Raw genomic sequence first — 72089 nt, forward strand, 5'->3', positions numbered from 1 at the left:
AATACAATGGAGTATCAAAGGATGCAGTCTACTTACAGGCACTCCCTTGTTCATTGAAAGATGATGCAAAACACTGGCTTCGTAGCTTACCCACAGGTTCAATCAGGACATGGGAAGATATGACCACAAAGTTTCTTTACAAGTACTTCTCAGCTGCAAAAATAGGGAAGTTCAGAAGGGAAATCCACAATTTTTGTCAGAAAGAGACAGAAAGGGTCTTCGAAGCTTGGGAAAGATTCAAGGAGATAGTCATAAAGTGTCAGCACAATGGAATTGATTTGTGGATGCAACTCCAGGATTTTTGGGACGGACTGAAAACTTCCCCGTGACGAACTCTGAATACCACATGTGGAGGTCCAATAATGAAGAAAACTCCGAATGAGGTTGTCTTAATCCTTGATGAATTATCTGAGGATGCTAATCAGTGGCCAATTGAGAGTAATGACAGAAGAAAATCCGTTGGGGTTCACAAGGTGGACTCTAACACATCTATGCAAGCCCAGCTAGACACCATGGCCAAGGAGATAAGAAAGCTGACACTGGCCAAGGTACAGAATGAACCGAAACAGCATGTGACTTTTGTGGAATGGGACACCCTACACATGAGTGTCAAGCATCAGCTGAGGAAGTCAACGCTGTGGGGAACTTTAATAGAGGAAACTACCAAGGTGGGAACAACTATAATGCTATGGGTCAAAGACATCCAGGTTTTTCGTGGAGTTCACCTAGTGGGAGTCTAAACTCATGGAAGCAAAATAATCCTAGACCGCAGGGTCAAGGACCACCAGGTTTTCAAAACCAGCAGAGGCTGCAATACCAGCCATAACAGCCAAATCAGTCTAGTATGGAAGATCTCATGAAGGCATTCATCAGCAAAATAGATGAAAAATTCGAGACCCACGGCACGACTATCCGAAATCTGGAAAGACAAATGGGATAAATTGCAAACTTGTTATCTGAGAGGGATCCTGGGACTCTTCCCTCTGACACTGAAAAGAATCCAAAGGAAATAATCAAAGTTGTATCTCTGAGAAGTGGCAAAGCATTGACTAACCCAGTGGTGAAAGCTAGACCTGAGGTAGTGAACAAGCAGACCGAGATACCAGCAGAGAAAGAGAGTGAAGAGCAGAAAGGCCAGACTATGGGGTACAAAAGGATATTGAAGAAAGTAGACACATGTCAGCTCTACCATTCCCTCAAAGATGAAGCGGGAGAAACTTGACAAATGTTTTGGGCGATTCTTGGAGATGCTCAAGCAACTTTATGTGAACATTCTCTTCACAGAGGTACTCACTCAGATGCCTGCTCATGAAAAATTCTTGAAGGAAATGCTGTCTAGCAGGAGAAAATTAGAGGAGACAACATTGGTTCAAGCTGAATACCCACTGCAACGCCATATTGCAAAACAAAATTCCCTAAAAGTGTAGGGACCCAAGAAGCTTTACCATACCATGCTCGTTGGGAAATGAGATATTTGACAAGGCCCTTTGTGACTCTGGTACGCAGGAGCAAAAGTTGGTGGAGTTGCTGAAAAAGCACAAGAATGCCATTGGCTGGAGTATAGCTAATATTCAAGGAATCAGTCCAGCCATTTGCATAAACAAAATTATGTTGGAAGAAAATAGCAAGCCAGTGGTGCAGCCCCAATACAAGTTGAACAAAAATCCGAAGGAGGTAGTGCACAAGGAGATCATCAAATTGCTAGATGCGGGAGTGATTTTCCCCATCTCGATAGCCAGTGGATTAATCTAGTGCAAGTTGTACCTAAGAAGGGGGGCATGACAGTGGTGAAGAATGAAGATAATGAACTGATACCCACAGAACAGTTACTGGATGGAGAATATGCACTAATTATAGAAGGCTGAATGATGAAACAAGGAAAGACCACTTCTCACTCCCTTTTATTGATCAAATGCTCGAGAAAGTGGCTGGACGTGGATGCTACTACTTCTTGGATGGGTACTCAGGCTACAATCAAATACCCATTGCTCTAGAAGATATTGAAAAGACCATATTCACTTGCCCGTCAGATAGTATGATTTGAAGGTGTGTGCCTGAAGGAGAAATGGCAAGCATTCTTTCTCATTGCCATGATGGAGCAGCTGGAGGACACTATGGTGGAAATCACACTGTAGCAAATTAAAGGCATGGAAGCCGGTTTCTATTGGCCTACTTTATACAAAGACACACGAGCATATATAGCTGCATGTGACAAGTGTCAAAAGGCAAGTAACATTAGAAAGAGGGATGAGCACTAAATCCATTCTAATATGTGAATTTTTTATGTTTGGGGCATTGACTTCATGGGTCTATTCCCATCGTCTCATTCTTATGAATATATCATAGTAGACGTTGACTACATCTCTACATAAGTTGAAGCAATCCCTACTAGGACCAATGATGCTCGGGTGGTGTGCAAGTTCTTACGGAATAACATCTTTACGCGCTTTGGGATACCTCGAGTGATTATTAGTGACAATGGGTCACATTTTGTGAACAAGAAGTTCGTTGCATTGTTGTCTAAGTATGGGGTCACACACAAAAGAGGAACCCCGTACCATGCCCAAACTAGTGGGCAAGTTGAAGTGGCTAACCGTGAACATAAATGAATACTTGAAAAGACGGTTAGTGCTTCTCTTAAGGATTGGTCTGTAAAGTTGGATGAAGCTCTATGGGCATACAGAACTGCGTTCAAAACAACCATAGGGACTTCACCATTCAAACTAGTGTACGGAAAATTGTGTCACCTACCTGTTGAGATAGAACATAAAGCTTATTGGGCAATTAAGATGCTTAATATTGATCTTAGTCTTGTAGGTGAGCACATATTGGCTCAGATGAATGAATTGGAGGAGATTAGAATGGACGCGTATGAAAATGTGCGGATTTTCAAGGAAAAAACAAAAAAATTGCATAATCATCTGATAAAGCCAAAAGAGTTTCAGGAAGGGGACAAAGTCTTACTATACAATAGTAGACTTAGGTTGTTCCCTGAAAAATTCAAATCAAGATGGACAGGTCTGTATGCGGTGAAACATGTTGATACCCAATTTTTTCCCATATAATTTTAATACACATATATACTTTAAAAATAGAACATATGCAGTTATAAGCATGCGTACATATTTTTATAATTTTTCTATAATTTTAAAAGCTCCAAATCAATTTATTTCCTCTCTTTTATTTATAAAATATCCAATTATTATCTTTTAAATTACTTTTGCGATGATTTAGTCATCTAAATTCATTATTTATGCCAACATAGTGTTTAAATATTTTTAGTGCATTTTTGTAATTATATTTATATTTTTAGGCTAAATTGCACATCTTTGCAATAATAGCCCATACTGGTGCATAACTACATTGTTGATGCATAAAATGGTCTTTTATATTTTTAAATGTTAAATAACTATTTTAAGTTATTTTAGTACACAAAGATATTTTTGGAATTCATTTTATTATTTTTTATAAATTATTTAGTTATTAAAAGGGTTATTTGAAATTTGGCCCTATTTTATTTCAATTCTGGCCTATTTTTATTTCAATTTCAGCCCTATTTCAACCCAATTATCAGCCCTATCCCAATTAAATTACCCAGCCCAAACCCAGCTGCCCGGTCCGGCCCCAAAACCTTTTAATCTCGACCATTGATCATAGAGATCAACGACCATAAACGACCCTTCCTAAAATAAACCAAACGACCCCCTCCCCCCCAAACCCTTTCGTTTCCACCATCCGCTGCCCTGAAACCCCTCTCTTCTCACCACCCCCCAGGCCTCCAATGGCCTTCCTCACGTTAGTCTTGCTATCTCCAGGGTCCTCAAGGGACCAGGGCTAGTTGGCTTGCATCTATGGCCTCTTTCTCGCCTGTTTTAGGTTGTTCCAGTGTGATTCCGAGTAAGATCGTCCTACATCGGCTACGATCTATGGGTTTCTAAGCAGGTTTCTTCACCTCTGTGTTGTTCTCCTAAAAACCCTAATTTCTTTCTTCTGAACCTCTTAGATTTGTACAGATCTGAGATGATTTAAACTTGTTTCTTATGAGTTTTACAATAACCTTGATATTCTTTACAAGAATCGTATGATTTTTAAGTGATTTTCATCTTTTTCTAAACTAGGGTTTCCGAAAATTTCTTTTACAAATTGTTTGATGATTTTTGAGTGCTTGATCTTCTGCTTCTCATGTGTTTCGAACTGATTTTGTAAGTTTGCTACAACCTTAACTCGCTTGTACTGAAAGCCCTAATTTTTTGACTCTTTTGTTTGGTTTCTGAGTTATTTGAGTATTGCCTTTGTTCTTGCCTGGGCTCCTGTGATTTCCCTTTAGCCATTTGAATGTCTCGTGGTTTTCTTACCCTAATATGCTCTACTGAGATTCTTGGTTCAACTTTTCTACTGATCCTCCATGTCTATGTTCATCCTGACTATTATTTCTTGCTTTATTTAAGTTGTTTGTGATACTTGCTGACTCTTTCGTGATTTTCTCTCTAACTGAGCCCTATTAGGGTTCTGACCTAATTTTTCGACTAAGTTTATTGTCTATTTATGGGAATTGATATATATATTCTTTCTAGAAATCAGTATTACTTTGAAATTCTGGCTGATTGATTACTCCGTTAAAGATTGGTATGCATAGACTTTATTTTGTTTCCTTGTTTACAACTTTAATTGGTCGTCTCTGCCTTAATTGCTCGCCCATATAACTTTGGGATTCTTACAGATTCTTTATTTGGTATGATTTGGTCTTCTGCTTTAATTAAACCCCTGTTGTTACCGTTTGGCTAATTACCCCTAATTAAAGGAGTCTATTCTGAACCCCTTATATGATTGGATTCTGATTGCCCTTAATTGCTGAATTCTGATTCTTTTACCTTATTGACTCTACCCTCGTACTGCTATATAAGCACTCTCCTATTCTCACTTCGAAACAAGAACATTAGTTCACAAAAGCACACTTACACTCTTAAACCTCTCTTTTCTTCTCTGCTACTTGTGATACTCACTGGTCTAGTCGGCTGAAAGCCAAGGCTAGACATTGGAACTGCATCTGCTTTATATTCTGCATTCTTTTCTTCAACTGGTATGTCTCTAGTTAAATTTTAAAATTCAAACCCTATGTGTTTCATTCCTGCACTAGTTCGTCAGCTATGAATTCAACCTGTCTTCCTGCTTACTTCTTTACCTAGCATGTCTAAATTATGTCCTGTTCAATGTATGATTAGCATGTCTATGATTCACTTAGTTATTTGATACCTATCCAGCCTGTTTGTGAGTATCAGTTTAATCCCTAAATTGTGTGATCATGTTGGGTTTTCTATATGTGACTCTTATGTGCCCCAATCCCTTTATCCCCATGTGAGATCTGTTTGTTGAGTGTTTCTGAATCTGAATGTTTTATTGATTATCTGCTGTTTTCAAAAGAGTTTTGGTGCTCTTCTCAAACTATCTTTTACTACCAAACTATTGCCTGTTTCTGAAAACCTTTTTCACTCTTAAAGTCATCTCTGTACTATTTTCACAACCTTTTCAAACTATGTCAAACACTCTCACTTTACTCTTAGATTACTAGGTTCTGCCCCTCTGATATGTGTACTACCTTGAGACCCTGGAGATTTCTCTGAACTCTGGCATGTCAGAGCTGGCCTTTCCACACTGCACAACAATCAGTTACTATTTGAGAAAGTCTGGGTGTGAGCATTTCCCGGGATCCTTGAGGTCTTTTGGGAACTTTGACATACCTGGACATGAAATTGGCTATGGCACTTTGGCATTTGAGACTACCGGAGGCTTGGAAATCATTTGGGCCTGCTGAAGGCTCCCTATAGATTAAGTTCTGTTTATTTATGTATTTTTTCATTCAATTCATTGGTCTGTAATAATTTTTATAAACAAACAGTGGGGTGCTTAGTGAAAAAGGGAGGGTAGTATATATATTGCGGGTAAATTGGGTAGATACCATGCCTATAGGATCCAGGTTGATTCAAATATGTTTGTTATTATTTGCCTTACTTCCACATAATTAGATACCATGCCTATAGGATATAAAATGGTTTTAATAATAGAGATCATGCCTATAGGGTTAAATCAGTTCAACTAGAAATCATGCCTATAGGATTTAAAACAGTCAGTTAGAAAAGCCAGTTCAATCCATGTTTGTTTATTCTGAACCGGTTTAATTAATATGTCCGCTTCTTTAAATAAGTCTTCAAACGCTGCCTTAAATTAATATTGCTACAAAGCATGCCTATAGGATCTCAAGTTTTCGTTTAAAAATCATTTTACTGTTTTACTGCATTCCTAATCAATATAGATACCATGCTCATAGGACATCACTGTTATACGCCTAGGCAAACCTATAGGGCGATTAAAATTCTGCAACCGTAAAACCATGTTCTGCTATCTACGATTGCTCATACTCAGCAAGTTTAAAATCAGTAGGCAAATGGATTCAATTCTTTCACACTTTGGTCCTAATTCAATACTGTATACTCATAGTTCACCTAGATACCATGTTCTAAGGTTTTCTCTTAAACACTTGGAATAGTTGTTTGAGACATGCATTTGTTTGTTATGTTTGTGGAGGTAAATGTGAGCCCTTAGTTGTTTCTCCTTTTTTTTTGAAATACAGTCCTACTTGTTTTGTTTGACGCCTAGACTTTTTCTCCTTTAAAACACCTTAGGATGGTCTAGAACTACCCAGAATTAGAGGTCATAAATGCCTCCAGGACCATAAAGAAGGGACGGGTAATGCACGCATAGGATATCTATCAAGGTTATTAGAACGCTTTAGGCTATGACCAAAGGGAGGGAATTAGGTAGTAAGGATATGATGACTATGCGCTAATGTCACGTGTAGCCCCTCATTGAGGAGTGATTACCGGGCATTGTGTGGGTATGATCCTGTAGGCTAACCAACCTAGGACCCCCTTTCCCAACTCCGGTTGTTTAAATGTATTTACCTTCTTTATATATGCGCAACTTGTTCAAACCCTTTTCCTTGTTTCACTACTTGAATGTCAAAACATGCCTTACTTGCAAGTACGTGGTAAAAATGTTTATCTATTTATTTGACTAATTCACATGAATATAAGTTCGGCCGGGACCCACCGTTGTGGACCGCGAGGGGTGCCTAACACCTTCCCCTCAAGGTTATTTCGAGCCCTTACCCTAAATCTCTGGTAACGCAAACTAGTCCATTAGTCAATTGCTCAAGGTGCCCTAACACACCATAATTCGTTTGGTGGCGACTTTTCAAAAACCCAATTCCCAAAAGGAAAAGAGTTATTTCCACCATGAAATGTCAAAACCCGGACGTTCTCGGCGAGGAGGAAAAAGGGGGCGCGACAAAACATGTCTCACCATATGGCGCCAATGAAATACACGATGAAGAAGGGAATGAATGCTTTAAGGTGAATGGGCACAGGTTGAAATTGTACCTTGTTGGAGGGTTTGACAAGCAATCCTCTAGCATCGTGATAAAATGAGCCTAAGTGACGGAATCAAGCTAACGACTATAACTCAGAATTACTTCTATCCCTTTTTCTTGCTTTTGTAGAATAGTTAGATAATTGTAGTGTAGGATTATTAGAGTTTAGGAATTTTGGTCCTTGTTTGGGAAGGTATAAGCATAAATTGAACATAAAATAAGTACATACATCCAGACCTCTCTATAACAGCATCCCTATATAACAACACTTCACTATAAAAGCCAAACTTTTTTGCAACCAATTTCATGTTATGTTATAATATATATTCTTTATAATAGCACTTCGCTATAAAATGCAAAAATATTTGAAGCAAACGAGGCTGTTTAGAGAGGTTTGACTCTAATAGAGTCGGGGTGCAACCCGTGGCCTAAAATGCAAAAATCACTGTAACCCTAAGAAAATTGGCCTAGCGTGCCGCATGGGGCACCGCGCTAGGCCATTACGCACACCTAGCATCAAACTTCCAACTCTCTAGAAAACTCCAATCCCACGCTGCATAGCACACCGCACCTAGCAACGCGGTAGTACAAAATTTGTGGTTGATTAATTTTTCACAATTAACATACCCATTTTCCCCCTTCCTTTTCCCCGCATCTCTTTTACTCTATTCTTTCACTTACTCTCTCTCACTCAAAATCCCTCTTCTTTCCTCCATTTTTCTTTTTCAAATACTTCATCCTTCTATCTCCCTCTCATCTTCATTCATCATTAAGGTACAATGTCTCGCTGCCCTAGCAAACGTTCTAACACAGGTTCCTCTGAAGTTGCCTCTAGTAGCCGTTGAGGAGGTAGGCGGACACCTTCCCCCGACCCTTTGGATAAGGAAGAAAAGTGCATTGGTCTAGATGTCGATATAGTACCAGACTGCAAGTATGGTATTCGGGTTGTGCCAGCTCATGCTAGGATGTGGTACCAAACTTTTGTTCCGGCAGAGAGTCCCGACTCGAAAGTCGGTATTGATGATGGTAAGCTCGTCACGAAGTACTCTAGGATCTACAAAAACATCAGATACTTGGGTTTTGAAAGTTTGTTCTGTCCCAGTGAGTCGGTGAATGTGAACATGGTTAAGGAGTTCTACGCCAACCGGCAACCTGAGGCCAGTTTAGATACGGTGTACGAAGTGCATGTGCGAGGCAAGATAATTCCATTTTCTTCCCAGGTAATAAATCAAATCATGGGATTCACAAAGCATTCTCTAAGTTGTTCCTGAGGTTGTCGCGTCTGCCCCCTATCCTGATATTAGACGCCAGCTATGTGGGGCGGGGTCTCTAGCCACATAGACGCGAGATGCTAATAAGTTCCACAAAGACATGAAAAAGTGCCATTTCCAGCATCCCGCCAGAGTCATTCTCCGATTGATTAATGCAAAGATCATGCCTACTCAGAACGACACTGATGTCTCCTAGGTGAAGGTGTGTCTCATTTATGCTATCTTGACTCGGATGAAGTTTGATCTGGGTAAGATTATGCTTGAGCACATGTCTCGAGTGCGAGCACTTGGAGCCCGCCACCTGTATTTCCCGAGCATGATCACGCGGCTTCTACGGACACACCATGTGGAGGAGGAGTACTATTATGATCGGATGATTCAGGTTATGCGGCCTCTTAAGCCGTTTAATGTCACAACTGTAATGACCCCCCCTCCCCAATGCTTTAGTTGTTCTTATAGACCACAGATTTGTTCGTGTTGAGGAGACACTACAGTTGCTTTTTGCAGATATGCGCCTTTACGCTACTCGGGGTAAGATTGACATGGCAGAACTGCAGGAGGACCATCCCCTTTCCTCTATCACTCAGCAGTGGTTGGGCTTGGTCGATGGAGTACAGATGCCACCGGATGAGGACACAAACTCTATTCCCTCTGATGATGAAGAGTACCTGCGCACCTTTGAGGATGTTGATGAGTAGTAGGCCACGGGCCTCAGTGAATTACCTTTTCACTCTGGTTTTACTGTTTTGCATTGGGGACAATGCAATTTTTTAAGTGTGGGGTGGGGTGCTTCTAGGTGGTTGTATTTGTACTTGTTTCTATTTGTCAATTGATGTTTTTTGATTTACTTCTATTTGTTTCGTGCTTTGTTAGACAATATAGTCTATAATCATAAATCTAAATTCTATCGGCCTGTAATATTCAGTAATTAATTGTTTAGTTTCAACTCTTCCCGGCGATGGATTTCGTCGACTGGTCTCTTGAGGGAAATAAAGTCGAAGAAAAAAAATATTTTGTCTTTCTGAGGTAGTGTAATAATTTTCCTTGGTTTTTCTTTGTGACGCAATTCTTTTTCGAGGGTTTTGTTTGAACCGAGTGTAGTTAGTTTTTCTTTTATTAGGAATAGTTAAGTTTTGTGCTGTGTATTAAATGAAGATGACTTTTCTTGACGTTGTTGTGCCTTGAGAGTAGTAAGTGCCTTAGTTGTGACGCTTAGGCTCAGTTCTTGACTCTTAAACAAGTACCTCAGATTGTGTGATTATGACTTTGCTTAACTGCTTTGACTAGAGAGTCGGGATCGATCCGATCCCAAGTGAGTTATGTGCCAATATGTGTATGTGAGGTTATTGTTGATGTTCTGTGCATGTCAATTAATGTCTAGAACTTTCCACGTGTGTTTGCGAAGCGAAAATAGTAGTTTGGTTCAATGTAGGAAGTGATATAGGCAATTCTTTGTAAGTCACATATATGTTTTTACCCACGTAATTAATATGTAGCTTAGTTAGCCCCTTTGAGCCTATAATTCTATTTCTTTGGCAACCATACTGCAAGCCAGATCCACTTTGTTTGAATTGACTACATGTTTGAACCTTTTACCTCTCTAGAGCGCTTGATTTTGTTATGAGATTGTAAAAGCTAAATGAGGTATGGTTGGATTTTTGAGTGGAGCTATAGAAAAGGGAGAAAGGTGCACTGCTTGAAAATTTTGAGATCCAGTTGTAAGGAATTGAAAGAAAAATAGCTATGTATGGATTAGAAAAGAAAAAATGGATTCCTTGCTACTAATAGTTCTCATCTTGTTTATGCTTAAAGAAATTGGGAGCTTGATGTTGTTATATTGTGAAGGTTGGGATTTGGTTCAATATAAGTGTGGGGTTTAAATTGTGAAATTGTATGTATTAAAATGCTTAGGGAGGTGTAGTCATTATTATCCATATGTATCCTACCCGTCCTGCAGACTGCATTATAACCAAAATAAAGTCCTACTTGATCTTTGACTGAATTAGCTCAATTAGTAGAGCATTACACTACGAGCAAGCTTATGGTACATTTTCTGTGGCACATGAATTTTATTTCTGAGAGTAAGTTAATTCTTTCTATCTTGAGTTCCTATTTGTTCTTGAATTTTATTGTGTGTGGAACTACTCTCTATTGTTTGTGTGAGGCACATAATTTACGAAGGTAAGGTAAAGTCTTTGACCTCTGAGTTAGAGTAAGTGAGCAGGTTGTGAAAATAGCGTGGTGCTTGTGAGTCGAGTTTTGAGGCTAGGATGTCATGATATGGTGCTTAGTCAATATTAAATATTCTTCGCATGATGCGTTAGGAAAGTTGTCTGATAAGAAGGTCGTCTCTATGTGAAGTGCAGTTTGATTGCTCGAGGACGAGCAATGGTTTAAGTGTGGGGTGTTGATGGTAAGCTAGAAACTCGTGTGTTAGCCGTAGTATTGCACTCTAATTACTACATTTTACGTGTGTTTGAGATTAATGATAGTGAATTGCACTTATTATGTGTTTTATGCCATGTAGGAAATGATCCCGAGCTATTAAGGTAAATTGGAGCTAAATCGAACAAGTTGGAGCTTAGAAGTCTGAGTAGAAGCCCAAGCAATTAAACCGGGATCACGTTCGGGGGTCGAGGACCAAGTCCGGATGTCAAAAAATAAATAAACAAATTTACTTTGTGAAAAATTCACAGCCGCGCCGCATAGGGTGCCGCGAGGTGCGGCGCGGCAGTGCAAAAGTTGGCCAGATAAGATTTTGCCGAACGCTCTGGAATTCCCTACAAGCGCGCCACATAGGGCGACGCAGTAGTACGAAAATGTTAGAGTGATTTCCTATTTCGGCCAAAAAAGGGTAGTTTCGTCCTGGTTTGTTTTAGGGACGGCTTAAATACACAAAAAACACCATCTTACAGCACTTTTGACCTAGAGAAGATTGGAGAACCAACCAAGGCAAGAAGACTCAAGAATTCATCAAGATTTCAACCTGCAATCTGTGCAATACGAGAGTTTGTATCAAATCATTAGAATTGATATTTTCTTTGTTCTTAAACTTATTTGAGATATCTTACTCCATTTCTATGGAGTGATTTCTATTTGGGTGTTGATAGATATGGTGTTTCAATAACTTTATTAGGGATTTGATTCTTGATAATTGATAGAATTAATTGATGGAGCTTTAATATGTATTGTGGAGTTATTTAGTATTTTGTTTAATCAAAAGAAGAGTTTGATATTGGATTTTAAATTCGTGATTCAAATAGGTAATCGAAAGAGCCTCGTGATTTGTTAATCGAACTAGAAAATAGGGAATATTCGTGAGAAATTACCCTTTAGATCATAAACATCATTTTATTGTTGCAATTGTTTACCGTGCTTCAATTGGATTAATTACTTAAATTAATGTTTAATCAAAAGAGGAATATTAACTTCAAGTGTAATCTGATTATCGGTAATTTGTGAGAATCAATCGTATTATAGAGTGAATTAACTCAAGAATTGGATCCCAAGTCTGTTATCTTGCATTTGTCTAGTCAATTACCCTTATTTCCCTCATTGATATTTCTTCGTGCTCATCTGCTATCTTTTTTGATCAATTGTTATTTGCTTAAATTTTAGTAGTTAATCGTAGTAATAGTCATCAAATCAAGTGTTAATTTTCCTAGATAGTAATCAACTGGAGATTATTCGAACACTGTGTAAATCCAATTTCTATGGAGACGATAATTAATCTATATTATCTTTGGCTGGCGAGCATAAATTTTTTGTTGTGTTTTGCGCTCATCAACATCAAAAGGTACTATTGTTGACGAGCATCGCCTATACTGAAAATATGTGCTACAACGGAAAGCATACTATGAAGGAAGTTTCGTTGGCAGAAATAAGACCTTTAAATTATAAGGCATGCAGACAACGAGTCACTACAACGCAGTTAGATAGTCTTTTCCTCGGTAGCAAAATTCCTACCGGGAAGTAAAGTTTGCTATCGGGCCAAAGATTACCCGACCGTTCACGATTGTAAGCCACTGAGGGATTGTTAGATAACTTTGGCTCAATAGCAAAGTTCCTAAGGGGAAGTGAATCTTGCTATCGAACTAAAGATTATCCAACCATTCACTAGTAGAATCTTTAAAGGATCAAGACTTCCAGTGTTCAAATTCGCATTCTTCGCACTCGAACACTAGGGAGTGGGCAGAATGATATGATAATACAACAATGACTGCCACATCGGCCGGGACTGTGAAATCTGGGAACAAAGTTTTATCATCGGGACCAGGGACTGTGCGGCCAGCCCCGTAGAAGTACAAGTTAGCCACAAGTAATGGCAATTTCTTTTAGCACAACTAATGCTTATGTACTTTTAAAAATAGAAGGAATAAAGTAAAGTCCTTTTATTTTATCTTGTTTCTTGTCCTATCGATGAATTAATTTTATCATTTGAAATTTAAACAAGTACTTCAAATGCTAGTGTCGTAATGAACAGGAAACGCCCTCTTCAAGAGCACCGTAAACATATGCGGGCCCACTCTTATGAAACCCTCACGGTAAAGGGTTGATTCCGGAAGAACTTATGCTCGGAATCTGAATGCTATTGGGGAAAAATACACCTGAAGCCTCTCATAACTCGACGCAAAAAAGTAAAACTTGAGCAATACTTAAACGAAAAGTACGCAAAGAGAAAAACTTGTGCAATACTTAAACGAAAAAAATACTTCTATATACAGAAAACGTGCCAAGCAGCACGAGTACAAAAGTATGGAAAAGAAAAGAAAAGTGAAAAGAAAGCAAAAGGCTAAGCTACTGCATCTCCAAAATTCGGAGGAAGAGAACCATCTGCACCCCCAGGAGAAGTAGACGGATCCGCCGCCGGCTCACCATCTTGGCCTTCACCATCATCCCCTTCAGGTTCTTCTTCAGTTCCCGAGAACTCGGAACCAGAAGAGTCAGTAGCATCAGTTTGGACTAGGAGACCCCTTCGAGTAGTTGACTCCAGCTCACGGGCCTTGGCGATCTTGGCATCAAAATCATTGACACCCGCTTTGGCCTCTTCCAAGGTTTTTCTCCTTATGCTATACATAGAGTATGTTTTTTTAACAATGAGGGAAGTAGCTCGGCGCTAAAGCTCTTCCTTAAGCTGGTCAACCTCGGTTGAAAGGTTATTTCTCTCAGACCATCGCTTGAAGGCTGACATCGAGGTCACATATAGTAGAGTTAAAAACATTATTATGCTCTATGCCTCTCTTATGCCTCTCTTCTAACTGGGCATACTTCTCCTCAGCAGTAGCAACTTCTTCAACTTTGGAGTTCAAGGCTGCCTCCAAATTATTCAATCTTTCAGTAGAGATAGCCTCGCGATCGGATGCAGCAAAAATGACATTTCTGACCTCAACCCACTTTGCCTTAGCTTCTACAAATTGTACCCTTAACAGGGAGGCCTCTTGGCCGAGGGTCACTACCTCTTGCTTGCTTTGCTGCAATCGAGCCTCCAACTCAACAACCTTAGCAGCTTGTGCTTCCTGTTCGGGGAGGCGAGCAGCAATTTGATCACGCTCGGTCAACAATTGATCCCGCTCGGAGGTGAGTTTCTCCTTGTCAAGGATCAACCTCTGAAGGCCCTCGGAAGCAAGGAAGTTAGCCTGAAAAACAAAAGTATAAACTAAAAATCCTTCCATAACAAAGATAGAAGAAACAACCGGGGAAATAAAGATTGTACCGTTGTTGCATTGTGCATGGTGTTGTTCACCATACACTTTTCTAAGAGAGATTGTATTTTATTCCTATCCTTTTCTAATGCCACATGCTTTAGATAATTAGCAAGTTCCATCAGCCGGGACAGCAGATGGCATCAGGTAGAAAACGAGAGGGAAACACTCCTCCTCCTCTCAGAATCTTCGGAGGGGGCAACATTATTATGCCCTAAATTCCCATGAACTGGGGACTGGAGAAGAGGGGCATCTCTCGGACGCCTCCAGCCGGTGGAGATGGTGTAGCAGTTGTTGGTGGTGAAGCCAAAGTTGGCGAAGAAGGAGATGAAGCTGAGGGTGTTATCTTCAGAAGCAACTGCGGTAAAAGCAGTGCTTGTTATTGGTTCCTCATCAACCAAAGATAGGAGAGACCCGATCTCCAGCCTCACGGTATCGGAAACATTGACTGGGACTCGGAAGCGAGAGTTAGCATCTTCCACTACATCATATTCCCCCCAGAGAGCCAGGACGTCATCCTCGGTTAGCGTAACTAGCTCAACAGATTGAGCATTCTATTGAGCTGATGAAGGTCGTCGTCTTCTATATAGAGAAGCCCCTCATCACTGGGTTATCTATCATCATTGATCACCATAGTGTCTATGGCTTGCTCGGGTGCGGCGCTCATCACCGCAATGTCCCTAGATGGCTCGGGCACGGCGCTCTTCGTCTTTTTATTTTTGCCCTCGACTGTGGAGGAACGTCGCTTTTTTTGTTGCTTGTTCTCCAGCCGGGGACTCCGAGAAGAAGCACTTGCACCAGAAGTAGGCCCAATGACACCCATTCAAGTGAAAGCCTCCTGCAGCAACCTCGCCGCGTTAGTAGGATTAGCCAAGACGTCCTCCCCGGGGACGGTAATAGATCCCTGCGGAAGACTTGAATTCAATAGGGAAAAAAAGTTAACCAATTTTCCTATAGGAAAAGTAAAAACAAGATAAGTTCAACCTACCATGATTTTTGGCCTTCAACCCGTATTTAAGGGCCAGTTCTTTCCACTTTCGGGTATCAGGCGTAGTGACATCCAAAATCTTCTAGACCCACTGGTCCGAACCTTCAACCCTTGGTGGTGTCCACCGAGTTGCTGAAATAGTGAAAAAACAAGAATCAATAATAGCATGGGACAATCTTTAACTAGACGGAAAGACAGATGATGAACTTACGAGTATGGATCCATAATTCAGGAAAGGATGGAGTCTTGGCCGGGATGATATCCCTAGTGGCAACTGCAACGAACTGCTCCATCCATCTATTGTCATTTTCATCATCCATGCTGGTTAGCAAAGCATGGTGACAACGTTTGCTGAAGTTTATCATTACCCAACGGAAAATCTTGGGGGAATAAAGGTTCACCAGTTGAGCCAGGGATAGCTCTTCTCCCATCTCCTAGCATAGACGCCGAAGACAAGCGATTGTCCGCCACACAGAAGGGCTCACCTGTGCCAAGCAGACTTGGTAACGGATGTAAAACTCCAAGATAACGGAGTCAAGCCCCCCGATCAATGATAACGGGCCCAAAGTGAAGGGGTACATATAAACATACGTAAAACCCTTCTTGGAGAAGGTTACCCGCTCTGCTAGGTTAGGGGCAATGATGTTCAAATCTTGACAACCACAGTCTTCCTTCATATCAAGGATGCTAGAAGGACGAATGGAAGAAGACTATACCCCAACAGCCCATGTGTGGGGGTTAGCAAAAGGGTACTTCTCTTCGAAGTCTTTAGTTGTAGTAAGCCTTCTGGGATAATGGTGCTCAACGTAGGAGCAGGAGCATCATCAGTGTTTTCTTGTTCTTTGAAGCACTAGAATTTCTGGAAGAGGAGGCCATTGTTATCAGAAAGAAGTAAGGGGTTTTCCTATGAAGAAGAAGATTAAAGGAAGTTGAAAACAAGTGTGATATGAGTAAAGAGAGATTGATAGAGTTTAGAAACTTATGAAGTGTAAAAAGAGAAGATAGATGCGTATAACCAAAGGAATAGGCAACTAAAATCACGGCCATAATTACCTCGAGAACTGGCGAAAGTTTTGTTGAATCATGGGATGACGCGTGTTCGGGGCATTAAATGCGGAGAGACGTACGTCTAATCAACTGTCAAAAACTTTTCAGAGGGGATCCGAGAATTTCCCGCCAAGAAAGGTATCTTCACCAACTTCCCAGTGATACAAGGTATGCCACCGAAAAGTAGGGGGACTATCTGTATAGGGTAAAGTATGTTCATATTAAATTCTCGCATAATAAAATGCCACATGGAGCCGAAGGCAGATGGATAGCGAGGCAAATGGCAATTAGGTCCAAAGGCAATAATCCTATTTGTTCCCGAAGGGACTGATGCACATAAAGACAAAATAAATGCCTATCACCCGGTAGCATGTAATGGAGAATATTCTATAGCATTAAGTACGTAGTTCGTTACAGAGAATATGACATTCATTGCCTACCGTTACACATTTTTCAATGGCCTCAATAATTGTCATTTAAGAGGGGCTTGATCCTAGGACCTTGTTCCCTGGGAACAACTATAAATAGTGAGCTCAAAGCCATTGTAAAGGGGAGGAATTTTTTGACAAGCTCATAATATACATTGTTTAAAGTTCAATAATATTTTATCTTCTTGCTTATTAATATTGTTACTACTGCCTCCGGAAGCTCTGCTCCCGGAACCAGAATTTCTGGTGTCTTATCTCGATTTCAATGTTAAGTCTTACATTCTTGTTTAATTTATTTGCCATTTTGGGATCAACCCGATTCACTTGTCTATAAACCACATATAAATTCAACTGTACCATTTTACGGGTAAACAGAAGTGTTCCTTTTACTAAGGGACTTAATCCCTCATCGGAAAATAAAAAGAAAATCCTTGTGCTTTTATAGAAAAGCAAATCTTCTATCTCTTAAAAGAGTTGAGAAGAAGTGGTGTCTCGCATTGTCGTCTTCGAGTATCGCTTGCTCGGCATTGATTAATAAAGTAAAATTCGCGGTTTAATTTCCTTTTCCTAAAGCAAAATTTATTATTAAAATTGTCGATTTAAATTTCTTATTTTCAACAGTAATTTCTAATCTTAAAACACTCTCCCCTCTTTTTTTTGCATATTGCATAGTTTTTGAAAGAAAAAACATAAGTGTTCAATGTGATTTGCAGTCGTTTGTTGAGTTCGCTAAAGTTCTGTAATTTTTATTGTCGGTAATACAAAATGGTTGTTCCATACTTCCATTCTATCTTAGGAAAAAATCCAATAACCTTGGGCACAGTGAGGGGATTAAATTCATTAAAAAAAATACAATTTTCTGTTGGCTTAGAACAATTTAATTCTCCTACTTCTATTTTTGTTTTATTTTTTTACAAAATTTATTTTCGAACACAATTTATTAACTTTAAGTGTTATATAGGGGTAGTGGTAAAAAATTAAACTAGTGCTTAGAAAGTTAAATAGTATGAGCAAGAAACCATCACAATAAGGTATAACCCGTTATTACTATTACTTTCATTTTCAATTTTTCAAAGTTACTAATCTATAGATACTAGTAATATTTACTATAAACAACATCAAGTTGGCTTTTAAAAGTTACACCTACTTGATTATGTAAATATATATCCTTTACTTTTTTGTATACAAAACTTAAAATTCTTACTTAAAAGAAAGGAGTATCAAACATTTGAAATTATTTAAAATAAAAAGAGTCATATCATTTAAAGTGGAAGTAATTGAATAATAATTAACTACTAACTAAATCTAGACTTTCTCCTCCAATTACAAGAATCTGCATGACCAAAAAAATTATTCAAAACCACCCACCACATCACCTACTCCATCCCTATAAATACAGCTAACTTCATTTTCTTTCAAAGGCAAACACTAAACAACACTTTTCCTTTCACTTAGAGAAAATTGAGACCCCTCATTTGGTTTCTTCTTTCTCATTTGGAAGGTTTTCAAAAGCAAAAGTTTTGTTTTAATTAAATGGAGAATCTACCAGTATCACTGTTTATGGAAACTACATTAACATCATCGCCAACGTTGCCCCCTAGCAACAACATTTCTTCTTCACAGAAAAATGAGGGTCTTGATTTGGCTTCTGCCACCCCCAAAACAGTAGGTGTTATTACTACATGATGTTAATCTTCGCGAAGAGGTTATCAATCAACTAACTAAGGTGACACGTTTTAAACCTTTTTATCTAAGTGTTTATATATATATTTATATATATATATATATATATATGCATTTTGAGTACGTGTTAGTTTTTGTTCATTTATTTGTTTGTTGTGTTTTTGTCCTCTACGTTCGGTGTGTGCATGAGAGATATAAAGGTATAAGGAAGTTCATTTAATTTGTGTTGTCTTCCATGCCTTAATTCTTTTGCTCTTTGAATGATCGCTAGAATCCACATTGAATTCTCAGAATGATATGATTGAATGTTTTCTATTTCTATTAGAGGTGTTAAAACGGGCTAGCAGGTTTTAGAATTCTAACGGATCAAGTATACAACTAGACCTCAAAATGGATTAGAGCCCGTTCGTATTAGCTAATCGTAAATAGTTGATAAGCTTCAAATGCTGAAACTGATTTTTTAATTAAGCATTCACGTGTTTGGATTGACGCGCCGAAACTGATAATATGCAGTTGATGTGTGTTGATAAGCTGTTCTTTTATTAAAATGGCTAAAATACCCTTAAATTTTAATAAAAGATGAGTATAAATTAAAAAGTTTCTTTGTAAAGAAAAGAATGAACAACGAATGTGGAACGAAGAGAAAGTTAGGAAATTTATTTTGGGAAAAGTATTTTCTGAACTAAAAAATATTATTAAGGATAAACTAGTAAAAGCATTGGTTCAAACTAAAAGTGTTTATAAGCTGAAAAGTCATAAGTTGGGGGTGATCAACTTATGACTTATGATTGATTTTAGCTTATAAACACTTGATTTATAAGCACTTTGAATGCTTATCAAACGCGTAAATAAACCAAAAATACTTATAAGTCCGCCTAACTATAAGCTTAGCGAAATACCCTCTTAGTCCGCAATTGGGAGAGCTTGCAAAATGCTAGCCCAACTCAACCCTAAGTAGGTCGCGAGTTACCACTTTATATTAGTATGTTTTTTATTTTTAAAAAAAAAGTTATTAATTTTGTCAATTTGCCACGGTAATGTCACTTCTATGACGACAAGTAGTTCTTTATTCAATTTCTTAAGCAGGATCCAACACAATTATTTATCTTTTCCCCATCAAACAAACAAGAACTATAACAAAGACTTGTATTCAATATGATATAAAAACATTCTTCTAGTTATAAGAATGAAATATACAAATCATTTAAACATGATGTGTTCCTTACATCATCGTCCATTAATTTTTTTTTTTTTTAACCCCTTCCAAATTAGGAGGATCTATAGTGTTTCCACGCTTCCCTTCCGGCGTAACTCGAACCCAGGACCTAACGGTCGTAGGTGGAGGTGCTTACCAACTAAGCAAGCCTCACTTGTCTCATCCATTAATTAAGATCCACAAAAGAAAGGAGACCACATCCTTAAATATTGGAATTTTGACTTTGATGGACAATTAATTATCTTCTTATGAATGAGTGAAAAAAAATCCTAAAAATAATTGATGATACATACGCTATTAGTTATTTCACCTCTTGTATGTGGGTATTTCTTATTTATACTTCGGTAAAATGGTAATTTGAAAAAGATGATAATTATTTTGCTTGTCCTTGGATACAGCGTTGCGAGGTGGTGTAATGGTGTATTGCGACTTCATTGCAATTCCGTCTACATCAACAAAGGATTAGGCAATTTTTGTTTAATTCAATTGTTTGTGGTCTGATAACATAAATTTAATTTAAATTGTAATTATTAGTTATAAGATATATCTAACCAACTTTATTATTTCAGGAATTTAATGTCCTCTAATTTCAATTTGTGCAATTACTTCCTCCGTTCCAGTTTAGGTGAATCTATTTCTTTTTTGGTCTGATCCAAACAGAATGACGTCCTAATGACAATTTAGCTTAAACATCCAATTCTATGCTTAATGACAAGCTTTTATAACCGCACAAATACTCTGGATCTCTTCTTGACTTGTTTAGGACCACAAATTAAAAAAAAAAAAAAACTTTATTTTTTCTTAAATTTCATGCCCAATCAAACAAGTTCGCTAGGATTTTGCAACTTCATTAAGCACGTGAATTTAGGATTTATGTGAAAGTGCTAGAAAATATTGTGTACACATTACCTACCCTATACCCAGAATCCACTGTGACATATATCTAAGTTTGGGTAATTAAATATTTCCTATTATTTCAGAAGCGAGACACATGCACAGAGCTACCTTTGCTGTTGTGGAACACCTTCAATGCAGTCTTCATACTTGTACAGGTATATAATATAATATACCTCTTTCGAATTTTCACTCATCTACCTAACTTCAGTTGGATAATGAATATATAAGTTTTAAGTTGAACCCATCATTTTCATAATAGATAAATAGATGATTGTGCATATTAATTTTATTTTTCTTTTGAGTTATAATTTTCCACCAACCAGCAAGTGTAAATGAATTTTCTTTAATTGATTAGAAGAATACGTTTTAATCTGCAATTATACTTAGTTGTGAATACCTGTTAATTTCAGGAAGTGATAGCAGTGTACCCGAAGTTGTCAACCTCAACGGTATCTATTAAGGAGTTAACTCGAGTGTGTAATGCCCTTGCTTTGTTTCAGGTCAGAAATGCAATACTAAATTATGTGTTTGATTTGGTGATCAATGTGCTTTATGCTGCAATTGTCAATCAGAGATGTGATGTCTTTATTTTTCTTGGCTTCTAGCCCTCAAGTGAACGCAGCAGAGATACCCTTAAGTTTTTTTTTAAATAAGTTCAGCCGAGTAGTTGTTGCCATGTGACCAGGAGGTTACGGGTTCGAAACAGTCTCTTGCAGTGTAACGCTGCGTACAAAGACCCTTGTGGTCCGTCCAAATTTAGTGTAACGGACTGCCCTTTTAAGTTCAGCTGAGTAATATCAGATAAGATAGTAATATCTTTTTCATGGCCACAAGATTATCTTAATGTTCAGTCGATAGGTCATGAAATGAATTTGCTGATATCATGACATAACGTATTTTTGACACCACTTCATGATATGCATCCACCTTACTGTTTTATGGTTATATTCTACAGTGTATGGGAAATCACCAAGAAACAAGAAGGGAGCTCATAAAAGGTAATAATGTCAGTTCTTGAAATGATACAAATTTAAACCTATATATGCTGAACTACTTGTAAAAAGTGAACCAAATTGCTGCAAGTGTATGAGCATGGGAAGATTCAGGTACTTTACAGTTTCAAAATGATCGTATTACATTATCTATTTTACCCTTTCAATAACCTTCTAGAGTTAAATAAATTTATCCACATCTATTGGCATATCTTCCTTCTCTATTCCTGCCAGCGTCTAAACGAGTAGAAGTACAAATTCTACCAGCTGTAGTCCGTTTTCATTCTATTCTTGTGTTTCATCTGTATAATCATTCAAAAGAAAGTTTCTATTTCTATAAACTGTGATTCTAATTTTGTCCCAACACAAATGGAATATGTTCATTCCATTATCATTTTTGTGGTGAAACGTGCAGATCATGCTTGTGAAACTTTTGCAAATCATATATCCTTTTAATGCTCTAGTTTCCTCCAACTCTAATTTTTCGTATCGCTCTGCATTCCCCTCCCCCTCCCCCTCTTCTCTTTTGATGGGAATGCTGGAGTAATTGCAGCCTGAATTACAATTGGTTTTCCTATTGTTGAGAAACACAGTTTAACTCTTCTAGTAACTATTCTTTGCAGCTAAAATACCATTTTATTTTTACCCATTTCTCAAGACCAATGGAAAAAATGGAAATGACAAGCCTTTGGAGTTTATCAGGCTCACCAGCTTGGGTGTTATCGGTTCCCTAACAAAGGTATTCTTCCATTTGAACAAATACACGCGTGCCCTCTCCATTGTTGTCGCTCATTCATTTCATGCATTTGTTTTTTTTCAATTTTCTTCAAGACTGGATGTTCGGTAGTTAACACTACTTTACTGTTTACATATGCCTTAACTAGACATAGTGTAAGTATTAGTTACGGCTGATGGCTACCTGATAATCATTCTTAAATCAAGTATCTGTATTTTCTTCTTGAGGTATCCATCTGCATTTCTTGAATCATTTATTCACAATGCTATATATGGCATTTCATATTGGTAATTAGACCACTGATAATACATTTATAGCATTATTTGATTCTGAATTTTGCTTGCTAATGCAGTTTGATGATCCATACGGTGGTGAGATCCTTTATTTTTTCCTGGAAACAGAACTGGTTCCTTTGTGCCTGCATTGCATGGATCTAGGTGATGAATTGTCGCGTACGGTTAGCCTGCTACATATTGATTCTATTCCTTTTTTGTTTTCGATGTTGAATTATTAGGTTACAACTAGGATAATATATTTCAGACAGGATTAGTGTTATCAAAGGCGCACTTAAGCCCTGAAGCGAGGCTCAAAACATATTGAGCGTTTCGTCTCGCTTAGCAGGCGCTTCAGTATTTTCACCAAGGCTCTAAGGCATACTTTTTCTTGTTAATGAGCGTAATCTGGAAGAGCAGACATTAAACAATTGATATTTCACTTTATCCTAAATTTTCTTCAATTTCTTTCTCCATATTAGTCTTGCACTACATATTTATATTCGTAGTTTTTCTCCATTTGCGCCTTTCTTCCTTAAAGCCTACACTTTATTTTCACTTTGCGCTTAAAGCCCTAACAGTAACACACCTTAGAGCTTTTTTGCGCTTTTCGCCTTTGATAACACTGGACAAGATTGTATCTATTCAATATCTTGTTTTGGCTTGTATAAGCTTGATTGCTGTTGCATAGGGAAAGGGAGAAAAGGATGCTTCAGATATGTTCGCGAAGTCCTGATTTTCCACTCTGCCTTACAAATTGTGTTTCGTATTAACTTTACTGGTTTGTGGCGATATGTTGATTCGTGCATCAAAGTATAACGTTCTATGTCCGCACAGGTTGCAACACTCATAGTTATGAAGATTTTGATGCAAGAGGAAGGACTAAGCTATTGCTGTGCTTGAACGGTTTTACTCAATAGTACAGGTCTTGCATCGAGTAGTACAGAAACTTTCTCAAAAACCCTGTATACTGCTGCTAAGATATGTGATACAATCTTATCTGTGTCTTTCACAAGTATCAAGGTTCGTCGGGTAAACATCTTTGTCCCTGCTGCTCAGGTTTCATAATTTGTGATTTTTCTGTTATATTTCTCTTTGAATTTGTTGTTTGATCCACTTTCATAATGCAGGCCATCTGATGCATTCAGAAGCCAAATTCCTTGTCAGCTATTTGACAACACCTTTATGGACATGCTTCGTGTGAGTTCATCTTCTCTCCTCCTATTTACACACTAATAAACATGATGCATCTTCTAAAGCATTTCTACTATTAGAATATCAGCCTATATTGATCTTTTCCAATTACTGATACAACTTGATAGATCTGAGGGTCTACCGAAAACAGCCTTTCTATCCCTCAAGGTAGATGTAAGATTTGCGTACATTCTCCAAACCCCACTTGTGGGATCACACTGGGTATTGTTGTCGATACAACTTCATGTGTATACTTACTTGTTCTGCATATGCCTTAGCAGGATGACCCCGAAACTTCAACGATGTTGCAGCAGCTATATGTCCATATAATGCGCTGATCAAGACAGTAATAAGATTGTAAACATGGATACAACAATTCAATAGACTAGGGAAGAACTGAACTTGTTCTAAAGGAACTTCTTAGATTCCAAATGAGGGATAAAATGTTTTTGAGTTAACAATTCAACAGGAAATGCTTCTTGCATAATATAGCTTTGTTAAAACTAGTTTTGTCTTTGCTGGTAGTTTTTCCTAAATCTGCGCTTAGTGCTAAATAAGTGAATCGTTTAAGGAAGAGATAAAGGTAATATTCTTATGATTACTGCAATTAAAATGTCTTTCCTATGCAGACGGCTATATGTGGAGAAAGTATCACCCAATGGATTAAATCTAAAGACCCCTTTCAGCCATTTTCATTTGACTTATTTAAAGTGCCAAAAAGAGATATTGGATCGACACATATCCCTTCTCCCTCAAGCTTGAATCTGTAATTAACCTTATTAAATCCCGATTTTCTATTAATCTTAATATCTGGCCTACACATAGAGTAGAAAAAACTATGGATATGATTAATGAACATAATAGTATCACGATAAGTTTGATGCAGAAAGGAACATTGTGAACATCCAAACCAAGTTTGTCTCATTTGTTTCAAGCTAAGACATTCATTCAGGTGGTTTCCAATCGTATGCCAATAATAAAATCATTGTAACAACACAATCTAATCTTTTTTTGAAAATGAGAACACGGTCTAATCTTTATATATCTTCCTATGCGTATGTCATAAAGTGGTTCATCTCAAACTAACATAGCAAATCAGAAAGCTACTCTAGGGATGTGATTTGTTTACCTCTAATCTAAAAAGAAACAGGACTCTTCTTCTCTCTTCAGTTACAACATAATAATATGTGTTACTCCTTCGCACCCATTCAAGAAATTTAAGATAGAAAATTACAAAAGTAATCATATTCTCTTACAATAAAATACATGAACAGGATCGACCTGATTACAAAAATCTTGAAGGCTAACCAAGTGAACAAAATCCCTGAGAAGAGAATTGTTGGATTTCGAGGGAATGGATAGATTGGTCTCGAGCATAAAAGAAAGATCATGCATCTGCGACATTATACCTTCTATATCCATATTATTCTTTGATGGATTTGATTCACCACGAATGTCTGTATTCTCTGAAGCATCACCAACCTTGCTTCGGCTATCAACGGCACTAAAATATGTCAAATGAAATGTAAGAAATTGTTGATTGAACTTATAATTAGGAAGTTAACAGTTCAATGACAAAAAAACAAAAATACAATCATGATTTAACATGGCAACCTCTCCAAGTATTGCCTCCTAAGTATTTCTTATTCTTCACTTAAGGTCGTAATGGGACCTCTTCCACTAGAAATGTTAAGTCTAGATATCTTTATATAACATAAGCTTCAACGATATCAATTGTCAGCCATTATATATAGCTAAATGGCTCAATAGATACAGAGCGAATTCAGAAAGTATCATTTTTTTTTCTTTTTTTGTTGCTTTTTTTGGGGTGAGCAGGGTTGAGTTGCTTTGCTCTCATGAAATCTCTAGAATAAAAAAGAAAATCAATGTAAGGTTTAGCATCAATTAATCAACAGAGCTACTTGTTATTTACTCAAGGAAGATAGTTGGATAAATAGGTAATAAAGATCTATCGAGATTCGAGTCAATCACCCTGGAAATATCTATAATATCTCTTGATTTTTTTTTCCCAAAACTAGGTTGGATTTGAGTCATCGTTTTGGTTATTGTTGTGAGTTTACCTCTCTGGGAGGAAACATGTAACTCTCATCCTGGGAAGACGGAAATAATTTCCTCTCTCAGCTCCAAAAGAGCCCATGTAATCCTCCTCTTCTAGAAACTTCTACCTTTCAACCTCCAAGTCATTACAAAATGTAAAACCCTTTAGTGAACACGTTCGTATCTTTTTTCCATTTCTCTGAATTTCTTGTTTTCAGGTGAGGGAGGCACAGGGTAGGTGAAAGGGGAAGAGGAGTCTAGTGAGAATCGGACCTTGCACCTCCAGGATGAAAGACAGTTACCAATCAATAGTCAGTTCCTATTTTCTTCTGTCTCAAATTTGCACAAAGTTGAATTTTATACAAAGTTGAACCAACAAAACTTCAAAACTGTCATAAGCTTATTGTACCCTTACCTTCTCCAAGGAACTTTCAGCGGATACTGCATTATTTTTCCTATATTCTTTTCTTCCATTGCTCCTTCCTCATACTTTTTGATTCTTTTTCCCATTTCACAAATATTTTATATTCTGTGATACTTATTTTTATTTAATTCGTTTATTTTACTTTCAAAAGCCATGGTTGAAGCCTGCGTTCTTCCAGATTCTCCTTTCTTTTCGATTGCTTTTTATTTGCCTCGTATTATGTGATTTTCATTATGTTAAGATCTAATCCCTCCATTTCTACCTTAGCTCTATGTTTGGCTCCAGGAAGGGGAGAGGGAGGGTGAAAGCCAAGGTAAGATTTTGATAATTTACTTCCAATCATTTGGTATAGAAGGAAATAAATCCAAATTATTTCTTCCTTTCTGTCCAATCGGAAAATCTTATGTGGAGGGGTATTCTGACCCCTCTAAATTTACTTCACCTGCCTTACTCTTAAACAAGGGAAATAACCTTAATCCCCAGATTTCCTGCCGATCCTCCAGCCCCTCCACTTTTTGCCCCAACCATAGTATAAGACCACTATTTGATGCCTATGTTCCTCGGAATCTCCACTAATCAAAAGAAGTCCTCCTAAATCAGCCATATTACAAAAATAATAAAAATATGCACACACCTGAATATGGTAGGAACTTCCAAAATATTGTCATTCACTTCCGCAGAAACATCCTCTTTACCTGGTGCACCTGAAAAAGGATCTGACTGCGAAAAACTGCCAAAATCCATATCTTCAAGGTTTGAACTCAAGAAAGCAGAGAGGCTGTTTCCGAAAGACCATCGGCTTAGGAAAAGATAAAAGGAAGGGCAGCAACAAGTTCATGATATAAATATAGTTTTATTTTTTTATAAAGCACTAGAGACGGAGACTAGTTTACATCACCAAGAATTAGTAAAGCACTCAGGTAAAGAGCATGTATCACCAATTCACCACGCATACACTTAACAAATATATTTGAATAGTTCAACCACTAGAACCCCATTTGGTTCAAATCCTAGATTCAAATCCTAGGATACTTCAGACAACAACAACAACCCAGTAAAATCCTACTAGTGGAGTTTAGGAAGGGTAGTGTGTACGCAGACCTTACCACTACCCCGAAGGGGTAGAGAGGTTGTTTTCGAAAGACCCTCGGCTCAAGAAAACAAAAAAGACAAAAAGAGACAATATTAGTATCACCATTGAAATCATAGAAAAATAGGAACAACACGAAATCCGGAAGAAAGATGCAAAGCAAAGCAAAAACGATAGCTAGTAAATAGGTCCTGCACTGAAAAGCGAAATAGTAAGACACAACGTTGCCACTATCTGTCTTAGACAAAAACCCTACCAGCCTAGTCTGACAAAGGTACGAAGTAAGGCAAGAATCAAGTAACTTCTAACCTAGAACTCTAATACTCGACCTCCACATCTTCCTATCAAGTATCGTGTCCTTGGAAATATGAAGCCTCGCCATATCCTGCCAGATCATCTCTCCTCAATACTTCTTAAGCCGCCCTCTACCTCTTTTCGTGCCCTCCACAAAGAGCCGCTCATACTTCAGATAAATCTCCTAGAAATATTTCTGATCTCCTTTTGACTTCTCACTTCATGAATCCAATGCAACACAGCTGTTACAATCCTTAATCTGAGAGAGGAAGAGAAAGAAGGACGATTTCCACGAGAGGGGAAAATTTTTCATTAACTACATTACACAGCTTGCAGATATAACTTGAGCTTCTCATAGGTTGAAGCTCTATGCAAGTGAAACTAAATATGGAAATCAACTAACAAAATAAATAGAAATTATCCAACTGCTATACAGTTGCTGACTTCCAAACAGATTTTCTTCAAAACTCTCTAGCTGCATCTTATCTCAACTTTGCTCACAGCAACTGCTTGAATTTTCACGAATCACATTATTCCAGCTTATTCCGAGAATACAATATTGCATATGCTGCGACCATACTTGGTGTACAATCAGAAAGTGGAACGCTCATCTCCCCCTTGGTTGAGCAACTAATGTTCATCTTTGGAGGTCTTAGCAGCTCAATAACCTCTTCAGCAGCATTAATTTGTTTTTCTCGAAGGTTGTCATCAAGTATTAAATCCCTGTGATTTTAAGATTCCCAATTCATATTTAAGCCGTTTTTAAAGATTTATTGCATGTACTCTTACGCAAACAGAGGCAGACAAATGCTGCTCTCTGTTGTTCTTTTTTCTTGATTGGTTTGGTTTACTTTTGACAACCAGAAAACAACAAAACTACAAGGGACAAGGATCATTTAGTCGAAGCTTACTTGAGTAATGACGCAAATTTTGAAGGAGTGCAATCTTGAAATAGAGCTTCAGGGATTATAGCTGAATCCAAAAGAATATTAGGAAGAGAGATGTATGGTATAATAGCTTTGTATCGTATAACTAATTCTGTCAGGAGATGGGCTCGATACGCAACAACACATGGCAGTCTTGCAAGCTGCACTTCCATCGCAACTGTACCAGAAGTACATAGTGCTACACTGCTTGCCTGCAGAAGCACAGTTCATGTTACCGCATCCACCTTGAAACATGAGGCAACTTAATATATTCATGAATCATGAACCAGAAAAGTAAAGAACTGAGAATTATCTCCATATTGATTTAGTCATTCATAGGTATGTTACTTCTTTACGCAAAGATGATTTAACAGCAGAAAAATTGTGGGCCATAGGCCATGTATATCCCCCTCAATAATTTTAAAAAAAAATACATTAAAGTTTCACTTTATGATAAAAAATTGGATAAAAAGGAAAAACTAATTATAGTGACAAAGTGCAAAGCACACAATTCACATAAAATGCAAATACTAATAACTATATTTAGGAAGAGTCTTTTGGATAAAACAAAGATTTTCTGAAACAGATCTTGGAGTTACTGCTGGCACTTAAAAACATAACTATAGCTTGCCTAGTATCAAATCCACATAAAAAGTCTTGAATAACTGGGAAAAAAATGAACAATTTGAAAGAAACTCGTAACAAGCATAAAGTACCATTTACTCGTTCTTGATTAATAAATAACTTCAGCAAATCAGCCAGGAGCTTAAAGGATATACCATCTATTATCAAGAACAAAACTAGAAGTAGAAAACATGGTAGCCAATTGGCAACCTCTAGTAGCAACGACTCGGTTTTCATCCTTGGAAATGAGATCCACAAGATCCAGACCAAGTGTCTGGCTCTTTCCTACTCACGATGTATCAAACTCCCAACATTATGAGGAACAATTAAATACAAATAAAAGATAAAAAAGGGAAGCCCGGTACACAAAACATCTCGCATTCACGCAGTGTCCGGGAAGGGCCGCACCGCACCCTAAGGGGTGTGATGTAGTCAGCTTACCCTAATGCAAGCATTAGTGGCGCTTCCACGGCTTGAACCCATGACCTATAGGACACACGGAGACAACTTTATCATCGCTCCAAGGCTCCCCTTCATAGATGCTAATTATCCATTGCAAGGCACATTCATCGAGGTCTGTACCTTAAAAATACCGTCAAGGGACTTGCTCCATTTCCAGTTACACTCTTTTTCCAATTCATTGAGTCACTTCGACCACAGTATGTCCCAAAACAGTTAATTCTTCCAGAATAATGAGCATTGAAACCTCTTCCTATTCCCCAAAAGTTCACAGCCGGAATAGGAGCATAATTCTAGTCCAAGCTACATCACTTCAAAATGTAAAGATACAAGAGTCGAGGCCTTACACTAAATGAATTGTATTTAATCTGGTGTGATCCTCCAGGAACCAATACAACAGATGGCCACTTACAAACAGTTTTATCAATGTAGTCTTCCACATGTTGATTAGGTGCCACATGAACTGCTGTTACCAAGTCCGGAAATGAACCTTTCAAATGTTCCAAAGTGCTTGAGAATATGGGGAACATTCGAGTAACCTCCTGTAATCTACTTCCAGGAAGCAAGGAAATGACTGGGGATCCTTCAAATTAAGCTAACAACACAATTAGAAAGTTGGCAAGGAGAAACAAAATTGATAGAATAGCACAGTCAACCGATAAAAGGTAATAATATCCTCTCTTCTTTTCAGTAAGCCACTGAGAAGGAGACACAGAGATTTTGACAGATTGGAAGTAAATACAGAGAACACAATCTTGCATCGTTAGATAACCAACAAATTACAGCAAAAGCATAGAAATAATATTTTCTTTTTGAAATGGTATAGAAAATATATATTGTTCATACAAATTGAAATTTTTTCACACCATAGTACTTTCATCACGGGTATGAAACTTGGCTATACTATGCACATATATAATCTATTATGATGCATCATATACTTTCTCACAATATATTAGTACAAGTTAACATACCTGATGATATTCCATGATCAGTTAGAAATGCTTCAGCATTTCCTTGAATTCTGTATCTTCTTTCTGTGGCATCCTTCAACTAAAATTGAATATTAGACAACATTACGCCATTACACTATATAAAATTATAATTTCACTGTTGCATTGGTAGAATAACTTTATTCCCCACTTGTTCATATTTCTTAGCATTTCTCTTCTCTTTGTTCCCCTGGTGGGATTCATCAGTGTATATAAATGATTGATTAGGTGGGTTGTTAATTGACAAGACAAAAAAATTGCAATTTCAAAAGTTAAAAACAATACTTTAACGTGACGACAGCATTATCAAGGAATCACTCGATCCCACCAGGAAATTGCACAGAAATTCTTAGTGGATAGTTTCTTGAAGGAAAGAAATTTTATCACACTAATGAAATCATCACTTCGTAAATTGTTTCTTGGAAAGAAAGAATATCTGCATGCTCAAAAGCTAAAAATCCAGACACTGGTATATGAAGGCACTATTTGAATGACGAAGTCTTTCATGTACCAAATGTAGAATAAAACACAAATCAAAATACTGATTTACCTGGAAGTCCGAAATATCTTCAAGGGTGGGATGACCAACAAAGGTTGCTGCTAGGCCGTTTGATCTACAGACTTCTGCCTCAAACGGAAGAATGCATAACACATGATCCACAAACTGAAGAAGTCCTTTTAGTCTTGCTTCACCACCTTTCCAAGCCCAAAATGACGGTGATACATAATGGAAGTGCAAAGGGCTAACCATCCCCTGCTGAGCAGACGTAGCTGCAAAAAGTATTTCCAGTGCACAAGGAAAACGAGAGAAATCTCTTTCGAACTCACAAAAGCTACAGAGCATTACCCCTCAAATGCTTTAAGAAACGGAAGGAGAATCCTTTAGAGTCCACAGTGAGTACGACATGAGGCCTAAAAGAAAGAGCTGCTTCTATAGTTTGTTTCAGCCTAACCTGTCATTTTAAAATTCAAATAAGGTCCAAATTTCATGCATGGATAATTATTAATTTTTACTTGGAAAAACTATAACTTGATTTTTAGTATGCAGAAAATTCAAAATAATTCATACTCTAAATTGATTAAGATATGGCAGCAACTCCCATATGCCCATTACTGCAATATCCTCTATTGGGAACAGAGTATTCAACCCCTGCTTACACATCATCTTCCAGATAAACATACACACCACAGAAAGAATAATGATAATTAAAGGAGTTGACAACTTGACTTAATTATAGCTGCTGCAACTTTTGACTAGTGAAAGCATATTAATAATTTCAAGTTTCAATTATAATTTTAAAAATATTACTAATAATTAGCAAAACGGACAGGCAAAGGAGAAAGCTTTTCTAGAGAATTCATGACACGGGAACCAATGGTATCACCAGAAACCTCGCCGGCAACAATGAAGACCCTGAGTTGTGCATCTTTTGAAGCCAAATCAACTGCACTTTGACTTGAAACTGAGAATGTTCTTCTCATTTGCCGCATCAAGTTTAGGTTTGTTTCAGTATTCGCATTCCAAATTCTTCTAATAAACATATCTTGGTCTCCCTAAAACGAAAATACTACTTAATACGCAAAAAGAAAAAGTTAGTGAAAACCTTATTTTGGAAAGTATTAAGTAGCAAATGAAATGGGAATTTCAGCAAAGCACTCAACTTGTAGTATCTTCGTTTTTTTGTCTGGAAAATGGCAGTCTCAACCAGCGCTCACTCTCTTCTTTCCCTTTTTTCTGCCAAAATTTCATGGTATAGCCAGTTTTCGGACTGGTCAATCAAAAATAGCCAGCGTTTACCAAGTCAATGAAAAATAGCCACCGTTTTGCTGCAATAGAGACCGGTCCAGCATAATATACTGGAGTTTCGGTGCACTTGTGTATGAACTCCAGCATATTATGCTGGACCGGTATACTTTGATGGCTCCAGTATAATATACTGGAGACTGGAGCACTGGTGCTCCAAACTCCAGTATATTATAGTGGACCATTATACTTGCTGGAACTCCAGTATATTATGCTGGAGTTCTAGTGTATTTATGCCGGAACTCCACTATCCTGGAACTCCAGTATAATATGCTGGAGTTCAAGTATACTTATGCTGGAACTCCAGCATAATATACTGGAGTATTTTCCGAGTTTTGAACAGTGTTTTCGCTCAGATTTATATTTACATAAAAAATGGCTAAATTTCGATTACTTTTGAAATTGGGCTATTTTTGAACGACCGGTTGTAAATCTGGCTATTTTTAAAAATCACCCCTCTTTCCTTTCTAATTTGATGATTCGGGTCAGTAAAATGAAGCGGACCAAATAGGGCTATTATCACTTTTAGTCCGCGCCAAAAATTATTTATATATGATACCAAATGTATATTTATATATGTTTCGACTATTATTTGTACAGTATCATTATTCCGACCAAATAAGCTTGGGCGATTGACAGAAATGGCCTCAGGATTGGTCTTAGCGGAATGTCTCCGATATTTGTGATATTTAAAAAATAACCTGACCCATACACAGTTATCGCTCTTCGGTATTTTCCTACATGATTGATAGAGTCTAAGCTATATTTACTCTACTTATTTGTTAAATTGTTCAACAAAATCTGCCAGATTAACATGATTTTATTCTTCATAGAATTTTTTCTTTCGGATTGCTGGAGTTTATGCTATGTTTACTCCAACTATCTATTAAGTTGTTCATCAAAGTCTACTCGATTAGCATTTTTTTTTTTTTTGTTATTTTAACAAAGTGTTCTTTGAATTTACAACTTCAATTACGATCAAAACACCCCAATTTTGCTCCAAATGGTCTTAAATTTGAAACGAAGCTTCCAACTACCCGCGCACAAATCATAATCAGCAATTTATTCAAATAACACCAAATCAAAAAGGCCTATTTTGTATTTTTCAATATTTTTAAGGTCCAATAATATAGTATTGAAATTTTTACAGTAAATCAATAAATCAAAGTTTGAGCTAAAAATCTAAGCATAAATTATAACATTCAAATGTTTTTAACAATAATGGATTATTACTCTTCACTTTATACTGCCAAACAAGAACTTTAAGCTTTGGAATATTGAAGAACTATGGTGTTTAAGTAAAAAAAAGTTGGGATATTTTGCTAAGACCGTAAAAAAAAGAGGGAACATTCCGTCAAGATCAATCCCCGTAAAGTGCACTTTTTAAGGAAATCTTACAGAAATGACCCAAAAAAGTCCCAACTTACCAATTTATAGCCGTTAATCATAGACTTACTAAAACTAATCAAGCACATATCAATTAAATACCCAAAGAAATAAAGTTCTTTCTCTCAAAGAATCACACACAAAGATCTCCTTCCATATTTTTAAGCACAATTAGAAACATTAGATGCAAGACGGAAAGGAAAATTCATGGATGAGGTAGCAAATAAGGTGATGAAATACAAAAAAGAAATATACAAGATTCCAAAAATCTAAACAAAAAGGAATTTTTTCAATGGGTATGGTTGAGATTCATTGAAAACATATAGACGAGTCAATATATAAAATTCGAGGAAGATTGGAGGTGATTTGGACTGAATTAGTATCAAAATTCGTAGTTAAAATCGAGTTCAAAAAGTTCTTCTGCGACACTTGTATCACGCATGTATCACACACGCAGGTATACATGGATATATATACATATGATACACATTTGATACAAGTATAATACATATCTGATACACAAGTGATACATAGTGTGATACACATGCCTTTTTTCATGTTCATCTTCTACTTCGAATTTTCAAACCACCTCAAAAGTTCACCAAATCTGAGATTCAAGCTTCTTAAGATGTATCCAATCTATTCTAATAACACTCGCTCAAAAGAAAATAAATATTTGACTTTTTTGGCTACAAATAGCTAAGTGACTAATATTAGTAATATTTCATGAATTGGCCAATTTTTATAATAAGCTACTTATAAATGGACATAAATGGTATTTTCCCTTTTTTTAATAAGCTTAGCAGCCTATATTTTGGGCCCACTTTATAATTGACACTTAAATGGAAGAAATGACACCATGTACTCATTCTAGAGAGCTGCTATTTAGAAATTAGTAAGTGTGTCATGTGTTCAATTTTTCAACTCACATTTTAAGGACACAAATTCTGAAGTTAAGATTTTTAATTTAATTTTAAAAATAAAATAAATACTGGCTAAACTCTAAATAATAGCTTAAAAATTGCTATCTGTGTCACCCCCCCCCCCCCCCCTTAATGGAAGGCTTAGCTGGTGCTGCTGCTTCCGTTACCATTTGCCCTCTTTGTAATTGTGATTGCAATTTGAAGCCCTTCTTTTTTATTCCTCCAACACACACATTTTTTCAAATATCCTGTATAAATTAAAGTAATAAAGTTTAGCTGCAAAGAACCCATAAAATAAATGAAAAATGACGAAGAACACTCCTTCGCCATAAAAACTACGCATTTAAATTTACCCTCCCTTTGAGCAGGGTTTTGCATAATTTGGTAAATATTGAATTACCGTACTGAAACTGAAAATTTTGGTATTTGGTATTTGTTATTATAGTATTCGGTATGGTATTTGGTTTAAGTTTTAAAAAAAAAATGGTATTAGGTATGGTATTTGGTATTTTAAAATAAAATATTGAAATACCGATATCGTACTGAAATATGTATTATATCATAACATACACATATTATACATACACATATTATTAATTATACCATAAATATAAACAATCTAAAATTTTACTTCCATTTAGTCTCTAAGTTCATCAATTAATTCTAAGAAAGTAACAAGACATTTCTAATGATCAAATTTATTCCTTTATGTATAGTTTTCTCTCTCTGGGTTGATATTTCCTGGTTTTGGACAAATATTATCCACAAAGGTTTTTAGTTTTGTACTTTTGAGTACTTTAATTAAGTATATTATAGCCTACAACGCTAAGCACTAGTTAGTATTCAAACCGAAGTTACCGAACCGAATAAACCTAAATCGAAACCGAAAGGAGAAAAATCGAACCATACCGAATTTAATTATGCATGGTATTGATATAGCATTTTAAAAAATCGAATACCAAAAATACAAAATCGAAATATCTAAATACGAACACCCCCTACCTTTGAGTAACCGAATCGAAAGACTGTTACTATCTAGCTGTTGAATAAAAAGACCTCAGTCTAACGGAGGGGACGTGAAGGGCTTATTAGCCAATTAACTCTCAGATGTAATATATATACTAGAATTGTATGCCCGTGCTGAGCACGGGCCCAACATCCTGCGCATATTGAATGTTTTAGGAACACGGAGAAAAACTTGAGAGAATAAACAGCATGTAGCAACTCTTTTTCTGAGAGAAAAGTAACAGAAACAGAAACCATAGAGTAAGAAGAAAGAAAGAGATCAGGAAATAGAGGAGAAGTGTCGGCCAGATGTCCCAAATAAGTAGACATGTGTCGTCCCAAGGAAGAGAAATATATGGCTGCAACTTAATTAGAATCGCTTGTACCCGCCAAGGGATAAATAAATTCAATCACCAATGACAAAGGTCCAAATCCACAGTATAATCTCGATTACTATGTGTACAATAATTTAATGCAGTGTTCGTACACCCTGCTCTCACTTATATATATAAAATTATATCAAAAGTATTTCATCAATCTAAATTTTTTATTTATCAAAGCCAAACCTGATTAATCAAAATGTCTGCATTTAACCAAACAAATATGAACCTGTATGATTGGATTTATGTGTTTCTCTCCAATCTACGCTTTTGTTCCTCTTGTAACTTACTTACTGCTTCATTGCTGAAAAGAGAAACTCAAACATGGGACTGAGGCACTTTAATGCTTCCAAGGCTTGTTGGTACATGAAAATTGTTAACATGGAAAAGGGAAGAATCATTCTTATACTTAACACTATAAAATTAAATATTTCTAATTAATTTTATTAGTAAATTAACTATTTTTAATTAAGTTTATTAGTGCTTAACACAAATAGGTGGAACTTTTCTTCGAACATGAAGAGTTAACAACCATTTATCAAAGCCACGGGAATCACACATAGGATATAAAAGGTACAGATACAAATATACTTTAACCAACCATTTTAGACTTAAGTACTTGTATAACCACACAACATTTTTTTCTATGAATTCAAACAAAAAGCTCTACTTCAAAAGTAATACGCAAAAAACAATCAAAGAACCAGAAATTGACTATGTTTCCCTCAAAAGATATTGAAAACTTAGAATCAAATCTTTGGGAAGAATTCTTTAGGAGATAAGAATCTTAAAACAAAAAGTAAAACTGAAGCTTATGCACAATGGAATCGTCATGAATTTCTTATTTCTTGGTCATTGGCAGATTCAATATGACATTAGAGCATGTATCCTTTTCAAGGGATGTATCCTTTTCACTTGTTTTACAATTTCACTGACCAATCAAATTGTTAAATTGTTAAGTTGTTGCAGGCATAACATCGAGTGCCTTAGTTGCATCGTGGTTGTAGTCTAAATCCACCATGTTAAGTAAACAACGAAAAGATCAAATAGCTGGAAAAGTAAAGTAAAAGGAAAGCAAGAAGTCATATTGATGGAAGTTGTCACTGATAATAAAATACAGCATGTACAGATAGAGAACATTATAAAAGTAAAAGTTTTCATATATACATATATCGTCAGGAAAGAAATGTATATAAAAGTAGTAAAGTTGGAGAAGAACAATTTAAAAGTCAAATATAGAGCAAATGAATAGACCCAATCTCGCAACAACAATTTTGATACTTCAGGTTATTACAAAAATTGAATTGCATAACTCACAACCAAACTTTTCAAAAGTAACACAAGCAGGAAATTAAACATGGAAAAATAAAATAAAAATCGACATGCATTAAGAAAAATATTCTCTTAAACAATTGAAGAATGTCAAGTAAAAAAACACACACAAAGAGGTATACAAAATGCATATATTCCAACCAATAACGGAAAATAGGTAGTGTGCGATAAATAAAGAATAAAAAGAAAAAAGAAAAAAAACTTAGCGCAACTCGAAAATACAAAAACACGAAAGACAAACTCGACCCAGAGAAATCTGAAAAAGATGACCCATAGCAATGGCCAGAAGCTGAGCAACAAAGGAAGCAAAATGCAGAGAGAGTAGAGCTCTGGAGTGGATTCTAGAATCTATCGATAAGGAGAGGAGAACATATACATACATGTATTACATAGAAGTAATTTTAGTTGCAAATTTGCCCCAAAAGAATTTGATATCACAAGTTTTCCCCTGTTCGTCCACCTCCAAATCCCATCTGTTCATCCACCTCCAATTGCCGTTTCAAAATATTACTAGTAACAAGGAGAATTCCAGATTAAAAAATAGAATCATATGTTTACATGCCCATAAAAAAATAACGGATAAAAACTAAGTAAACTTAAAGAATAACCAGGAAAACCTAACCAAAATATAGAAATTTTGAAATGAAACCAAAATCCAAGGACAGAAGGAGCAGCAAACAAAACAAATGCATAAGATGGTTAAGAGAAAGAGTAAATAGTAGTTCAAGATGGAGACTTACTTTCTCTCTTGCCCATCTTCTTCAGGTGCATGTGCAGAACCGGTTAAAGGAGATCCAATGCACCGGAATTTCTAGAATATAAGAAAATCTGATTCCAATTTATGTGACTTTTAAATAATTTGGCCCCTTTTTGACTTGTTTAGTACCACAAATTTTAAAAATCTTATTTTTTCTTAAACTTCGTACTCAGTCAAACAGGTTCGCATAAATTGCATAAATTGGAACGGAGAGAGAAACTTTTTAAGAAGTCTATAGTAAAACCACGAACATCGATGGAAAATAAATTGACAGAGCTAAATGTGATGACCTGCCATGTCATCATGCCACATAGGCGCCATTTGGCATATATTAATACCATGTGGAAGCTTACATAAGAAGAAGGCTAGCATTTGTGAGAAGATTCTAGAGAAGTATGGACATTTCCTTAGGAAGAACCTAGATCCTTATGGATTTGCTAGGAAAATCCTTGGAATCTTTTAGGCTTGTAGAGAATTCTAGAGAAAGCCCTTATCTTGTAAATATCAAGGACTTGTATAATAATTAATATTTATACACTAGCCCCTAGGAGACTAGTATATAAAGGGGGCCACTCATTTGTAATTCATCAATCAAACAATTCAAGTTCTCTCCAATACAAAGCTTTCTTTAACAATTTTCTTGCGTTCTTGCTTCCATTCTCTTAGCGATCTTGAGTGTAGTAAGGCTGACTTGGCATAGCAAGAATGTGAGCAAGTTGTGCAAGACCGTGAGCGAGTTGTCAAGTGCCGCACATGTACTTAGTTAATAACTAAGGACGTGACAACGTGGTATCAGAGCTAAGGTTTCAACTAAGGGAATGGCCAACGACGGAGAAATTAGCGTTGCCAACACCGAAGCCAACGTCATCCAGGATGCTGCTAGCAAGAGCGGCCGTGACAAAAAGAGGAATGCCACCAACAAAAGCCAGGAGGTGCCACCCGAGGTTGTGTCAAACGAAGGGCTTACATCCCAAGAACCATCTGCCACTGAGGCGAGCAAGGATGAAGTGGAGGTCCTGCCCGAGGATGTCTCGCTCGGTAAAGAGTGGGTGATGAAGGTGAACGCGGGGATGGACGCCGTGGAGATCTTTGGCCATCGCATGGGGAAGGTGGAAGGCACCCTTAGCGTTCTTGAGGGGCACACTCTTGAAGAGATTGAGAGTATCCGAAATGACTTGGAGGGACGTACACACACCGAGATGGAACTAAGGCAAACCATCACTGCCTTAGAGTGCAGACTCGTGGAGGCTTTGAGTACTATTGATGCTATGAAGGCAAAGATAGATTCGCTCGAGGAGCATGTCAATGCTGGCGTGACCGAGGCAGCCAGCAATGTTGTGGTGACGAGAGAGGCCAAGATCGAGGCTCCCAAACCCCTGGTGTTCAAAGGTGTTCGTGATGCACAAGAAGTGGAAAACTTCCTTTGGCACTTGGAGAACTACTTTAGGCATGGAAAAGTGAGGGATGACGAGGCCAAGATCAACACTGCGGTATTGTACCTCTCAGAGACTGCCATGCTTTGGTGTAGAAGAAAGATGGCCGATGTGGATAAAGGTCTATATACTATTAGCACATGGGATCAGTTCAAAGCCGAGTTCAAGGGACAGTTCTTTCCAAACAATGTCTTGTACGAGGCAAGGCGCAAGCTCAGGGAATTGAAGCAAACATGGAGCATACGTAACTATGTCAAGGAGTTCACTACCCTTATGCTTCAAATCCCCAACCTGACCAACGATGACTTGTTTTTCCACTTCATGGACGGGTTGCAAAATTGGGCTAAGCAGGAGTTGCAACACCGACAAGTCACTGATATAGACCAAGCCATAATGGAGGCTGAATCATTGATGAATTTCAGGCATGACAAGCACGACAAAGGCAAAGGCAAGGAGTTAAAGGTTAGCTATGTCAAAGGTGGGGAGACCGTGGCAAAGGCAATGAGATACAACAACAATACTCGAAGACTCAAGATTCCAAAAAGTCGAGTAGCCGCCAGGGCTACGTCGAGAAGAAGGCGCAGGCCAAGAAGAAGGGATGTTATATATACGGGGGGCCACACGGCTTCAAGAATTGTCCTGACCTCAGGAACCTCAGTGCCATGGTCCGTGAATAGAAGGAGTAGCCACAAGGAGAGAGTTTGGGCACCGCACAGTTGGGTATGATCGGATTATGTGGTGCTATCACGAAACAAGCTATCCAACCTACCGAGAATGGCAATCAGTACGTGGATCTCACCATCAACAACAAGCCCGCTCGTGCAATGGTGGATACTGGAGCAACTCATAATTTTGTGACTGAGGCTGCCACAAAGAGACTAGAATTGAAGCTTGCTCCAACCAACTCTCGCGTCAAGACCGTGAATGCCGAGGTACAAAATGCTCGTGGGGTAGCTAATGGAGTTGGCGTCAAATTGGGAACTTGGAAAGGTATGACAAACTTTACCGTAACCGCTATGGATATCTTTGACATCATACTAGGGCAGGAGTTCTTTAGACATTGTCATACTTTGATCGACCCCTACCTCCAACGTCTCTTGGTTATGGAGCGAGAAGGAGCTTGCATAGTACCTACAGTGACTATGCCACACGGACAGGTCCAAGCACAACTCCCAGCTATGCAGGTTGTCAAGGGTATCAAGAAGGGGGAGCCGACGATCGTGGCAACCATTGCGAGTCTAGAGGAAGACAAGAGTTTTCAAGAGACACTGCCACCTTGCATAGAGAAGTTGCTTGAGGAAAACAAAGATGTCATGCCCGAGGAGTTGCCTAAGCACCTGCCGCCTAGGCGAGAGGTGGATCACAAGATTGAGTTGGAGCCAGCGTCTAAGCCACCCGCATTCGCCCCATATCGTATGGCACCGCCCGAGCTAGAGGAGCTCAGGAAACAACTGAAAGAGCTGCTAGATGCTGGTCACATTCTCCCATCAAAGGCACCTTTTGGCGCACCAGTATTGTTCCAAAATAAGAAGGATGGATCGTTGCGTTTTTGCATAGACTACCGAGCACTTAATAAGGTCACGGTGAAGAATAAGTACCCGATCCCGCTCATTGTTGACTTGTTCGATAGACTTGGGCAAGCCAAGTACTTTACCAAGGTGGATCTTCGAAAGGGCTACTACCAAGTTTACATTGCGGAAGGGCATGAGCCAAAGACAGCATGTGTGACGAGATATGGAGCCTTTGAGTGGTTGGTGATGTCATTCGGCTTAACCAATGCACCAGCCACATTTTGCACCCTTGTGAACAAGATCTTCCATCCCTACCTTGATCAGTTCGTGGTAGTCTACCTAGATGACATAGTCATCTACAACAACACCTTGGAGGAACACATGGAGCACTGAAGGAAGGTTTTCCAAGTCTTACGGGAGAACGAGCTATACATCAAGAGAGAGAAGTGTGAGTTTGCACAATAAAAGGTGCACTTCTTGAACCATGTCATTAGCAATGGCGAGCTACGCATGGACGAGGCTAAGGTTCATGCTATTCAGGAGTGGGAGGCACCCATAAAGGTAACTGAGTTGAGATCCTTCCTTGGACTTGTTAACTACTATCATCGGTTCATCAGTGGATACTCAGCAAAGGCTGCACCATTGACCGAGTTACTAAAGAAGAACAATCCATGGGTTTGGACGGAGCATTGTCAAAAGGCGTTTGAATGCCTTAAGGCAGCTGTAACAGAGGAGCTAGTCTTGGCGTTACCTGACTTTGCCAAGACATTTGAGGTGCACACAGATGCCTCAGACTTCGCCATTAGGGGTGTCCTAATGCAGGATAAGCATCCCATAGCATTTGAGAGCCGGAAGTTAAATGAGACGGAGCAGCGTTACACGGTGCAAGAGAAGGAAATGACTTCCATTGTGCATTGCCTTCGTACATGGCGACATTATCTGCTCGGGTCGAGGTTCGTGGTTAAGACCGACAATGCGGCTACTAGCTACTTTCAGACGCAGAAGAAGCTCACGCCAAAACCGGCTAGGTGGCAGGATTTCTTAGCCGAGTTTGATTATATGCTGGAGTACAAGCCAGGAAAAAGTAACGTTGTAGCCGATGCCTTGAGTCGGAAAGTCGAGCTTGCTGCAATCACTTCAACAAGATGGGACATTCGTGAGGCTATAAAAGAAGGCATGCAGCATGATCCAGCAGCCAAATAGCTTATCGAGTTAGCCAACCAGGGTAATACGAGACGTTTTTGGGTCGAAGACAGCCTACTGCTTACCACAGGTCGGCGGGTCTATATGCCTAAGTTTGGAGACATTAGACGTTGGATCATAAGGGAGAGTCATGACACAATATGGGCTGGTTATCCAGGCCAACGTCGCACTAGGGCCTTGGTTGAATCGGTCTACTATTGGCCACGCATGCGAGATGACATAGAGTGCTATGTGTAGACTTGTCTTGTCTGTCAAGAGGACAAGGTTGAACAACAACATCCGAAGGACTTTTGGAGCCACTACCAGTTGCAGAGCGTCCATGGGAGAGCGTGACTATGGACTTTATCACTTGCCTACCGAAGTCTGACGGTTATGGTACTATTATGGTGGTCGTGGATAGATTTTCCAAATATGCCACCTTCATGCCCGCCTCACCAGGTTGCACTGCCAAGGAAGCCGCCAAGCTATTCTTTAAGAACGTGGTGAAGTATTGGGGCTTACCAAGGCATATCATCAGTGATCGAGACCCCCGTTTTACTGGAAACTTTTGGAGAGAGTTATTCGACATACTTGGCACAAAACTGCACTTATGGACAAATGGAACGGGTCAATGCTTTACTAGAATGCTACTTGAGGCATTATGTAAGCGTGCATCAGAAAGATTGGGCAAGGCTCCTAGACATCGCCCAATTCTCGTATAACTTGCAGCGGAGTGAGTCCACGGGGCGGACACCATTTGAGCTAGCCACAAGCCAACAACCACAAACTCCACATTCATTACCAGCCGCGTTCGATGGAAAGAGTTTGGGGGCTTATCATATGGCCAAAGGATGGGAGGAGCAGCTCGACACTGCTAAGTCCTACTTGGATAAGGCAGCTAAGAAGATGAAGAAGTTTGCGGACCGTAAGCGGCGTCCCATAGACTATAGAGTTGGGGACATGGTCATGGTCAAGTTTAACCCAAGACAGTTCAAAGCACTACGGGGCATGCATCAGAATCTGATTCGCAAGTACGAGGGGCCATTTAAGATCGTCGCTAAGGTAGGCAAGATCTCATATAAGCTGACATGCCATCATATCTTAAGATCTACCCTGTCTTCCATGCTAGCATGCTTAAGCCATATCATGAAGATAAGGATGATCCGAGTAGGGGTCAATCAAGTCGAGCGCCTATGACTATCACCGCCTCGCATGATCGGGAGATTGAGGCTATCATAGATTACCAGGCCAGGCGAAAACAAGGGCAAAAAGCCACTGCTATGTTCCTCGTCCATTGGAAAGGGCAATCACCGGACGAGGCCACGTGGGAACGATATGAAGACTTTTAGCAATTCAAAGATAAGATCCGAGAGTTTATGCAGCAGCATTAAGCCGAGGTCGTCGCAATATTGGGTGGGGGATGTGAGCATGTGATTTTTGCCTCGCTTAAATTACTCCTATAGAATTCTTAAAATTAGGATTTTTCTTTATTATTTGATTTTTAGGATTTAATCGTGTGTGTTTGTGTTTGTTTGCATTTTGTGTGTATCTTTAGTTAGTATAATTCATAAAAATACAAAAAACAAATATAGTGCATTTGCATTTAGGACCCCATTTAAATATTTTTAGTTTTATTAGTTAATCAGCATTATAAAAAATGGAAGAAAATAACAAAAATAGTCCTTTTGCATTTTTACTTTTAATTTTAATTTTTTCCTTAGTATTCTTTTAAAATTAGGATTTAGTTGATTTTGAAAATTAATTAGTTTAGTTTTGGAGTTTCAGGTCTATTAGTTTTAATTTTGTATTTAACAAAAATCTAGAAATGAGAAAAAGAAGAGAAAATGAGGTGAAAATTAAAAGAATTAGAAGTCTTAATTAAAGTACCCAACTTTTGGGCCAGCCCAAGTCTTTGAACCCCTGAACCCATTCAAAATCGCTCAAACTCGGCCCAAAATCACCCCCAGTCCGGTCCAGTCCCCTTTACCCCAAAACGACGTCGTTCGAGTTAGTTTTGATCCTAGCCGTCTATGTTATTTGATCCAACGGACCAGAAGCTAGGGTCCTTTAGATATATTAGTGTTGGACCTCCCCTGCCCCCCCCCCCCCCAAGCCGTCTCTCTCACCCCACTCTCATCAGAAACAATCCCCACCGTCTACCGCCCTAGACCGCCGCCGAAAATCGCCTCACGGCGGCGGCCGGCCACCAAACACCCCCCAATTTTACACCATAGGTTCCCATCACCATCCCCATTCCAAATCCGTAATCAGTTTCCCTCGAATCCCACCCAGTCTCCTCAAATAATCGAAACCCTAGCGCCGCCTCTGCCGTGTATGGCGGTGCTAACCCCAATCTTCCCCAAAATCACACCCCATGGCCTCCTCGACCTCCCCTTCCCAAATCCCAAATCAAAACCCTTCAAATCCAGTTTGAACCTTTCGAATTTTATATCTAGGGTTTAGGCAAAGTCGGAGTTGCAGATTCAAGGGTTTGTCAGTATTCAAATGATTCCAAAGTGATATTATGTGTTTGTTTTGTTAAAGAACAGACACATAATATTATTTAGGGGTCATATTTGAAGTCAGTCGAGTAAAAATCAAATCCGAGTTTGAAGGTCAAGATTCAAGCCTAGTTGGTAAGTCCTAGTATCTTCCTTTCGTTTCTTTCTTCTCCTTCTTTCATTAGGTTTAGGCTAGGGTTCCGATTTGAACCCATGATTACTTCTTGAGTTTGTTCCCTGTCTGTTTTAGGTCCATTTAGTTTTCGTTAATTGATCGCGGCTGTCTCAACACTACACAATAGTAGGAAGAGTGGGTAGCAATAACTAATACCCGAATAGTGGATCGGGGTCGAATTTCCACAGGGAGCTTGGAATGGAGTTGTATTGCCGGTTTAGTTTAGAATTGCGTTTGTACTTCTAATTGCACTCCTAACATTTTTTGGGAGTTTTTATATTTAAAACTACTTTTGTAATCTAAGGATTAAAGCTAAATTATGCTAAGAAATATTGCTAAGTTGTGCTTGATATAGGAAAAAGGCACTAGGGTTGTGACACTACCTATGTGGCTAGCTAACGGGTAGAAACTACTAAGGGAGATTGATAAATCTGGGTTTAGTGCTATAGCCGTTACACAATTGCACTCATTCTCACACCTCTCGGTAGAGAGAACAATTTTGCCCAATTGACTCTCTCGAGACCAATTAGGTAGGCCAATTAGACCGGGCAACTAGGGCTCAAGTAGGGTAATTACTCTTTCGAGGTTTAACCCGTTAATTGGGATTACCATTCTCATGGGTCCATCCCAATTCCTTGTTGGGTTAACTTTTAGGTCATATGACTCTCTCTCTCTCTCAAGAAGAGTTAGACCCACTAAGCTTGAATTCATGTTTGCAACCACAAATTCTAGATTGAAATACAAAATCAACCCAAATAACAAATACCCAATCTCAATCTCACCCTAGAATGCAACACCCATTAACTACCCACACTAGGGTTGAGCCACAATCCTAGCTAATGGGTTTAGCTAGACATAATTAAAGAAGAAACAGTAGAAATAGATGATGAAATGAACATAATAATTGATTACTACTTAAAATGTATGATATTCAAGAGTAAAATTGCCAAAATAGGCTACAAAATACTTCTCACGAGCGCAGCTCTCGTTCAGCAGCTAAAACATAACCTAAAAATGTCAAAAAGATCTATTTATACCGAGCTAGAAAATCTGGACAAAAATGCCCCTGCGGGGTAGGCGCGGACCGCGCAAAAAGGGAGCGCGACCGCGTTGGCTCTTGGACTCTTGAACTCTGTTCTCCGAAGTTGGGACCGCGGACCGCGCAGAAATGGAGCGCGGACCGCGTAGAAATGGAGCGCGGCCGCGTGGCAGTACTTTGGCAAAAACACCATCTCTCTGAATCTCATCTACGCGGACCGCGTAAAAAGGAGCGCGGACCACGCAGATTGCCCTTGAATGACCCAGTCTCTGAATCTCCTAGCGCGGCCGCGTCGCAAAATAGTGCGGTCCGCGCTAGGTCTTCTTGTTCCCCACTTCAATTGGTCTTTGACACTTGGCAGGTTTCACTCCGTTTTGAGCCGATCTTTGACATTTGTCATCTTGTCGCTCAAACCTGCAATCAAGCGCAACTTGTAAGGATTTTGGGATTATTTTGTGGAAATTCATAACAAAAGCAATAGCAAGTAGGGGTATAATCATGTTAAAATCCTAACTTATCATCATCCAATAATAACCTGCCCGGAGTATCTTCTTGGCTAAGACAAAACCATTCATATGTGGTCCACAGGTCCCGGCATGAATTTCCCCTAGCAGTTTAGATGCTTCTTTCGAGTCGACACACCTTAGTAATCCCAAATCTGGAGTCCTCCTATACAGGATTCCTCCGCGGTGAAAGAAATTATTGGACAGTCTTTGAAGCGTGCGCTTCTGAGAAGTATTTGCAAGCTCTGGGTATTCTCCTATTGCTAAATATTCCTTGATGTCATGAAACCAAGGCTTTCCGTCTGCTTCTTCTTCGACGTGAGCACAGTAAGCTGGCTGATTGTAGATCTTCACGGGAATAGGATCAATTAAATTCTTATCTGGATGTTGTATCATAGAGGCCAGGTTAGCCAATGCATCGGCGAACTCATTCTGGACCCTGGGGACATGTTGGAATTCTGTCTTTGTGAATCTCTTTCTCAACTCCTGTACATGATGTAGGTATGGGAGTATCTTGGAGTTCTTGGTTGCCCATTCTTCTCGGACCTGATGTATAAGCAAATCTGAATCTCCAATCACTAGCAACTATTGGATGTTCATGTCAATGGCCATCTAGAGCCCTAAGATGCAGGCTTCGTACTCGGCCATATTGTTAGTGCAGGGGAACCTGAGCTTGGCGGATATCGGATAATGCTGGCCGGTTTCTGACACTAGAACTGCTCCTATGCCAACTCTTTTGAAATTTGCTGCACCATCGAAAAACATCCTCTAACCATCATAGGATTCTGAAATGTCTTCTCCTACAAATAATACCTCCTCATCAGGAAAATACGTCTTCAGGGGTTCGTATTTTCCGTCCACAGGATTTTCCGCAAGGTGATCCGCTAGTGCTTGTCCCTTGATTGCCTTCTGAGTCACGTAGACAATGTCGAATTCACTCAACAGGATATTCCACTTGGCTAGCTTGCCAGTGGGCATGGGCTTCTGGAAGATGTACTTCAAAGGATCCATCCTTGATATGAGATACGTAGTATAAGCACAGAACTAGTGCCTCAACTTCTGAGCTACCCAAGTCAGAGCACAACAAGTGCGTTCCAACAGAGAATACCGGGCCTCGTATGGGGTGAACTTCTTACTGAGATAATNACTGAAAAATCTAGCCAAATCACAGCTCATCCGAGGTCAAATGGCTTAAGTTCCTTATATCTTCAGTAGTTGAAGTTTTAGAGGATCCAGGAGGTTATTTTGAGTTCAATTTGGGTCGCTTAAGCTGAGTTTGGGTGTTTATTGGAAAACATTCCCTGTTTGCTTGGTATCACTCTCTGAGTTTGAAGTTAACCTTAGGCCGCTGTTAATTGCTGTTTACTGCTGCTGATCCTTCATCTTCTTACTTTCAACACATTTCCAGGTACATACATCTCAAAATCCCTATGTACTGTTGAAAGGCTGATTTGAAGAAGGAAATAAGAGGATTAGAAGATCTATTATGTTTTACATGTCTGCTTGTGCACTAGAATTACTGTTTCATTCAATAACTCCCTGTATTTGTAGGATGATTTCTATCATTTTCCCTTTGGAAACATTGTAATTGAAAACTGGACGTTTATTGTTTGCATATAGCTTACTATACACATCATATAGGTTATTGTAATTGAAGCAGGACTTTATAGGAATTTGAGTAGATCTATTAGCCTATTAGTTCGAAATTGAGAGTTTGTTATGGTTTAGCCTGCGATTTGAGCATTTGAAGTCATTTGAAGGAATTGAAAACTTGTAATTCATTAAGCTTAGGCATTTAAGAATTACAGGTGATCTATTTTTCGTTCAATATCAGTGGTCAATGATTTTCATATCTGTTTATGAGAGGTCCGTTAGCCTAGTGGATTCACATGAATAAAATGTTGCAATTCTATTTGTATGTGAGATTGCATCTCAACGTCCATCATTAGCTTTCTCTTAAATTCTAGTTTCATGTTTCATGTGCATCAGAAATTAAGTCCAGATATTAGTTTATAATTTGAATCATTATTAATTTAGTAAAGCTAGTTCAGTTTAATTTGATTATTACCTGGACCGTGTGGGCCATAAAGAATTGATTTAACATGGCCCAGTTATACAATAACAGTCCAGAATTGTCCCTCACTCTTGGGCTAATTTTTGAAGCCCAATGTACTGGATGCTTGAAGCTGTATTTGGAATTATTGATTTAATTTTATTATATGGGCTTGGGCCTTCCAAGTTAAGTAGCAAATTTGAATTAAGCGGTCTTCGATCCTGAAGGTCTGTTTGTTTGAGTTTGGACTTGATCTTGAGGCCCGAGTTTGTTTGAATGCCTTGAACAACGATTGATTCATAATGTTAATTAATTAGGACTTTAGAGACAATCTTTAATAGAGAATAATAGTCCCTTTTAGGATGGCCTTTAAAATAAATCGAGGTGCGCCGCGCCAAATAAAATTCATAAATTGCATGGCCCTGTTTAAATACTCACATTAAAATATTTAGAACTCAGGACGTGCCATTTAGCGAATTTTCATGGCCTCCCACAAAGTTAATAACACGTTAGTCGCTTTAGGCACGTTCTTTAATAATTTTATCTTCCTAAATTCGGGTGTGCATTTCATGTGACCCAAATCCAAATCCCAAAATGTTGAATAAAATGGGTCGCGGATTCGGGTGCATTTCATGTGCCGTGATCCAAAAGCATGTTTTAAACGACGTTCAATTTCTTTAAAATTAATCAAAAGCGGTAAATAATTTTAAAATTGCACTATAGGATGACATGTATTAAAATCAGATATTAATTCATTTATAATAGTTTAAGCGACCGTGCTAGAACCACGGGATCCGGGGGTGCCTAACACCTTCCCCCGGGTCAACAGAATTCCTTATTCAGAATTTCTGGTTTGCAGACTCCACTCGGGAAGTCAAAAATTTTCTCGATTTGGGATTCAAGATAAACCGGTGACTTGGGACACCAAAAGCCAAACCTATCCCAAGTGGCGACTCTGAATAAATAAATAATCCCATTTCGAATAATGTCACTTAAATTGGAAAAACTCCCTTATACACGATCCTTTCAGGGTGGTGTAGTGAAAAAAGGAGGTGTGACAGGGGAGAGTGTGATGACCCGCCATGTCATCATGCCACATAGGCACCATTTGGCATATATTAATACCATGTGGAAGCTTACATAAGAAGAAGGCTAGCATTGTGAGAAGATTCTAGATAAGTATGGATATTTCCGTAGGAAGAACCTAGATCCTTATGGATTTGCTAGGAAAGTCCTTGGAATCTTCTAGGCTTGTAGAGAATTCTAGAGAAAGCCCTTATCTTGTAAATATCAAGGACTTGTATAATAATTAATATTTACACACTAGCCCCTAGGAGACTAGTATATAAAGGGGGCCACTCATTTGTAATTCATCAATCAAACAATTCAAGTTCTCTCCAATACAAAGCTTTCTTTAACAATTCTCTTGCGTTCTTTCTTCCATTCTCTTAGCGATCTTGAGTGTAGTAAGGCTGACTTGGCATAGCAAGAACGTGAGCAAGTTGTGCAAGACCGTGAGCGAGACTGTAGATTCCCAAACGCGTCACGACTGTTGAAAAAGTAGAAGAGAGAGAAATAGCTGATCTCCATTCCACACTCTCATTCATCTCCTGCTATTGGTCTCTACTACTAACAATCTGTACACTCAAAAAAAAATTCCCACTCATAAGGCAAATACAAAGGAGGACCAATGGCGTTGAATCGATCAGCATGTAGTCCGAAGATGTTGAAAACAATATTGGGTTTAATGGCAATAAGCTTAGCAACCTATATTTTAGGTCCACCTTTGTATTGGCAGTTAATGGAAGGCATAGCTGCTTCTTCTTCTTCAGTTACTACTTGCCCTCCTTGTAATTGTGATTGCAATTCTGAACCCTTCTTTTTCATTCCGCCGGGTACTCACATTTGCCCCTGATCTGCTCTTATCTTGCCCTTAACTAAGAAGAATTTTTACATTTTGTGAACCCGTTTTGTTAATCTTCTCACTCACTTACTTAAAGACCCATTTTGTGAATCTGGCCATTTTGTTAAAGACCCACTTGTGAATCTGGTCATTTGATTAAAAGATCTCAATAGTTTGTTTTGATCTCCTTTCTAAATGAAGCAGAAATCAATTTGTTGCCACTGTCTTGCTTTCTATATTTTGATAGCTGCAAATATGGAATCAAAATCCTGCTAAAATATCTCCATTAATTCAAAATTATAGTTTTCAACTTCTAATCTTGGGCCAAATTAGTGAATTTCATATTGGTTCAATGATTATCAAGCTTTATTTTTATAGTTCTTAGCAATATTTCTATGCCTTTGATTCATGAATGTGTTAACCTAAATTAAAATATTTTCCAAATCGTCCTATCAAAAAGATTTGAATTTCTTCGCTTTAACAGCAAACCTCCTATATTTTTGCTCTTTCACTTTAACAGCAAACCTCCTATATTTTTTCTCTTTCATTCTAGTAACCATTAACTCTACTTTTTGAGGATTGAAATTTATATTTTGTGACTTGAGATCTAAAATCTTGGATTTCCGTTCTTATTTCAATGTTTTGTAGATTGTGCTAAGCGTGATCCAGATGTTGGTGAAGACACAGAAAAGAACTTTGCTGACTTGTTGTCGGAGGAACTTAAATTGCGAGAATCTGAGGCCTTGGAAAATCAACAGAAGGCTGACATGGCACTTCTTGAAGCAAAAAAGTTGACATCCCAATATATGAAAGAGGCAGTCAAGTGCAATTTTGGAATGGAGACATGTGAAGAGGCAAGGGAAAAAACTGATGTAGCTTTATTGGCACAAAAGAAACTGACTGCTACGTGGGAGATGAGGGCACGTCAAAAAGGATGGAAAGAAGGGGCAGCCAAATCTCACACTCAGTCTCAGGGAAATGTACAGACTATGTAACATCCCCATGGCCTCAAGTAGCATATCTCCACTTGATCTGGTTCCAGGTTCTGGTGGCAACAAAGTTGTCTATAGTTAAGTCTCAGCTCCAAAAGGCGTTGTCATACTAATGGATTCCATCTGTTTTGAACCATACACCCAAGTTTAGTGTAGAGACCACTATATTATTTCTATTTCTATATATCTAGTCATCTAAAACTGATTGCCATTACTCTGTAAGGCAAAGCCTTTCTATTTATCCTGCTGAGTTAAAATTCCACTTGTAAAATTTTGAGTGTAGATTGTCATCAACTGCCATACATAATTTTCATCTGTAAGAGTGTCATTTATCATCCTTCTATATCTGCGGAGATGAAGGTAAACCATGAAGTATCACAACTCGTCGTATTTATACATGTTTTTGAGGCTGGTCAATTCTGACATGCTAGCTGATTTACCTGTTATGCTGAAGGAGAAAAAGTTGAGATGATTCTCAACAGCAGAACTCGCTAGAAATCTTCATCAAATTCATTTCCATCGCTAGAAAGTAGAAACATACCTTTGAAAATTGAAACTATCGCAAGTTCACAAGTCGCAACAGCAGCGTGAGTGAGGACTGAGGAGTCGGAGGTCGAAAGTCGGAAATCGCCAAATGCCCAAATTGCCAAATCGCCGCTCAAGACTATACTGTAGTCTAAGTCTAAATTTCTAAATGCTAATGCCATAAGTCCCTAACCAGCTAAGCTAACCTTTAGAGTTTAGAGTGGGCTTGGGCAGTTGGGCTGGGGCATTGCTGGTGCTGAAAATTAAATAAAGAAGGGTTTGGGCTTGGTCGTTAGGGCTGGGGCGATGGGCAGTGGGCTGGGTTATTCAGAATTTTAATACCGTGGACCGTACCAAAATACCGAAATTGCAATACCGAAATAGACCGAAATACCGAAAAAAACCGAAACCGAAATACCAAATTAATTTGGTCCGGTTCGCAATTCGATTTTTCGAATTTTATGCCCACCCCTAGCTTGAAGTGAGCCAACCTTAGTGGATCAAGAACTCACCAGTCTTTCTGCCTTTTTGTTTCTGATCCACAAATATCGAAATGAAAAGTTTGAAATTGAAGTTTTATTCATGGTAGCTATCCAGAAATAAGAACTTGTTGCTAATTCATAGACATGGTGACACTGATTTCCAGTCCTTGTGCATGGTGCAAATATGTTATGACGTGCAGAGGTGGAGCTTAAAAACCCAATAACTTAAAAAGATTAGAATCCTGAAACCATAAGCTTGAAATCCTGGCTCCGCCTCTAATAACGTGTCAGACGCAAATCACGGATTATAAATAAAGCCTCTGCCACGATACAAAATTTGGGTGATTATAAAGTATTAGTAATTCATCTAAACTTGAGAGTTAAGAGCTATGTTTCCACTCCCTGTGCTCAGATGTTCGAATCTCTACTAGTTTTAATCTACATTTCTAATAGCTTTGTAGTAATCCGTTTCCAAACTTATGCCGGAAAAGTTCATCGGGTTATGCTGAAAAAGAAAAAAGTCCTCGGGTTATGCCGGGGAGGTCCACGGGTTATGCCGGGGAAGTTTATCGGGTTATGCCGGAAAAGAAAAAAGTCCTCGAGTTATGCCGGGGAGGTCCACGAATTATGCCGGAAAAGTCATCGGGTTATGCCGGAAAAGAAAAAGGTCCTCGGGTTATACCTGGGAGGTCCACGGGTTATGCCGGGAAAGGTCATCGGGTTATGCCGGAAAAGAAAAAGGTCCTCGAGTTATGCCGGGGGGGGGGGGGTTATCGGGTTATGCCGGAAAAGAAAAGGTCCTCGGATTATGCCGGGAAAGTCATCGGGTTATGCCGGAAAAGAAAAAGGTCCTCGGGTTATGCCGGGTAGGTCCACGGGTTATGCAGGGAAAGTCATCGGGTTATGCCAGAAAAGAAAAAGATCCTCGAGTTATGCCGGGGAGATCTACGGGTTATGCCGGAAAAGAAAAAGGTCCTCGGGTTATGCCGGGGAGGTCCACGAGTTATGCCGGGAAAGTCATCGGGTTATGCCGGAAAAGAAAAAGATCCTCGGGTTATGCCGGAAAAGTCCACGAGTTATGCCGGGGAGGTCCACGGGTTATGCCGGGAAAGTCCACGGGTTATGCCGGGGAGGTCCATTGGTTATGCCGGGAAAGTCATCGGGTTATGCCGGAAAAGAAAAAGATCATCGGGTTATGCCGGGGAGGTCCACGGGTTATCCCGGGGATCAACTAGGGAGTGGAACCCTATACTGAAGAATACTACCAGGTTATGTTGGCAGTGACTAGGGAATGGGACCCTATGTTGGGAAAACATAGCTAGAGATTAGGGACCCTAGGCTACCATGATTCTTTTTTTTGAATTTTTCTTCTTCTTATATTTTTATTTTATTTTCATAGAATGATTAAATGTGAGAAATAATTTTGGAAGGAACTTCCCTTTTTGGATTGTTGCTGCAAAGCTGTTTCTAGCCCTTGCGCAGTTTCTTTTTGGTTGCACCTGCTTTTTGCAAGGTTGCTTTGAATTACACCTGTTTCATGTTTTTCAAACAAAGAACAATTTGTCAGTTTGAAATGGTGGTTGGTTTTGTGGCCTTGATTATTTCAACCACTTGCTCTCAGCCCAATTTCTTTGATGAAGATCTCAACTGCAACTGCTCGGTCCCTGAGGACCGATTTCATTTCAGGCCCTGGAGAACCTCTGGTTTTTTCAGACTTTGCCATGACGATTTGTCACGGGGGACTCAACTTATTTCGCCTTTGCGGGCCTTTCCTTTTTGACTTCCTTTTCTTCTTCTTCTTTTTTTTCTCTCTTTTTTTTTTCTTTTTTTTTTAAACTTCGGAGCATTGGGGAACTTTTGCTCCTCAAACTTTGGCGCAACGGCTAGTCGCGTGGGACTTAACCTTTTTCAACTTTGTTTTGCCTTCGTAGGCTTTTCGTTTCTGGCTTCTTTCTTCCAACTTTAATTTCAAATCATTTGGGTACCTTGGCTTTTCAAAACTTCGCCAAGACGGTTAGCCACGTGGGACACAACCTTTTCAACTTCATTTGCCTTTATAGGCACTTCAATTTGATTTTCTCCTTCCGAAAGTTTTGATTTCGAAGCATCAGCCGCCATGGCCAGTCGAGGTCGACTTGATTCCCCTGACGAGGCTGGGTGCCTTTTGCACATTAGCTTGTATCAAACGAAAGCCCTGTAAATCAGTCTTACCATCCTTTCTTTATGTTAGTTTCAGAATAGAATTAGACCGAAAGGGATCCAAAGAAAACAAGCAATGGAATGGATGAATTTAAACAAGAGGTATCCCTTTCGGGGAAAGGAAAGAAGGACTTATCTGGAGCACATGCGGACTTCAATGAACATGACATGCCTTTTGGGCTGGATGCCTGATTTGTGTAAACCGTCCAACTCTCAGAAATTCATCACAACTTTGCCTTGAAGTCGAGGAACCTTGCCAGGACTCTGTTGATGCCGATGGCTGTGAGGATCCTCTTTTCGATCAGGGACGCCCTTTGCGGGTTTTCACGAGCTGATCTCTCTCATTTCTCTTCTCACCATCGCCTTGTAGTGCTCTTTGCAAGTTTTCACTAACAAGACTCTCATTTCTAGTTTCTCTGCTTAGTGTCGCCTCACGGTGCCCGTGTGGGTTTTCACCAATAAGACTCTCTCATTTTATTTCTCTGCTTACCATCACCTTACGGTGCCCATGTGGGTTTTCACTAATAAGACTCTCTCATTTTATTTCTCTCATTTTGACTGTATCGGATCCAAGTAGCTGTATTTTTTGATCCTTGAACATTCTCACCGATTGATCGGAAGGACTTGAACAGGGTTTGGGTAAAAAGGATTTGGATTGAGTTACAACTTTGGAACCTTTTGGGCGAGATCATCGCCGAACCATTATAACATCTGCCCCAGTTTCACTTTTTGGGGGACTTCGGATTTTTATTTTGGTGTGACTGAACCCCAGAAGAGGCTGCCTACGTATCCTTTCGGAATCAAGTCGAACGTAGTTCAAGGAAACTTTGTTTTATTTTTTTATCTTCTTTTGTTTTTTCTTCTGTTTTGTTTTCTCTTTCTTTTTCTTTTTCTTTTTCCTTTCCTTTTTTTCCTTTTTTTCATTTTTTCATTTCATTTTCTTTTTCTTTTCTTCATTTTTTTTTCTTTTGCATCTTTCTTTTTCTTCTTTTTTTTTCATTTTCGTATCTTTCTTTTCTTTTCTTTCAATCAAACTTTTTACAGTAACACTTTCAAGTTCCAAATCGGGTAATCAAAGAAGAGTAACCGGCTCAAAGGGTTTGCAAATGGTTGGTAATGTTTGGGTAGCGAGAATAAAAGCCTTCTTCATCCCAACCGGAGAACATTAATGCTATATGGAGGATCAAACAGAGTACCTTTTGACTGCATTTGCATTGATAGTTGTTTCAGGGACATTTCCTTCGATGTATCCCAAGTACAACGCACTCTTTTGGCAGTACTCTTGTTGCAATGTATGGACCTTTCCAATCTAGAACCAATTTTCCTTCAGATGTTCCAACTCTTTGTTTTATTTTCTTAAACTTATCTTCATTGCGATCTAATTCTTGATTCATTATTTTGAGGTCTGACAGCGTTTCAGGATCTGGGCATGAAGTCCGCAAGCATGTCATGTTATTGAAATATGCTTTTAATAGAATTGAAAAGAGAATAAGAAAAATGACAAGATTAAGAAAAGAGACATTCCTGGACAATGAAATATTAATTTCATTTGATTTTTTATTTTAATTTTTTTTTAATTAATTTTTTTTCAATTTTTGAAGATAGAAGGGTTTACATCGGAAAGTAAGACAATAAAGTAAAACATCCGGATCACACCCTGAGATAATCCGGATGCAGAAAGGATAGCAAGACTGGCTACTAAGACTCCCGTCTGATGGGGAACTTTCATGCTTGACAACCATTTTTTGGCTTTTCTTCTATCTCGGCAATGGCTGCAATGGCCTTCAGTGCCGGATCAAATTCCTCAGCTTCACAAATCATCCCGACTATTGGCCCGATGTTGTGGGCAGGCAACAGATTGTTCATCACATCAGGAGCTTCTTCATCCCGAAAAATAATTCTTTCATCTTCAATCAAATCTTCAACTGACCTTTTGAGGGTCCAACAGTCCTCTGTACTGTGTCCCACTGCTCCAGAGTGGTATTCACATATAGCATCAGCTCGGTGCGAGGGGGACTCGGGGTTCGGCCGGTTCGGGGCCACTCGCTGCAATAGATCTACCTTGATTAGCTTTTGGAACAAGCTTGAATACGATTCACCAATAGGGGTGAACTGATTCTTTCTGAAAGGCTCTCTTGGGCGAGGATTGTATTGGGGATCATTTGGTTGAGGATTATATGGAGCTTGGTTAGGATGGGCATTTCTGGGAGGTGGAGCTCGATTTTATGGATAATGTTGTTGCCGCGGGTAAGGTTGCGCGTTCATCATCGCATAAGGAGGTGGTGCCACGGCATAAGCAACATCTTGAAAGGGATAATAATGTTGAGGGACCTCAGGAGGCACATATGATTGGCTGAATGACCTGCGGGGCCCCCTCGAGCTTGAAACCATCATGGCTCCCTCTTCAACCCCATTTCTGTTCATCAAACTCTCCGAACCACTCTGAGCAGCCTGTGATGTGGCCTTAAAGGCAGCATGACTCAAGATTCACCCTGTTTTTAAACCGTTTTCAACCATTTCTCCAATTTTGATAACCTCAGCAAACGGCTTTCCCATAGCGGACATCATGTTCTGGAAGTAGTCCGCCTCTTGGGCCTGTAGAAAGACAGTGACCATTTCAATTTCATCCATTTGAGGCTTTACCCTGGCAGCTTGCTCATGCCATTTGACAGCATATTCGCGAAAACTTTCCGCGGTTTCTTTTTTCATATTGTACAAAGAGTTTCTGTCGGGAGCGATGTCCATATTATACTGGAAATGGCGAACACAATCTTGGGCCATATCGTCCCACACGTGCCAATGAGTAATTTATTGATCCGTATACCACTCAGAAGCAATTCCGGAGAGGCTTTCCCCAAAATAGGCCATTAGCAGCTCCTCTTTTCCACCACCACCCCTTAACTGGTTACAGTATCGTTTCAGATGAGCGACCGGGTCTCCATGCCCGTCGTACTTTTCAAATTTTGGCATCTTGAAGCCAAATGGCAAGTGGACATGGGGAAACATACAGAGGTCAGAGTATGAGACACTCTTTTGGCCACTTAGACCTTGCATGTTTTTCAAGATTTGTTCCGGGCTCTTCATCTTCTGAGCCATTTCCTCGTGCTCGGGATTTTTAACAACCTTTCCTTGCTCCACCGAAAGATCATATTGCAGAGGTTGAGTGAAAGAGTACGGGGTCACATATGTTATTTCTGGTTGAAGTTGTGGACCCTGAAAGATGAACATTGGAGGCGGTGCCCTTGAAGCCGGTGCCTGGGGGCGAACCACAGAAGGCATGCCAGGATCATTGGAGGGCATTGGAGGGTGCCCGCATGGGATGATCGGGTTGGGCACAGGGGCATTGGTAACCTCACCTGACCTGGGGATCAATTCAGGGAACCCAGGGATTGCACTTGGCGATTCCCTACTATTAGACCAGGCGTCCCACATTTCCAATATGCGGAGATGCAACATCTTATTCTCTTCAGCAACTGCTGATTCTAGCTGCAGAATAGCCGATGCCGGGTTATCCTCAGGACCGATGATTGGTAGATTGCTTGCGGAGGCCATCTGTGCCTTTGGATCTTGTGAATGAGGGGAGGCTAGACTACATACTAAACCAACCACCAAAACCTGGCTAGTTTGCACATCCAACAACCTTGTTAGTTTTGAAACATTTAACATATAGGAAATCGCACGTAAGGATGCAATGCACCTAACAGTTAAACGCTTCTACCGTGTGTTTGAACGGTTGCATGTTTCATCCCGGCCTTAACTAACCCCTTTCACTCTATACCTATTTTCTTCAATTCTGCCTCTCTGTAATCACTCTTGATTTTTTTTTCCGTTTTTGCCGCTCTTTTATTTTTTGGCACTCTCTTTTCTTTTTGTTTTTGTTTGTCACTCTTTTATTTCTTGTCGCTCTTTTTTTTCACTTTTTCTTTCTTTTTCACTCATTTTTTTTTCTTTCTTGTTTATTCAAATTATTTTTCACTCAGTTAATTCTATAGTTATGATCGAATCCAATGGAGATTGCCTACGTATCATGACCCCGCATGAATCAGATCTTGCGTAGTTCGGGAAGATCGAGAATGGAGTAACTAAGCTAACTCTTTTTTTTTTTACTTTTTATAAAACTCAGACCATGAAAGCTTTAAGGCAAAAGAAAATTATTTTTTGATTTTTGATTTTTTTTTTGACGATTTTTTTTCTTTCTTTTGGAATTTTTTAAAAAAATGCTTTTAAAAGAAGAAAGGAAATACTTTTTTTTTATGTTTGATTTTGATTTTTCTTTTATTTTTGAAAGAAAGACTTCTAAAAATTTCCTTTACTTTTGATTGGAACTTTGGGAATTTCAAAAGTAAAAGGAAAATATTTTTTGTTAGAATTTTTATTTGTTTTCTCTTTTTCTAAAGAAGAAAGAAAATATTATTTTTTTGGATTTCGGATGTTGCCTCTTAATTTTCGAAAGATGGACTTTTAAGAAAATATTTTAAATTTCTGAGCTTTTATTTATTTACAAAAGTACTTCTAAAGAAAAATAAAAATATTTTCTGGACTTCAATTTTAAAAAAAAAATTTGTTTTGAAAGAAAGACTTTTAAACAAGGAAAAGATTTTTTTTTTCTTTTTTTTTTTTTCTGATTTTTTTTTTGAATTTGGGAAAAGACTTCTTAAAAAGGTAGAAAAATATTTTTGTTTATTTTTTTTTTTTGGATTTTGATTTGACTTGTGGATTTTCGAAAGAAGCACTTTTAAGAAAACATTTCGGATTTCTGAGTTTCTCTTCTTCCCTTTTTTTTCTCTCTCTTTTTAATTTACGAAAGTACTTTTAAAGAAAAGCGAAAATATTTTTGGACTTTTATTTCTAAAATTTTTTATGGACATTTATAAAAGAAGGATTTCTAAAGAAGAAAAGAATATTTTTGGATTTTTGTTTCTGATTTTTTTTTTTGCGGGAAAAACACTTCAAAATGAAGGAAACCCGTATTTTGGACCTTGATTTTTTTAATTATTATTTCATTTTTCCGTATGAAAGACTTCAGAAAGAAAGAAACTACTCTTTTTTGAGTTTTAAAAACTTCTTTTTTTTTCTAAGGAAAGATTTCTAAAGAAAACTAAAGGAAAATATTTTTGAATTTTTGAAAATTGGGGTCGGAACCGATGAGGTTTGCCTACGTATCTCACATCCGGTGAGAATCAAACCCGCGTAGTTCAGGCAGTTTTAACAGAACACGGGAAACATGGCACTTGAAATTTTGGGCTCATTTTGAAATGACTTTTCTTTCTTTTTTTTCAGAATTTCGGCAGAGTTTCAGAATTTTCTAAATACCTATCTCTCACCCTTTTTTTGATTTTCTTTTTTTTTTTCCTTTCTTTTTTTTTTTTTGATTTTCTTTCCCTATTCTAGAAGCCGGTCAACATGCAAGCCGGAACAAACAGATGCGCAAGTAGCACGTAAGATGCATCAGGATGGTCTTTTTAATTTGGGTACACCTGTTCTAGACGGACCCAACCCCGGTGCTGAGTCCCCAAAGTCAGATGCACGTGATGCAAACAAACGTTCCTACTAGGGATCCGGCATAAGGCTATGTTATTCTAGGTTTTAAAACCTGGGTGTATTGTTCTAAATCTGGCTTACCCGAGCGTAGGGGTGTGCATTCGAATCGGTTTATCGATAAATCGAATCGATTATTTGTTATCGAAATCGAAATCGAAAAAATCGAAATCTTATTGAAACGATAACGATAAGCATATGTACAAATCGATAATCGATAAGTAATTATCGATAAGGGTCAAAATCGAATCGATAAATCGAATGTACACCCCTAGACTGTAGACACTTGTTAAATGAGTAATTACCTATTTGTGTAGATTAATATAACATACAGAATGTATATATATTCCGTTACTATTTTGAAAGCGGCTATACAATATTATTTTCCCTAATCTATACCCTTTCCTTTACCCTAAGTCCCTTACCCTATTATTTCCTCTACCACATTTAAGGAATGATCATATTTAAAGATCAAGGGAATGAAGTTCAAATTAATGGAAAACAGAATTAGCCGTGATGATGTGTTTTGTTTTGTTTTGTTTTTTTTATACCGTTGGAGTGCTGGTGGCATACATTTGATCCCTTACTTTAGTTTTGTTCCATGTGCTTGTTGACACAATTTTTATATTATAAATGGTGTTCTTCTTATTTTAGCTTCTTTTTGTCCATATTAGTTAGGCGCGTTTATAGCGATATATTTTCCGTGGAATCCCGCAAATTTTCTTATTGGTGTAATCGATAACCGAATCGATAAGCCCCCAAAATCGATAAATCGAAATCGAAAAAATCGAAACCTTATTGAAACGATAACGATAAGCATATGTACAAATCGATAATCGATAAATAATTATCGATAAGGGTCAAAATCGAATCGATAAATCGAATGCACACCCCTACCCGAGCGGACAGCTCGAGCCGATGGGGGACAACGTATCGGAAATACAGAAGCTTCACCGGCTTTGCAACTTATCCGAACCTCGTTCTAAAATTGGGATATGACTCTAACAGAAAAGAAGTCACACGAAGTGCACACTTCCTAGATGATTTAGAAGACTCGGGGAGAAGAGGGTTTCGTAACAGTTTTTTATATGCAGTTCAATAAATATGAAAGCGGTAAAAAGTGGTATTTAGCACATTAGGCTCAAACATATAAAAATCAGATAATAAATAAAACCAACTATAACAGTTATTCTAAGCTCGAATTCTTGAACCCTGAACCAAAAGTTCTGGGTTATGATCCCCAGCAGAGTCGCCAGAGCTGTCACACCTCCTTTTTACACACCCGAAGGTAGTATAATGGAGTTTTTCTAATTTAAGTGACATTATTCGAAATGGGATTAATTATTTATTCAGAGTCGCCACTTGGGATGATTTGTTTTCTGGTGTCCCAAGTCACCGATTTATTTTAAAAACCCAAATCGAGGAAAATTCGACTTTCCTTTTGAAGTCTGCGAACCAGAAATTCTGAATAAGGAATTTTGTTAACCCGAGGAAAGGTGTTAGGCATCCCCGGATTCCGTGGTTCTAGCACGGTCGCTTAAACTATCATAATTGACTTATTATCTGATTTTAATACATGTTGTAGCCTATGGTACATTTTTAACTTATTAGCCGCTTTGAATTAATTTTAGGAAGATTCAACGTTATTTAAAATACGCCTTGAACCACGCTACATGAAATGCACCCGCGTTCCACGATACATTTTATTTAACGTTGCTTGAGAATTGGAGTTGGGTCGCATGAAATGCACACCCGAGTTTGAGGAAATTAATTTAAATAGCGCGCCTAAAGCAACTACGCACTTTCAAGTTTGCGAGAACCATGGAAAATTTAACTAAGTGGCACACATCGATTTTTAAAGAATTAAAATTAATTAAGTGAGGGCCATGAGTTATGGAGATTAATGACATATGGGTAAGCCTCAAACTGATAACAAATAAAAGAAAGAATATAGTAATCACATGAACCTGATCGAACACAACTACAAATGATCTGAATCACCATAAAATCGAGTAGCAACTCAATTAGCAAATATGAGTCCTGCGATGCTTATTTGCATACATTTCCACGTCAAACGTCCCTCAACTAATTCAAGTAAGAGTGAACCCATGATAAAAATTGCGCACATTCACAAAAACAACTCATGGACATGATAACGAGTCCATCAGTCTATACGCAATGATAGTAACATTTTCTATTGCACTAGTTCCAAGAATTGATCGAACTTTAGTTGATTCTCTAAAATAGCCAACTTTCAAATGAACACTTACGGTCACCAAAACAGAAACTATTCAGAAACCAATTCTATCAGTTGAAATTATATATGAGAACAGGGAATTAAAAGAGAGAAATACCAGACTCAGTCAAATTCGTTTGGATAACAAACCCACATAATCATATATAGAGGCAACAGTAAACCAGCCATTCTAGTTAAATGATATTAGACTATATAGATGATATTTACACCTTAATATTATCATCCTTTATTGTTGTTTTATAGGCAAATTGCCAATAAAATGCTCTAAATGGTGTTCTTTTGTTTCGTAGGGATTATTCTAAGTGAGGAAGCACCACGGAGTGTTTTGGAGGCAAAAATGTGAAGAAAACGGCCACTCAAGAAGTACCCGAGCACAAAGAAGCAAGAAAATTGACTGAGCAAATTCTACCGTGACCGCGGTGGAACAGCGGTAGAACCGTGGCGGATCAAGTACTTGCGGCAGAATACTCAGCTTTCACCGCGGTCTTGCCGCGACCGCGGTGCACTATTCACTCGCCAGGAATTTGGGGACCAAAGTGTAAATTCGGGAAAACTTGTGCGAAACCCTTATAAGCTTTAGGAACTCGCCCAAGATTGTTTTAAGCTTGTTTTTAGACTACTTTGGAGGCAAGAACAAGTGTGACAAGAGTAACAAAACATTAGAATTCTTCTATCTTCTTTTGATTATTTCTATTACCCATTATGAATAATATAGTAGTTTTATCTTGTTTTGTGATGAGTAGCTAATTTTCTAGTCTAGGGTTTTGATGGAACCTATTGAAAAGGATGAACTTTTTGTTATGTTAATATAGTTTGCCCGGTTTAATCTCTATTTGTTCAACTATGTTGTTATTTTAGTTAATTGACAGGATCCTCAATTAGCTGTGCCTATTTAGTGTGCATAACTCGGGAGAGAGTGCATATTTAGGTAATTGTTGAATAACACCACTCCCAAAGTATATGAGGGATCAATAACCGAGGGTTTAAAGGCGGGATTAGGGATAACGAAGCCTTGGGCGTGATCTAAAGTGAGCTATAATAAACAAAGCCAGCTAGCGTATCTCGGGAGAGTGCGTCTAGTAAATTATTGTGATTACTCGGGAGAGATTTACGGTAATAATAGTGCTCATGATTGATAGATGATTAGGCAAATCTATGTGAAGCATAACCGGAAGGGATTCCATCAATAGGGGAAATCATAACCTTAGATCCTTCTCTTAATTGTTTACAACTTAATCATAGTTAGTTTTCAGCTGCTTATTTACATTCATTCTTAGTTAGTAGAAACATCTTCAATTGTTATTCACAACGTTTGGGAAGTTGATTCCGTGGAATTTAGTAAGTCTAACGAGAGTAATTGATAGGTTAATTCCTTGTGGGTTCAACTCTGGGCTAAATACTCAGATTATATTTGCAACATCTGCGTGTCCTTTTTATAAGGCATAGTTAGGTGGAACCATAGCTCCTGCGTTTTTTAGCCCGAAGGGCATTACATTATAACAGTATGTTCCATACTTGGTGATAAATAAAGTCTTTTCCTGGTCTTCCGGGTTCATTTGAATTTGATTCTACCCAGAATAGGCATCGATAAAGGTAAGGATCTCGTGGCCAGTCGTGGCGTCTCATGCGATCGATGTTAGGCAGTGGAAAAGAATCTTTGGGGCAAGCCTTATTTAAATCTTCAAAATCTACACATATTCTAAGTTTGTTACCTTTCTTAGGGACTATGACTACATTGGCTAACCATTCGGGATATTTCACCTCCCGAATGGACCCTATTTTGAGAAGTTTAGTTACCTCATCCTTTATGAATGCGTGCTTTACCTCGGACTAGGGACTTCTCTTTTGTTGCACCGGTTTGAATCTAGGGTCAAGGCTTAGCCGATGCGTCGTTATCTCCGGTGGGATCCCTGTAATGTCTAAATAGGACCAAGCAAAACAATCTATGTTATCAATAAGAAATTGAATATGCTTTTTTCTGAGTTCGGGGGTTAATCCCGTTCCCAGGTATACTTTTCGCTCGGGTAAGTACTCGATCAATATAACCTGTTCCAGCTCTTCGACCGTTAATTTTGTGGCGTCAGAATCCTTGGGAACAATAAAAGTTCGAGGAGTTAGAAAATCCTCTTCTTCTTCTTCTTCTTCTTCTTCTTCTTCTTCTATCCCTTGCTTCCCTAATTCGGTCGAGGCTGGTGGCTGTGATTGCTATTTGGCTTCCTATTTACCTTTGATGCTCGACCTTTTCGAGGCACATAGTGTTGATATCGGTGTTACCTCATCAACCGCAAATATTTCCTTTGCGTCATGCTGCTCCCTATATACTATTTTTACACCGTCCGACGGCGGGAAATTCATCATTTCGTGGAGAGTCGAAGGGACTGCCCTCATATTGTGGATCCAAGGCCTTCTGAGTAGGGCATTGTACCTCATGTCGCCCTCGATCATATGGAATTTGGTATCTTGAATGGTTCCAGCCACGTTCACCGGTAAAATAATCTCCCATTTAGTTGTTTCACTAGCAATGTTGAAGTCGTTTAAGACTCGAGCTACGGGTATGATTTGATCTTGTAGGCCGAGTTGCTCCACGACCCTTGATCGGATGATATTCGCCGAGCAACCTGGATCCACTAAAACACGCTTAACTAGAACTTTATTTAGTAAGATGGAAATTACCAGAGCGTCGTTATGTGGCTGAGAAACTCCTTTTGCTTCTTCGTCGTTGAATGATAAGGAGCCTTCAGGCACATTATCTCGGGTTCATTTTTCCTTGGTGATTGATACTTAATGCGTTTGAATATGGGTCCCTGCGGAATGTCGACCCCACCGACGATTATCGCGCCCCCTTTTTCCTCCGTAGAAATCGGGTTTATGACATTTGGGAAGACAACTCGTTCCCTTTTGGGAATTGGGTTTTGGATTGAATTGAAGAGTCGCCACCTAATGATTTAAGTGCATTAGGACACCAAGAAGGGTTTGAGTCAAGTAACCAGAGATTGGGTAAGGGCTTGAAATTATTCCAATGGGAAGGTGTTAGGCACCCATTAGGATCCACTAGTGTGGCTCCCGGCCAAACTATTGTTGTGACTTTAAGTGCAAATAACACGTAAGCAAGTAAGACTTTCAAATAAGAGGGGATTTCACATAATGGTTGCAAATTGATGGAGGTAAAAAGAAACAGAAGGAAAGCTGAATTTTGAGAAAAATAATTTGAAATTTGGAAATAAACAAGTAAAAGAGAGGGGGGTCCTAGGTTTATAAATAATATGGATCACCCCACACAACACCCGGTAATCACTTATACATGTGGTGTTATCGCGTGGTCATCATATCCATATCTACCCATTCCCACCCCGTTAAGGTATTAAAGCGCGGAATAGTCTCGTTTTCTTATTGCATGCTATTACTCGCCCAATCCTATCAGTCCCGAAGGCATTTAGGACTACTAATCCTAAAAGGAAGGGATGTTGGGCTTTTGTAGTTTCAAAGGTAAAAATACTAAGGCGACAAGAAAGAACACATATGACAAGCATGGCGAAGCACATAAACAAATAAGGCTCAAACAGGCCTCCTTAGATCAAAGAAAAGCATATAGTTTAGCATGTCTTGCGCGTACTGATTAAGGTCTGATTAAACTTAAAAGCTGGGGGCAGGCTGATTTATCACATATTTCCAGATAAGAAGTCCGAATTAGGCTTGCCTGCTGGTCGTAAGTGATAGAGACTGATGCAGTTTATAACTTTTACCCTAAGGCTTGCCTAGGTGTTATACGGAACCTATAGGCATGATATCTACTGATTTCAGAAACAAAGAGGTAAGCTGATTTCGGATTGATTTAGTAAAAGGTTGCCAGTTTTGACAAAAGTAGTATGAGTTCTGCAATTGATAATGCATTACTACTGACAGTTTAAACTTACAAACGAGCGAGGCGATTTAGATTTGAATTAGAACCCCTATAGGCATGCTTTCTATGTGTTTGTCAACTTAAAACGTTGTTATAGACATAGAAGAGTACAGAAATTCTATAACATGATATCTAAGCGTGACGTGATATCTGATTACAATTTTTGGTTATTAAGGCCTATAGATAAGTTTGCCTAGTGAAAAACGGGTATGCAAGAATCAGAAAAGACCTATAGGCATATTCTCTACGTGCGTGTGCAGAAGCTATAGACATAATATCTACATGAAAGTGCAGAATCCCTATAGTCATGGTATCTAAATGAGAATGCAGAGTTTCTTATAGACATGATAGCTAAATGAGATGCAGAAATCTTATGGTAACTACATGAAAATGCATAAGTCTTATAGGCATGGTAACTATATGAAAGTGCATAAGTCTTATATGCATGGTAACTATATGAGAACTACTGAAATTAGAGATTCATATAGGCAAGTTATCTACCCTTTTCATGCATAGTTACCCCTCCCTTTTCACTAAACATCCCCGAGAGTTTGTTACAAAGTTATTACAGTCCAAAGAAAATAAAGAAAAAAAATACATCAGAAGTTGAAAATTACAACCAAGGAGAGCCTGATTCAGTCTTCCTGTCTGAAATAGGAAGTAAACCAACTCCAAAGATCAGATTTCAAAGCCTTTCTCTCATTTGGGGTGTGTCAGAGTTCCCTAAGAGCCTCATGGACTCCGGGCAGTGCTTACACCCCAAATACATTACCAAATCAGGACAATAGTGCAGTGTGGAAAGGCCAGCCCTCAGGTGTCCAAGTTCATAGGGAACTCAAGGTCCCAAGGCAAGGCTCGCCAGAGAGGGGCAGAACTTAGAAACTAGGAGAGAGTGTAAATGCAGAAGGGAATTCTGAAAGGTGAAAGGGAAAAGGGGAATAACTAAAAATCAACACACATAAGGGTGTAGGGGAGTGGGAATTTGCAAGAGCATAAGGAGAGCAGGCTGATAGGCATACTAAGTAATGGGAGGTGCTGGAACACCCTCCAGCCTGTTTGGAGGTTAAGGTTCAGACCTCAGTTCATGGACAACAACTCATATTGCCATGCCCTGAGTCACCACTCACAAACACATAGGGGTAATGGGATAGGGAGCAAAGATTCATAAAAGAAACAAGCAGTAGAACATAGGCAGTACTAAACTAAATATCAAACTCCACAGAAAATAATAAAGTGGACATGGATACAAAAGAAAACTGTAAGTAAACACATTGGGGTGATGCTGAAACTTAAATTAGAACATACCAGTTTCAAAGAAACAAGTAGGAAAGGCAGTAATCTTGTAAAAGCCAAAGTGCAAACAGGAAGACAGAATACTGTGAGTGTGAGTTCAAGAGAGATTATGAAATTGTGAGGTCTGAAGTGTGTTAATCGTGTGTGCTTTGTGAAAAGAGGGGTCGTGTATTTATAGTGTGGAGGTCATGAGGAAATAAGGTAAGAAAATAATTGAAGACTGTTTGTAAATCAATCACATAAGACTCCCTTTAATTAAGGGATTCAAATTCAAACGAGTATAACACAATTAAGGAAAGAAATTAATCAAACACTTGTGTAAAGCATGCAATTGAGGGTAAGTACATAAAGGTTATTAAGGACAAGGTCTCTGAAATACACGGTTGTACAATTTAAGGAAAGAAAATTAATTAACAGCCAAGAAATCACAAGGTCTGAGATTTGGTATGAATGAACCAAGTCAGAAGATGAAAGGTTTTAACTTAGGAAATACAGCAACAATCAATTAGACCTATAAAAGGAATTACTNTTTTGCGACTTGGGTGCCTGCATCCAAAGAAAAATCATGAGTTTTGTAAAGGGGAAAGGTTAGTTCGTGTCCCCGCTGACTTTTGCTAGCCCTGTTCGGCTTTGATCTGATGACACGGTATATATCATAGGGGCAACGTTTCTGAATATAGCGATTTTGCTAATAAACGTTCGTGAGTTTGTTAAAAATATGACATAAGTATATATTTAAGAAATAGTTTTTAGATGAACCGACGACTGTGACGTGGTTCAGGACATTGCAACCTCTCTTGCTTCGGAATTTTGAGGGCCCTCCTCAAAATTCTGCCCCAGTTTAATGGGTTGCTGCTTCTGACGGTTGCTTGCGATGACTGGCTGAAGTTACTTCGGAATTTTGAGGGTCCTCCTCAAAATTCTGCCCCAGTTTCCAATTGCGGGGGGAAATGAAAATTTTATTGAATTGTGACCGAACCCATAAGGCTGCCTATGTATCCCCTCTTAAACGGGAATCAGGTCAGACGTAGTTCAAAATACATCATATAGCACAAAGATTACACATAATAGCGCTTGACTGCATCCGAATTAATAAGTTTCGGCCAAACTTCTCCATCCATTTCTGCAAGTATAAGGGCTCCTCCTGTCAGAACCCGGTGAACCATGTATGGACCTTGCCAGTTGGGAGAGAATTTCCCTTTGGCTTCATCTTGATGCGGGAAGATTTTCTTTAATACTAGCTGTCCTGGTGTGAACTGTCTCGGCTTGACTCTCTTGTTGAAGGCTCTGGACATTCTGTTCTGATATTCATTCTCTTTTCATCTATAAGAGCTAACTGTTCGTAACGACTCTTCACCCATTCTGCGTCGTCGAGCTCAGCTTCTTGTATAATCCTTAAGGAAGGAATTTCTACTTCGGCGGGAATAACTGCCTATGTACCGTAAACCAGCATATAAGGAGTTGCCCCGGTTGATGTGCGGACTGTGGTGCGGTACCCCAATAAAGCAAATGATAGCTTCTTTATGCCACTGCTTATGCTTCTCTACCATTTTCCTCAGTATTTTCTTAATTTTCTTGTTGGCGGCTTCCACATCTCCATTCATTTGAGGCCTGTAGGCTCTGGAGTTCTTGTGTCTGATCATAAAGGTTTCACACATAGCCTTCATCAAGTCACTGTTGAGGTTGGAGCCATTATCAGTGACGATTGATTCTGGAACCCCGAATCGATAAATGATGCGATCGCGGACAAAGTCTGCCACGACTTTCTTGGTCACTGCTCTGTAAGATGCTGCTTCGACCCATTTGGTGAAATAATCAATTGCTACTAGGATGAACCTGTGCTCGTTTGAAGCGGCAGGTTCGATTGGTCCAATAACATCCATTCCCCAAGCGGCGAAAGGCCATGGTGAGCTTGTTGCATTAAGCTCATTGGGAGGTACCTTTATCATGTCTGCGTGTACCTGACAACGGTGGCATTTCCTGACATATTGGATGCAATCCGTCTCCATAGTCATCCAGAAGTAACCAGCTCGGAGTATTTTCTATACCGAAACAAAGCCGTTCATATGCGGGCCACAAGTCCCAGCATGGATTTCTTCTAGCAGCTTAGATGCTTCTTTTGCATCGATACACCTTAGTAATCCTAAGTCAGGAGTCCTCCTATATAGGATTCCTCCGCTGTTAAAGAAATTATTGGACAACCTTCGAAGTGTGCACTTCTGAGTAGTGTTTGCAAGTTCTGGGTATTCTCCTTTTGCCAAATATTCCTTGATGTCATGAAACCAAGGTTTTTCATCTGCTTCGACATGAACACAGTAAGCTGGCTGATCATAGATCTTCACAGGAATATGATCAATGAAGTTCGTGTCTGGATGCTGTATCATGGACGATAGGGTAGCCAATACATCGGCAAACTCATTCTGGACTCTGGGAACATGTCGAAACTCTGTCTTTGTGAACCTCTTTCTCAACTCCTGTACGTGATGCAGATAAGGGAGTATCTTGGAATTCTTGGTCGCCCATTCTTCTCGTACCTGGTGTATGAGTAGGTCTGAATCCCCAATTACTAGCAACTCTTGAATGTTCATGTCGATGGCCATCCTGAGCCCTAAGATGCAGGCTTCGTACTCGGTGGTGCACGGGAACCTGAGTTTGGCAGACACCGGATAATGCTGACCGGTTTCTGATACTAGGACTGCTCCTATGCCAACTCCTTTGAAATTTGCTGCTCCGTCGAAAAACATTCTCCAACCATCATAGGATTCTACAATATCTTCTCCTATGAATGCTACCTCTTCATCTGGGAAATATGTTTTCAAGGGTTCGTATTCTCCGTCCACGGGGTTTTCCGCAAGGTGATCTGCTAGTGCCTGTCCCTTGACTGCTTTCTGAGTTATGTAGACAATGTCGAATTCACTCAACAGGATCTGCCACTTGGGGAGCTTGCCGCTGGGCATTGGCTTCTGAAAGATGTATTTCAAAGGATCCATCCTTGATATGAGATAGGTAGTATAGGCACAGAAGTAGTGCCTCAGCTTCTGGGCGACCCAAGTTAGAGCACAATAGGTGCGTTCTAATACCGGGCCTCATATGGAGTGAACTTTTTGCTGAGATAATAGATGGCCTTTTCTTTCTTTCCTGTCTCATCTTGCTGCCCCAGGACGCAACCGAAGGCACCATCCAACACTGCGATGTAGAGTGACAGAGGTCTACCTGGCTCAGGCGGGACCAAGACTGGTGGCGTTAACAAGTATTCCTTAATCCTGTCGAAAACTTTCTGGCATTCATCGGTCCATTTGGTGGCGGCATCCTTCTTCGACATCTTGAAGATTGGTTCACAAATAACTGTAGATTGTGCTATGAACCGGCTGATGTAGTTAATTCTCCCTAAGAAACTCATTACGTCCTTCTTATTTTTTGGCGGTGGCAATTCTTGAATGGCCTTGATCTTCGATGGATCCAATTCTATTCCCCGGCGGCTCATAATAAATCCAAGCAATTTTCCAGCTGGAACCCCGAATGCACATTTCGCGGGATTCAGTTTCAGGTTGTACCTTCTCAGTCTATTGAAGAACTTCCTCAGATCTTCCATGTGATCAATGGCTTTCTTTGACTTAATGATGACATTGTCTACGTACACCTCAATCTCCTTGTGTACCATATCATGGAAAATGGTAGTCATGGCTCTCATGTAGGTGGCCCCTGCGTTCTTAAGGCCAAATGGCATCATCTTGTAGCAATACATTCCCCATGGCATAATGAAATCCGTTTTCTCAACATTTTCCTCGTCCATCCAGATCTGATGATAACCAGCGAAACAATCCACAAATGATTGCAGCTCGTGCTTGGCGCAATTGTGAATCAGGATGTGTATGTTTAGCAAGGGGAAGTCGTCTTTTGGACTGGCCCGGTTGAGGTCCCGGTAGTCGACACAGACTCCAACCTTCCCGTCCTTCTTCGGTACTGGCACAATATTGGCTAACCATGTTGGATATTCTACTACCGTGAGAACTTTGGCTTTGACCTGCTTGGTGACTTCTTCCTTGATTTTCAAACTCATGTCTGGCTTGAACTTTCTGAGCTTCTATTTTATTGGTGGACAGGCTGGATCGATTGGCAATTTGTGAGCCACAATAGATGTACTCAGACCAGTCATGTCGTCGTACGACCAGGCGAATATGTCCTCATATTCTCTTACAAACTCTGTGTATTCTTCCTTTTCTGATGGTGACAAAAGAACGTTGATTCGTGTTTCCTTGATGTTTTCTGCATCTCCCAAGTTAACAATCTCAGTCT

General features: G+C 38.9%; 2 protein-coding genes and 1 long non-coding RNA gene across 13 annotated transcripts; 2 read left to right on the plus strand and 1 right to left on the minus strand.

The window, feature by feature from the left end:
* The first annotated feature begins 20920 nt into the window (after nt 1–20920).
* On the plus strand, nt 20921–24339 carry LOC109205907. 2 transcript variants are annotated; one of them, XR_002064760.1, is made up of 7 exons: nt 20921–21158; nt 21614–21656; nt 22274–22389; nt 22739–22838; nt 23496–23690; nt 23789–23858; nt 24131–24339. It is a non-coding gene; the product is annotated as an uncharacterized LOC109205907 (long non-coding RNA). The 2 variants fall into 2 exon arrangements; XR_002064759.1 differs by having other exon boundaries at nt 24134–24339.
* Nucleotides 24340–24991: 652 nt separating this feature from the next.
* On the minus strand, nt 24992–38377 carry LOC109205910 (probable lipid-A-disaccharide synthase, mitochondrial). 10 transcript variants are annotated; one of them, XM_019368672.1, is made up of 10 exons: nt 38290–38377; nt 37930–38059; nt 36447–36521; nt 31789–31869; nt 31567–31672; nt 31270–31490; nt 30702–30780; nt 30075–30310; nt 28630–28856; nt 24992–25356 (listed from the first exon to the last, which is right to left on the minus strand). In XM_019368672.1, exons 4-10 carry the CDS (start codon nt 31828–31830, stop codon nt 25095–25097), a joined length of 1173 nt encoding a protein of 390 aa, XP_019224217.1. In that variant the 5' UTR covers nt 31831–31869; nt 36447–36521; nt 37930–38059; nt 38290–38377; the 3' UTR covers nt 24992–25094. The 10 variants fall into 10 exon arrangements, 9 of the variants coding, with proteins under 9 accessions (XP_019224217.1, XP_019224216.1, XP_019224218.1 ...); XM_019368671.1 differs by having other exon boundaries at nt 36447–36572; XM_019368673.1 differs by lacking the exon at nt 36447–36521.
* Nucleotides 38378–50393: 12016 nt separating this feature from the next.
* On the plus strand, nt 50394–51753 carry LOC109205906. Its single transcript, XM_019368665.1, has 2 exons — nt 50394–50553; nt 51252–51753. Exons 1-2 carry the CDS (start codon nt 50394–50396, stop codon nt 51599–51601), a joined length of 510 nt encoding a protein of 169 aa, XP_019224210.1. The 3' UTR covers nt 51602–51753.
* Nucleotides 51754–72089: the final 20336 nt, after the last annotated feature.

This window comes from Nicotiana attenuata, unplaced genomic scaffold (assembly GCF_001879085.1).
Source record: "Nicotiana attenuata strain UT unplaced genomic scaffold, NIATTr2, whole genome shotgun sequence".
Classification (NCBI taxonomy): Eukaryota; Viridiplantae; Streptophyta; class Magnoliopsida; order Solanales; family Solanaceae; genus Nicotiana; species Nicotiana attenuata.

Coding starts and splice junctions, on each gene's coding strand:
- LOC109205910 (XM_019368669.1), bottom strand. CDS start 32,146: ATGCACAACTCAGGGTCTTCATTGTTGCCGGCGAGGTTTCTG. Junction 31,870..32,104: donor TGTTGCCGGCGAGGTTTCTG/GTGATACCATTG, acceptor ATGTGTAAGCAG/GGGTTGAATACTCTGTTCCC. Junction 30,781..31,269: donor AAGATATTTCGGACTTCCAG/GTAAATCAGTAT, acceptor ATTCAATTTTAG/TTGAAGGATGCCACAGAAAG.
- LOC109205906 (XM_019368665.1), top strand. CDS start 50,394: ATGGCGTTGAATCGATCAGCATGTAGTCCGAAGATGTTGAAAACAATA. Junction 50,554..51,251: donor AGTTACTACTTGCCCTCCTT/GTAATTGTGATT, acceptor TTCAATGTTTTG/TAGATTGTGCTAAGCGTGAT.